The 62082-nt window shown below is 36.5% G+C and overlaps 6 protein-coding genes and 3 pseudogenes across 8 annotated transcripts; 5 read left to right on the top strand and 4 right to left on the bottom strand.

Annotated features, from left to right (window-relative positions):
• Positions 1-9054: 9054 nt before the first annotated feature.
• Positions 9055-9832, bottom strand: LOC147950367 (uncharacterized; annotated as a pseudogene).
• A 3387-nt stretch (positions 9833-13219) lies between these two features.
• Positions 13220-16373, top strand: LOC104701856 (phenylacetaldehyde synthase). Of its 2 annotated transcripts, none has more exons than XM_010417623.2 (13): positions 13220-13360; positions 13471-13603; positions 13908-13980; positions 14097-14327; positions 14425-14588; positions 14667-14807; positions 14885-14944; positions 15041-15205; positions 15301-15357; positions 15432-15496; positions 15606-15729; positions 15813-15950; positions 16045-16373. In XM_010417623.2, coding segments are annotated over exons 1-13 (1473 nt in total). In that variant the 5' UTR covers positions 13220-13358; the 3' UTR covers positions 16165-16373. The 2 variants fall into 2 exon arrangements, with proteins under 2 accessions (XP_010415925.2, XP_087318757.1); XM_087462631.1 differs by having other exon boundaries at positions 13247-13334.
• Positions 16374-16744: 371 nt separating this feature from the next.
• On the top strand, positions 16745-17569 carry LOC104710904 (uncharacterized). Its single transcript, XM_010427558.1, has one exon. It carries the CDS (start codon positions 16745-16747, stop codon positions 17567-17569), a length of 825 nt encoding a protein of 274 aa, XP_010425860.1.
• A 3995-nt stretch (positions 17570-21564) lies between these two features.
• Positions 21565-22348, top strand: LOC147950368 (uncharacterized; the record flags this gene model as incomplete). Its single annotated transcript, XM_087513156.1, has 1 exon — positions 21565-22348. A coding segment is annotated over one exon (756 nt), but the record flags the coding sequence as incomplete, so codon positions are not given.
• A 227-nt stretch (positions 22349-22575) lies between these two features.
• LOC147950369 (uncharacterized) lies at positions 22576-24055 on the bottom strand. Its single transcript, XM_087513158.1, has 2 exons — positions 22780-24055; positions 22576-22580 (listed from the first exon to the last, which is right to left on the bottom strand). Exons 1-2 carry the CDS (start codon positions 24053-24055, stop codon positions 22576-22578), a joined length of 1281 nt encoding a protein of 426 aa, XP_087369284.1.
• Positions 24056-32781: 8726 nt separating this feature from the next.
• Positions 32782-35043, bottom strand: LOC147950370 (uncharacterized). The gene is made up of 5 exons (XM_087509454.1): positions 34560-35043; positions 34045-34177; positions 33657-33944; positions 33344-33567; positions 32782-33257 (listed from the first exon to the last, which is right to left on the bottom strand). Exons 1-5 carry the CDS (start codon positions 34619-34621, stop codon positions 33032-33034), a joined length of 933 nt encoding a protein of 310 aa, XP_087365580.1. The 5' UTR covers positions 34622-35043; the 3' UTR covers positions 32782-33031.
• A 3361-nt stretch (positions 35044-38404) lies between these two features.
• LOC147950371 (uncharacterized) lies at positions 38405-39336 on the bottom strand (annotated as a pseudogene).
• Positions 39337-44385: 5049 nt separating this feature from the next.
• Positions 44386-47552, top strand: LOC104710884 (phenylacetaldehyde synthase-like). 2 transcript variants are annotated; one of them, XM_087462636.1, is made up of 13 exons: positions 44386-44544; positions 44622-44754; positions 44995-45067; positions 45158-45388; positions 45491-45654; positions 45731-45871; positions 45953-46012; positions 46112-46276; positions 46364-46420; positions 46523-46587; positions 46686-46809; positions 46894-47031; positions 47124-47552. In XM_087462636.1, coding segments are annotated over exons 1-13 (1473 nt in total). In that variant the 5' UTR covers positions 44386-44542; the 3' UTR covers positions 47244-47552. The 2 variants fall into 2 exon arrangements, with proteins under 2 accessions (XP_087318762.1, XP_087318764.1); XM_087462638.1 differs by having other exon boundaries at positions 44407-44544; positions 46532-46587.
• An 8110-nt stretch (positions 47553-55662) lies between these two features.
• Positions 55663-56953, top strand: LOC104710875 (YDG domain-containing protein At5g47160 pseudogene; annotated as a pseudogene).
• The last annotated feature ends 5129 nt before the right edge of the window (positions 56954-62082 follow it).

The raw sequence follows: 62082 nt of genomic DNA on the forward strand, positions 1-62082 counted from the left end.
AAGACATTCATATCAATCAGCCTCATAAAATCATTAAGTCAGCCGATATTAATTAATAACCCAGTCATAAAGTAATGATATGTCAGCCAAAATGTCAATAAGTCAGCCAAGACAGAGTAATTACCTTCATGCTAAATTGCTTGTTGAAAATGACTTCGACACTTTTAGGTTTAACTTCCGGACCAAGATCACCAAGATAGTCCCTGTAAAAACCTGCCATTACACCAGTTGTTGCTTGACGGGATCGATTAGAAAATTCCGTCACAGAACATGAGTGTTCCGAATCGTATAAACGAACATGAAAATCCGGCTCATCCCCTTTTCTAGATGCACAAACTCTCCAAAGGCATCCTTCAACCCAACACCGTGCAACCACCATTCTTGGATTTGATACTGGTAAATTAAAATCAAATCCATCCCTAACCGAAATAAGTTTCACGTGATTCCTGAACTCGGCTTTGCTCCTGTATCGTTGTCTTACAACAATTTTTAGCGTTGACAACTCCAACCTAAAAGCCTCTGGGTTTATAGTCGATCCGGCATTATCGTTGTTATGAGCTCTCTTCTTAGGAGGCGGAGTCGGTGAATCTTCTTCTTTATTTGGAGGCAGAGTCGTATTATCCGGTTCGTCTTTATTCGGAGGCTCGCCCAAGACAGAAAAGTTATCATCATCAGATGACGCACCATCGGAGTCGTCGAAAACATCAAACCGGGTTGAAAATTTATCGTCTTCTTCTTCGTCAGCTGCTTCTTCGACAGCTTCTTCTTCTTCTTCGTTTTCTTCTATCTTACTATAATCATAACAAGTGACTTTAAATCCTCCACCGTCCACTTCGTATGTAGATTCTACTTTTGAGTCAGAACTGCTTGGATTTATAACACTTCCTCTAGCTCCACTAGATTTTGTAGACTCTTTAGCCGAAAATTCCACACAGAGACGTAGCTGATCGGTTTTCCATAGCCCCAAAAAACAATGCAACTGTCGATCATTGGAGACAAAAACTGGTGGAGTATCATGCGCCATTAGTTTCAGTGCCGTGTTCGAGAACATGTAGCCCAACTTTAGCTCATGGCTAAACGCGTCCAATCCGTAGTCTTCAAGAACAAGCTCGACAAGCTTGTCGTATGTTGTGCCACCATCGATCTGCACAACTATACACCCTCTATCGTCAGTGTTAAATACATATCTCTGTTTCTTTATCCAATTACCGGAAACAACTAGTACCGGAACTGGATCCAAGAAAAAAATGAAGAACAAGGTGAAGAAGAAGTAGAAAGAACTAGGTGAAGATGAAAGTGAAGAACAAGGATATATAAGGTAAATAGTTCACTTAATAACCAGTTGAAAAATCGAAGGAACGACATTTCGTATTTCCAGAGAAAAAAGATGATGACATGGAATGCTGACATGGATGATGCATCCGACGTGGTAAGTTATACTTTTCTACAAGTTGTCCATATTCAAATGTGGATTGAAAATCGTACTTAATTACCATCGTCCAGTTTAGTGGGATGTGTGGAACTCTAAAAGCGTGTATATGTTTGGCATTTGCTTTCAACCCACCAAAATAATTTAAGAATGGTTGATTGTGATTCATGGAACTGGCTGCGTACCATTTTCATTTTGATCGCAGTTTACCTTGGCCAGTGTTAGCCGGAAATACGAGAAGTGTTTAATCGATCTCTAATCAGCATTCTCGATCACTATCAAAATTTATAAAAATCCTACTAATTAATTAATGGGTGCATGAACTGTTAAAATCAATCACAGCGAGACACCCTCTTGATAATTATAGTACATTAACAAATTAAATAATGGAGCAAATCAAAGAGTATATATCAAGATTACTTACGTATTTTATAATTAGGGAATCAAATTAAAGATATATTATCTCATGTCGCACGTTACTACCATATATATGTTGTAAACTAGAGAATTTAGGGAGCGAAATCTCTTAGTCTTATTGATGAATATCGAGGTTTACAAGTATATATAATAGGAGTACAAAGGCTAAAGCCCATAAACCAATCGAGTACATAGAATAGGCCATGGGCCGTAAAGCAATAACATATGGGCCGTACATGCGCGAACCGTACATGGGCCGAACGGCCATGTCCTAACGGACTGTGAGCGGGCCGGTCTATAGAGTCAACAAGTGTTTTACAACACTCCCCCTTGGACGAGATGACCGTGCCATGTTGGATGGGATCGCTGCAATGTGTTTAGGGGATGCTGCCTCATTAAAACCTTACCAGGAAAACCCAATGGGACAAAACCTTGGTGAAGGAAAAAGAGTACAGCACACATTGCTCCCCCTGATCCAAACATCACTCCAAGTCCTGAAGTCTCCGCATTCCAATCTTGTGTGTGAGCTTCCTGAACGTCGATGTCGGCAATGCTTTGGTGAAGAGATCGGCTGAGTTGTCGTATGACTGTACTTGCACCACTTGAACTTCTCCGGCCTTTTGTAGTTCATGTGTGAAGAAGAACTTCGACAGTATGTGCTTCGTCCGATCTCCCTTGATGTATCCTTCCTTGAGCTGTGCAATGCAGGCCGTATTGTCCTCGTAGATGACGGTTGCTTCCTTGCTGTCTTCTAAGCCGCTATCCGTCCGAATATGCTGAGTCATAGACCGCAACCAAACACACTCACGGCTGGCCTCATGGATGGCTAGGATCTCCGCGTGATTTGACGATGTGGCCACAAGAGTCTGCTTCATCGAACGCCAAGAGATCGCCGTACCACCGTGCGTAAACACATAACCTGTTTGTGACTTACCGTTGTGTGGATCGGATAGATAACCTGCATCAGCAAAACCAACTAGACCATCTTTGTTATGGTTAGTATAAAATAAACCAAAATCAACCGTCCCTCGCAGGTACCGTAGGACGTGTTTAATACCATTCCAGTGCCGTATAGTTGGACAAGAACTATATCTTGCTAGGAGGTTCACGGCAAAGCATATGTCCAGCCTAGTGTGGCTAGCCAGGAACATTAACGCTCCTATAGCACTGAGGTAAGGCACTTCAGGTCCAAGAATTTCTTCATTGGCCTTCTTAGGAGCAAATGGATCTTTATCCAAGTCTAAGCTTCTAACAACCATTGGGCTAATCAATGGGTGAGCTTGCTCCATATTAAATCTCTTGAGTACTTTTTCTGTGTATGCCTTTTGATGCAGAAGGATCCCATTATTTCTGTACTCAAGCTGCAATCCCAAACAGAATTTTGTTTTGCCTAGGTCTTTCATCTCAAATTCTTTCTTGAGATATTCTACAGTTTGGGCGATTTCCCCAGAGGTACCGAGGATGTTTAAATCATCCACGTAGACTGCTATTATCACAAATCCTTTATTCGCAAACTTCTTTATGAATATACATGGACTGATTGGGTCGTTCTTATAGCTTTTCTTAGCTAAATAATCACTTAGTCGGTTATACCACATTCGACCACTTTGTTTCAGCCCATAAAGCGATTTGTCTAGCCTTATGCAGTATTGGTCTCGAGAACCACTTTTACCTTTATGTTCTATACCCTCTAGTAATCTCATATAAATCTCATTATCCAGTGGACCATATAAATAGGCGGTTACAACATCCATTAACCGTAAATCCAAATTTTCTCTTATGGCCAGACTTATTAGATATCTAAAAGTCGTTGCATCCATCACAGGGGAGTATGTCTCCTCATAATCTATGCCGGGTCTTTGAGAGAATCCTTGTGCTACAAGCCGTGCTTTGTATCTCACTATCTCATTTTTCTCATTTCTCTTCCTTACAAAGACCCACTTGTGTCCAACTGGTTTAATGGTAGGTGTCGTCCTTAAGATCGGACCAAACACACTTCTCTTCTTTAAAGAGTTTAACTCCACATCAATGGCTTCTTTCCACTTAAGCCAATCTTTACTTTGAGTGCACTCTAATATGGATGTGGGTTCTTGATCCTCATTTATCTCAAGTGCTACCTTGTATATAAATATTTCATCAATGTCGACATTTTTCCGGTTCCATTTTATTCCAGACATTATGTAATTGATTGATACCTCATTGTTATCAATTCCTTCAGGTTCTTGAGGTTCAGCGTCCTGAACTTCACCTGGTACATTAATTATTTCCGTGGCCATGTCTGGTTTTTCTATAATTCCCTGAACCTCAGTTTGTTTTGCACCTTTAGACTTTCGAGGATTTTTATCTTTGGAACCTAACGGTCTACCTCGTTTCAAACGTGGTTTAGACTCTGTAGCAACTTGTTTATTGTGTTCCTTCTGAACATCAATACGTACTGGTGCATTGCAAGCTGGTATGTACGATTTTGTTACTCTCTTTGGGTCAGCAAAGGAATCTGGCAATTGATTAGCTAGCTGTTGTAAATGTATAATCTTTTGAACCTCTGCATCACATGCTAGAGTTCGAGGATCTTGCCAATTTAAGGATGTTTGATTCCATGTTAATTTCTTGACCAGCTTGTCGGTCTCACCACCTATCGTAGGGAATTCGGACTCAACGAATTGACAGTCCGCGTATCTGGCCTTAAATAGATCTTCTGTCAATGGCTCAAGATACTTTATAATGGTGGGAGACTCATATCCAACATATATTCCCATCCTCCTTTGAGGTCCCATCTTAGTTCTCTGTGGTGGAGCAACGGGTGGATAATCGGCACAACCAAATGTTTTGAGATGGGATAAGTCTGGCTCTTGACCCGATAATAGTTGGGATGGTGAATATATGTTTTCACTAGGTGGCCTGATGCGTATGAGTTCTGCTGCATGTAAGACCGCGTGTCCCCAAGCCGACACAGGAAGCTTCGATCTCATTAACAATGGTCGAGCTATTAATTATATACGTTTAATGAAGGATTCAGCTAATCCGTTTTGTGTATGGACATGTGCCACAGGATGTTCCACACTCACCCCCATGGACATACAGTAATCATTAAACGCTTGGGATGTAAATTCACCAGCATTATCTAAACGTATAGTCTTAAGTGGAAAGTCTGGAAAGTGTGCTCTTAATCTTATGATTTGAGCCAACAGTCTAGCAAATGCTAGGTTTCTTGTGGATAACAAGCAGACGTGAGACCATCTGGTTGATGCATCAATCATAAACATGAAATATCTAAACGACCCACATGGTGAGTGTATTGGTCCACATATATCACCTTGTATCCTTTCCAGAAAATGTAAAGTCTCTTTTGTGACTTTTACTGGTGACGGTCTTGTGATTAGTTTCCCTTGTGCACATGCTACACAATTGAGATTTTTAGGGAAAAACCTTTTTCTCTTTAAGATTGTGCCCATTCGAACTCTTAATCACTTTACGCATCATGTTCGAACCTGGATGGCCTAACCAGTCATGCCATAGAGTGAATTGTTCAGTGAACATCTTGTGCTTAGCCATGTTAGCTTCTATCATGTTTATCCTAGCATGGTATAAACCAGTGGCTAGTGCAGGTATAGTCTCTAGGACCTTCTTTTGGCCATTTACATTTTCTGTAATGTATAGGAATTCTTTAGTTCCTTCACCCTTGGTTTCAATGTGATAACCAGTTAATCTTATATCTTTAAAGCTCAATAAGTTTCTCTTAGAGCTGGGTGAGTATAAGGCATCACTTAGTTCAATGTGTGTGCCGTTAGGCAACAAAACGTGAGCCTGGCCGTAGCCTTCTATCATGTTGGCTATACCCGCAATTGTACTAACATTTGCACTTTTCATTTTAAGATTTATGAAATATCTTTTGTCTCTTAGTATAGTGTGGCTGGATCCACTGTCCACCACTAGTTCACTCATGTCCTTGGCCATTTCTATAAATAGGACATAATTTTGTATTTTAATAAGACAATTATAAAATAAAAACCATTGCATTTAAATTAAAATAATCATCCAATACAATAAAGGAAAATAAAGCATAAAAGCATTGAAATTAAACCACATTAAAACGAAAATCAATCATCCATATGAAGGCAATCGGAAGTCTCTAGCAAGTCGTCATTCTCATGATCGAAGTCTCCTTCATCATCGATGTACGCATAGTTGGCTTCCGGATTTTTCTTTAGAACTTCTTGGTATGCATCAATGAGGTGTTTGGGAGTTCTACAAGTCTTGGACCAGTGATTTGACATACCACATCTGTGGCAGACCGATTTGACCTTGGTATGTGGTTTAAAGGACATACGGCCCTAACCACCACGTCCGCGGCCTCCTCGGCCGGCCTGTCCGCCACGGCTGCCACGGCCACTACGTCCTCTGCCACCACGGCCTTGGCCGTAGTGTCTTTCTCTGTGGACGTAGTTGGTCTCATGGGGCACTTTTGGCTCCTTAGACTCCATTGTAGTTTTCTTTCCCAAATCAACCTTATTTTCTTCCGGTAATGGGGCTGTACCGGGAGGTCTCATAGCACTGTTCATCAGCAACAACTCATCATTCTGCTCAGCTAGCAGTAAACATTCAATGAGTGCCCCATAATCGGCAAAGCCTTGATGCCGATACTGTTGTTGAAGAACTCTGTTGTTAGGGCTGAAAGTAGACAAGGTCTTTTCTATCAGCTCCCTTTCAGTCACCTCTTTACCACATAACCTAAGGAGTGAGACAATCCTAAAAATCTCAGAGTTATACTCCTCCACGGATTTGTAATCCTGGATCCTTAGGTTTTTCCAATCGAACTCGGCCTTTGGAAGGAGCACCGTCTTTTGGTGCCCGTAACGGCGTCTAAGCTGTGTCCAAAGGGCGAGTGGATTGTCTATGAAGAGGTACTGGCTCTTGAGACTCTCCGCCATGTGATGGTGCATATGTTGGAGACACTTGTTCTTTTTCTTGTCAGTGCTCTCAACTTCCTCATCAATGCAACCAGCTAGGCCATTTGACCTTAGGTGGATTTCGGTGTCTTTCACCCATTCCAAGTAGTTCTTTCCAGAAGCTTGCAAGATGGGATAGTCTAGGCTTTTGAGGTTTGCCATCTGCATATAATATAGACAACCGATAGTTAGCATGCGATATTTGAGATCGAATCATGCAACAAATATTTATTCAGGTCATGCGGTATTTGAGACCGAAACATGCCTTGGGCCATGCGGTATTTGAGACCGAAACATGCCCTTGCCTATTATAGATTTCGTATGGTTTAAATTCATGCATGCAAAGACAACAAAATCAAATATGTATGCATGCAACAATTTCCTTATTTCTAGATAGGATTTCCTTTTTCTTAAGTTTCCTTTTAATCTAGGATTTAGTAAATATTGTTTTTAGTGTGTTTTAGATAATTACTAAATTAATTAGGAATTTATCCTAACCAATGTTTTAATTTCCGATTTCAAAAGTTTTAGTTTTAGAAAATTAACAATTTACTAAAAGCTTAATCGGATTCACCCTTTAACACAAGTTTATCAAATTCGGTTTTTGAGTTTTAACAATCCTAGAACATGATTCATGCAGCCGAAATTTACATGAACAAGTTATGCTTGAATAGATCCTATCTTTATACATGAACCGATTTCAATATGATGCATGAATGATCCGGTTTTTAATATCCTAGAACATCTTTAAACAACAGAATATTTCTAGGTTCTTATGCATCACAACAAGCAGCAAACAACCAAATTTAATTCATAATATAATTGGTTTTAATTCTCAAAGAATCTAACAACCTAAACACCAACCGATTTTTAAGTTTTAGGTTTTAGAGATCTTAAACTTTGTTGGTTGTGTACTTGTTTGTTTTAGGGTTCTGTATGAATAAGTCCAAATTCGGATCATAGGGTTTTAGGAGGGTTCGGCCATATCTTTACCTTTCACCGATTTGGATCTGACTGGATATGGACCAGGAGCTAACAGACCTCGGTTTTAACTCTCTCTCGCTCACGGACCACGAACAGGACCACAAACAGAACCACGAACCGGATCGCGAACAGAACCACGAACTGGATCACGAACATAACCACAAACTGGATCACGAACAGAACCACGAACTGGATCACGAACAGAACCACGAACTGGATCACGAACAGAACAACGAACTGCTTCCGCGAACAGAACAACGAACTGCTTCCGCGGATCACGAACAGCTTCCCACGAAACGCTTTGTACTTCTCTTGTCCGGAATCACGAACCACAAACACACGAACTCACCCCCGAACACGGACCACGAAACCTCGATCAAGTTGTCGATAGAAGCTTGATCACGAGCTTAAGGTATGCTCGTGAACAAGGGGATCTTTGAACAGAAAGGTGTTTGGTCTCGGATGGAAGCAAGAACGAAAGCGGTTTAGGGTTTGTGAAAGAGAGAAGAAGATCGGCGGCTGCCTTAGGGTTTTAGGGTTTGGGAAGTGGCGGCTGCTTTTAGGGTTTAGGGTTAGAGACTATCGTGCTGATAACGTGTTGTAAACTAGAGGATTTAGGGAGCGAAATCTCTTAGTCTTATTGATGAATGTCGAGGTTTACAAGTATATATAATAGGAGTACAAAGGCTAAAGCCCATAAGCCAATCGAGTACATAGAATAGGCCATGGGCCGTAAAGCAATAACATATGGGTCGTACATGCGCGGACCGTACATGGGCCGAACGGCCATGTCCTAACGGACTGTGAGCGGGCCGGTCTATAGAGTCAACAAGTGTTTTACAACAATATATATATTCTGAGATTGTGCAGATTAGGAAAGTACGTATTTTTTTCATTTATTTATTGTAATATACTAATATATATATATATATATATATATATATATATATATATATATATATATATACATGTACGATCTCTTTCTCAATATATCATTGGATTGGTTTATTAAACATACGTTATTTCAATACTCCAAGATTTGACCCATGCATATAAGTTATACTAATAATAATTAATGGGCGGCATATAGATACGTGAGTTTAAAAATTGATTTGTTTACGACCAAATCTGTCAGGTGACGTATGGAGGGCCCTTTGAGACGTTTACAGACAAAGGAAAATAGTAGTTGAATTGATCTTTTTTGATGCACGTTCAAAATTTGTAAGAACCATTCTCACGTCTTTTTTTTTGGGTCAAACTAGGTTTTATATTAATCTCTCACTCTCCACTAGAGGAGGAGTACATGTTCCAAAGAAAAGACATCAAAACCAAACCGGTTAAAAAGACCGCTGTTACCAGAGCTAGACGGAAAACATACAAGAAAAAGATAAGAGCAAACACAACATTTAATCCACTGAAGCGAAAGAGGGGTCCTTCAAGCTCGATGCCAAAAGTGCTAAAAAGTGAAATAAAGTCTTGGGAATTATAGAACACAAATAGTGATCTTATTATATCCAAGATTGAAGTCGCAACAAGTGTATATTTATCAATTGGATATTCGGTAGTAGACGCAAAAGTGACAATAAACTGGATAGCTGAGCCGGAAGATAAAATGAGCATCAAAGTGATTAAGACCTTCCAGACCAACCTCCTTGCAACCCACTTGACCCAAGTGGACATATTGAGAGGAGCACATACTCCATAAAGGAGAAATCAACCAGAATTACAAGTAAGATGGACAATAATAAGTTAGTTAATCCAATCTGCCACAAAGGAGTTAACATAGACTTCATATTACCAAGATTCAAAGTGAAATTTGGAAAGAGCATGCATACTGCAGTAAGGAGTCGCCAAAGGGCGAGAGTCTTGCCTCTTAAGGACATACACATAAAGTCCACGACAAAAGATAATTCTATCGGGCTCAAAGAATAGGAGGAGAGCTGGAGGTGATGAAAACCGAGAAAGCAGCTCCAAACTCTACTGCACAGGCATCAACCTGCAGAGCACACGACAGAGAGACAAGCAGAGGACTGGCAGAGGAGAACTGTGACACCATAGTTTGCAGAGAGGTTTAAAAGAATCAATTTGGTCACCTATGTCACCAAAGTGCACTTATCTTTTCGGTTAAGGGTCCTGAGAGAATTCCAGAGTTAAAGGTGCTTTAGCTGGAGTAGTTTCAAGATGGGTGACCTTCGGGGAAGTGATTGTCGGAACTGTGCGAGTGAAAACAAAACACAAGAAAAGATCATGTGGTGATTTGTAGGGACAATAAACAAGTCTTTAAAGCCTCCCAGATGTAGCAAACCGACTGTCAGATATGGATGGGCTCACGGGCCTAGTGAGAGGATGTGAGACCTATTAAAGAAAGTGCGTCCATGGACTGGGAGTGGACATAGGGCCCACTGAGAGGTGACGGTCCAAGTGATACCAGAGCTGAACCGAGCCAAGTGTGGAGTCGAGTGGATTCACACCGTCGGAGGTGACGGTCTTGGTGCGAAAGGAGGACTCTGCGATTTATTAGTGGGGGTGGATTGTGACACCCCGGTTTGCGGAGAGGTTTAAAAGAGTTGATTTGGGCCACCTATGTCACCAAAGTGCACTTATCTTTTCGGTCAAGGATCATGAGAGAACTCCAGAGTTAAACGTGCTTGAGTTGGAGTAGTTCTAGGATGGGTGACCTTCCGGGAAGTGATTGTCGGAACTATTCGAGTGAGGATAAAACATAGATAAAGATCATGTGGTGATTTGTAGGGACTCGTTGTGATATGTTAGTGGAGATGCATTGTGACACGCCAGTTTGTGGAGAGGTTTATAATAATTGATTTGGCCACCTATGTCATCAAAGTGCACTTATCTTTTTGGTCAAGAGTCCTGAGAGAATTTCAGAGTTAAGTGTGCTTGAGTTGGAGTAGTTACATGATGGGTGACCTTCCGGAAAGTGATTTTCTTAATTGTGCGAGTGAGAACAAAACACATGGAAAGATCATGTGGTGATTTTTAGGGATGGTAAACAGGTCTTTAAAGCATCCCAGATGTAGCAAATTGTCTGTCGAATATAGATGGACTCACATGTCTAGTGAAAGTACGTGATGTCCATTAAAGAAGGTGGGCCCATGGACTGGGAGTGGACATAGGACCCACTGAAAAGTGGCGGTCGGGGCATAGGGAACATCCATGTTGAAAGATTGATGGAGGAAGGGGTCGTGGCTTGATGAGACTGTGTTGGTGAGATGAGATTGGTTAAGAGTCACCGGAGATCTTAGGTAAGAAACCTGAGGAAGGAAAAAATTGGTGAAGGGAGGGAGCAAAGCGACAAGGAGATGCCAAACCTTTCGTGGGAAAATGGACTGGGAAACAGAGAGCAGCAGTCCCCAAATATGGGCTAGAGAGGAGTCCGATGGATCTGGGGGCTGTGGCGGATCCGGTGGTGGAGGCTGCTATGGTGGAAGCTTGTGTCCGTAGAAGGCGAACAAATCTGTCAGAAGAGGAGAAGAAGAGCTTCGGCCTACAACCTCAAGAGATCTGGAGCCTTCCACATCGAACGAAAGAGCCATAGCTGTCGATACAAAGAAGGTCAAAGAAAATCAAATTCAATGGAAAAACCCGAAAAAACCGGCAGAACACGTTTGAAAAAGCTTGAAGTATCACAAAGATAAACCCTACAATATAATTAACATAAAGATCCATGTAATATAAGGATCAATTACAAGTTTTAAAATAATCTGTTAAAATGGAAAAAAAAAAAAATTATCAATTAAAAAAAAGCTAAATATATATATTTTTTTGGTCAATAAAAAACCTTTATTTTATTATTGCAACATCAATTTTCTCATTAATTAGATATTAATGTAGAGAATGAAAGCTTATAATTATATATACAATATCTAATTACATAAATATAATAATTCAAGAAGTTAAAGCTATCAAAATTATAAGTAAAGAGAACGCATCAAACCTTTTTAAACAAATATTTAAAAGATAAAAGAAAGATTATTAAATAATTTAAAATTATATATATATGAAATAAAAAATAGGGTAATATTAGTAACTACCACTAGAATCAAAAAAAATTGAGAAAATACCATTGAGTCATAAAATTTTGTAAACTACCATTTTTTAATGATGTAAAAAAATCAAAATTGCCCTAAAAAAAAAGACAAAAGATGTATCAACATATTGTATTCTATGAAAAAATACATCATTTAATAAAAATAGCATATCATAGGAAAATTATACATGTATTATTTCTGACACAAAAGTCATGTATTTTGAAAAAATTACGTGTGATCTTAATAAATAACGTGTAATATAAAAATTATACATGTTACAAAAACAAAAAACGACAGAGATTCCAAAAATATTTGAGATTTGGTGAAATAAAAATGAAAATTTTTAGCTGTTGAAGTGAGAATGCACACATAAATATGCAGAGAGTTAGGATGACACTACTGTTGTTGACATGGAAGAGGTAAAGAATGTGGAGAATCAAGACCAGTTGGAGAATGAAAAGAGAGGAAGTGATGGTGGTGTTGGTTTTCATGATTGTAGTTCAAGGTTATTAAAGTTTTTGAATTAATGGTGAAAAACAGAGAAGAAAAAAGGCAAGAGATGAAGATGAACAGAAATGGAAGTTGTTGTATCCTTGTACCCAAAAAAAAAGGTATTATGGAAAAGATGAAGGCAAATATACTGTATAGTTTGACTACTATTTGATTAAACGATAGTTTCTTAGTTTCTCTTTAAAATTGTGATATCTAGTACATATACCCTAAAAAATATATTAAAAAAATATCTCCGGTGTAGCGCACGTTTAACCTAGTTTTCGATAACACTTGTTTTAAAAAACTACTTTTTTCTCAAACTGCGAGTCTTTTAAGACGTTAATTTGTTATTTGTGTGTTTGGGCGTGAAACATGGCAATCACATAGCTTTCTTCTTATATCTCTGGCACTCAAACTATTCCATTCCAACTCAGCCTCGCCTACTAGGAAACAATGTACGTGAGGATCTTTATAGCGAAAAAAATATCTGACCCCAAGTCTTAAAACTCAATTTTATTTTTGTATGATTGGGTTTATTAGGGTCATCGTCTTTATATATATATATATATAAAAGAATATTCGGCAATCACTATCTAAACAAAAAAAATCACCTCGGCAGAACTAGCTAGGTCGGCGATTCACTGCAAAGTTATCAAATGTGATAATTGGACTGATTCATGTACATACATATAAAGAAAGAGTTAAGAAACATGAGAAAAAGATGTGAACAATGTCTCTCTGAAACTTCAATTCCCAGTTGAGTTCCCCACTTCTTCTGTTCGACAAACAAAATCAGTTTGGTCTCGTGACCTTGACATATCCATTTTCATTGATAACGAATTGAGTGGTTACAATAAATATACCTGGAAGATATTTGATTCATTCAAATTCTTTTTTTTGTTAAATTAATAAATAAATAACGTCCGGCCCGGGGGCCTATAAATAAGAGAGATATCCACTCCCACTGAAAACACAAAATCAATCAGAGAGAAAGAGAGCTTCTGAGGCATACAAAAAGTAAAAACTGAACACCACAAAAAAATGCAAGTCACTGAAGAGAATTTGGAATTCCCAATTTTTTTTTTTTTTGTCAAGATTTTCAGACGAAACTTATCTGATTTTTTTTTTTTTTTTGGTTGTAATTTTGCTTCAGGGAAAATGGAAGTAAGAAGGTGTTGAAGCCGATGGATTCAGAGCAACTGAGAGAATACGGACATCGAATGGTTGATTTCATTGCCGATTATTACAAAACCATTGAAGACTTCCCTGTTCTTAGTCAAGTTCAGGTCACCCATTTCTTCTTTGTCTCCTTCTTCTTTCTTGAAACATATCAATTTGGTCTGGGTTTATTATGGGTTTTATTATATAGAACCTATTCGGATTATGAGAAGTTGGGCTTGTATAAAGTTTCGAAATTTATCGTTCCCAGGTGTTGTGAGAGACCTAACTTTCTTTTAAATTAGTTAAGACCAAATTCTAGTGGTACATTGTGGTTTGCGAGTAGCAAGTTTCTTCTTTTTGTGTGTTAAGAAGACCTCTCTGTTTTAATTTATTCACAATTGTTGGAATTTTTACTTTGTTGTGATGCAGCCTGGTTATCTTCATAAGCTTTTGCCTGATTCTGCACCAGACCACCCTGAAACTCTCGACCAAGTTCTTGATGGTGATGATTACATTATCTCTTGATATTTTTTTGAGCATTTTCTGATGAACATAATAGATACATACTAAGCCCCTGTTTTATGCAACCATCTTATTTGTGTTTTTTTCTTTTGGCAGATGTTCGCTCGAAGATCTTGCCTGGAGTTACGCATTGGCAAAGTCCGAGTTTCTTTGCTTATTACCCTTCTAACAGCAGTGTCGCCGGTTTCTTGGGTGAGATGTTGAGTGCTGGTCTTGGTATTGTTGGTTTTAGTTGGGTTACTTCTCCAGCTGCCACCGAGCTCGAGATGATCGTTCTTGATTGGCTCGCCAAACTGCTCAACCTACCCAAGGAGTTTATGTCCAAAGGTAATCACTTCAAAACAGTACAAAACTTGTTTGCTTGTATTATAATAAGACCTTAGACCTAATAATAAGTGTGACTTGATTGATAAATATATTGTAGGAAACGGAGGTGGAGTGATACAAGGGTCAGCTAGTGAAGCTGTTCTCGTTGTTCTGCTCGCAGCCCGCGATAAAGCCTTAAGAAGCGTTGGCAAAAACGCACTTGAGAAGCTCGTTGTCTACTCCTCTGACCAGACTCATTCAGCTTTACAGAAGGCTTGCCAGGTGCGTTTTGCATATTTTGAAATCAAAGAGTCTTTTGTAAAAAAGGAAACTAATTTTCGGCTGGTTTATTGTTGACAGATTGCTGGAATCCATCCGGAGAACTGCAGAGTGCTAGAAACCGATGCCTCTACAAATTACGCTCTGCGTCCAGAATTGTTTCAAGAAGCTGTTTCTCGGGATCTTGAAGCTGGACTGATTCCATTCTTTTTATGCGCTAATGTAAGAACTAGCCTATTGATTACTTACCCTCTTGACTTGAAGCATGTCCTCTGAAAACTTCATTTGTTATATTCCAGGTTGGAACCACTTCTTCAACCGCCGTTGATCCATTAGCTGCACTGGGAAAGATCGCTAACGTTAGTTATTTTCACATTTCCGAAATAGCTTCGTAGAAGAAACTTTTAAGGCATAGAAAGTACAACTGATGCTATTTCTCTTGCTTCATTTCTCAGAGCAATGAGATATGGTTTCACGTGGATGCAGCGTACGCTGGAAGTGCTTGTATATGTCCAGAGTACCGACAATACATCGACGGTGTGGAAACTGCAGATTCTTTTAACATGAATGCTCACAAATGGTTCCTCACTAATTTTGATTGTTCACTTCTTTGGGTAAAGGTATAGTATAGATCAGTACTCTTTCAATCTCAAATTCTTCTTTCTTTCTCTCTTTACGTACGTATATAAGAAAAAGATTAATATTTGGAAAACAGGATCAAGATTCTCTCACTGAAGCGCTTTCAACTAATCCAGAGTTTCTCAAAAACAAGGTAAGAAATATTTTGTTCTTCACCAAAAAAAAAAAGATTACTAGTCCTAATATAAACTTTATGTTTTTGGCCAGGCGTCTCAGGCAAACTTGGTTGTTGATTACAAAGACTGGCAAATCCCTCTCGGACGAAGATTCAGGTTCTTTGCTTTCGCAGAAAATCAAATTTGAGATTTCTTAAGACTAGCTGGATCTGCTTTACATTTGCATAGATACACACAATCTGAGTTTTGTTTTGTTTACTGACAGATCATTGAAACTATGGATGGTTTTACGACTCTATGGAGCTGAGACCTTGAAGAACTACATAAGAAACCATATCAAACTGGCTACAGTTTTCGAACAACTTGTCTCTCAAGATCCTAACTTTGAGGTAACTGTTACTCTGTTAGAAAAACTTATTCTGGAAAAAGATTCTTGCAAGAAGGTGAATAAGCGGATTATTCTCGTTTGCAGATTGTCACACCTCGAATCTTTTCTCTTGTCTGTTTCCGCATTGTGCCTGCAAAAAACGATGAAAAGAAGTGTAATAACCAAAACCGCAAACTCCTAGACGCAGTGAACTCTTCAGGGAAACTCTTCATTTCTCACACTGTAAGTGAATTGTCTTTCTTCTTCTTGTTCTTGTTCTTTCTAGATATTGTTGTTAATCAATTTATATATGTATCTGCTTTGCGTGAGTAAACAGGCTTTGTCGGGAAAAATCGTACTACGTTGCGCCATAGGAGCACCATTGACGGAGGAGAAGCACGTGAAGGAGACGTGGAAGGTTATTCAGGATGAAGCATCTTTCTTGCTTCACAAGTAAACATGATATGAAAAAACAAGAATAAAGCTGTTTTTGCCAACAAACGGAAGCTTTTCGGTTTGGTTTGGTTTAATTTGATTTGATAATAAAATAAAACAAGGTGCATGTCGGTACACTTTAGCACGGTGATCTTGTATGTACGTATATCTATTTGATTGTGGTTAATTTACGTAACTAATTATAATATAGAAGTTTGTATTTTGTTGTTAGAGCAAATCCAATGGTACACCAAATGTTGCTCTAACTCTATATTTGGTATAAAACCTAAAATACCATCTCTAATTGTGTTTCAATTTATTGCTCGAAAAATAGAGAAATGAATAGTGTTGCTCCAAACTATAAATTGCTCCCTCAATTTTGATATCTTCTGATTTTATATCTAAACAAAGTTATATAATTAATAGTTATATTTAAATAAATTTATATTAAAATCATCGTGATCAATGATTGTGGAAAATAAATTTATATTAAAATCATAGTTATTAATAATCACAGTTACTAAATTATATAATTAATAGTTACACTTAGATAACTTTAAATAACTTCGTAACTAGATTCTAAAGAAGAGTTATAGAGCGATATGAGCGATACTAGGGTTTTGAGTGAGGGTGAGGCTAGGGTTTTGAGTGGTGGAGATCAGGATGCTAGGATGGAGGAGGCTGGTGGGGGGAGCAGGCCGCCTGGAGACCCACCAGATGCACCAGGGTCGTGGGTTCAGAAGGTGACAGGAAGTTGTGGGGGAGGGATGTTGCGACCAGAGGATGTGTTGGATGATGACTTTGTTACAACAAGGGTGCGGTTGGAGTTTCCGAATGGTGTGGCTGGGGAACCGGTTGTCACTATCGGAGAGGATGTTTTGGAGGCGATGAATGGTTTGTGGAAGCAGTGTATGATTGTCAAGGTGCTCGGGCGATCTGTGCCGGTGGCTGTTCTACATCGACGCCTCCGTGAGTTATGGAAACCTAGTCGTGAGATGTTTGTTATGGATCTGCCCCATCAGTTCTTTATGGTTTGGTTTGAGTCTGAGGAAGATTACATGGCGGCTTTGACAGGAGGACCTTGGACGATATTTGGTAGTTATCTCTTAGTCCAAGCTTGGTCGCCGGATTTTGATCCACTAAGAGATAAGATCACCACTACGCCGGTGTGGGTTCGGTTATCTAATATCCCATTGAACTTTTATCATCGATCCATTTTGATGGCGATTGCCAAGGGTTTAGGGAAACCGCTTAAGGTTGATCTTATCACGTCGAATTTGGAAAGGGCGCGGTTTGCTCGGATTTGTGTGGAAGTAGACTTGAAGAATCCGCTCAAAGGGACAGTATTGATTAATGGTGAACGGTACTATGTTTCGTATGAGGGCCTTTCGACCATTTGCTCCTCATGTGGTTTGTATGGTCATTAAGTGCATAAGTGTCCGCAAGCAATTCAACAACGTACCCAAGAACGAGCGGAGGAACGGGAGTTGGAGCAGGTAATTTCTCCGACTGTACCACGTCCGGAGATAGTAGAAAGTCGGAATGAAGATACTTCGGTGGGGGATGGTTTTACTTTGGTCTGATATAACGGACGGCGGCCGGTTCACCTGAAAAATATTTCGGGAGTAGTTCCGGTGAGTGGGAATTTAAGGAAAGGAGTGAATATTCGGGAATCTCAAAGAAGGAAAGAATCTATAGATGTCCCGATCTCGAATAGTTTTGGGAGGTTAGTAGAAGATTTGGACAGCTCGGTGATTAGGGAAGATTCAAATTTGGAGGCTAATAAGGAAAATCGAAATACGTTGAATTTTGTGTCTCGTAAGAGGAGTAAGGCGCACGGAAAGCAGATGGTCTTTGGATCGCAGGACATTCACCAAATGGGCTTTCAGGGGAAGCGAGTTGGACAGGGTAAGGCCCATGAGAAACAAAAATAGAGATCGCAGCCCAAACATTTGAGGGGCCTAATCTTTGGCCCAATAGGGGTGATGCAGGTTTTTCTGCGAGTGGTAAACGTTTGCGGGTGGACACGGAGACTTCACAACTCAGCGCGATGTCAGTTGACCGGAGTACTGTGGCTGCCGTAGAAGGAGGAGATTCCGAGTCCAATGGACCAGTTGAGGAGATGCTGCTGATGATTGATGGTCAATCTAAAGAGTTAGTGGTGCTTGCGAATGAGGCGGAGGGAACGGTTTGACGTTTTTCCCCGGTGATTCTTATCTTCGATCAGATTCTACTCATGAATTGTTTATTCTGGAATTGCCAGAGGCGAACAAACCCAACTTTAGACGTTCGATCCGTTATATTTTGAAAAGATTTAATTCGGATTTGTTAGCAGTCTTTGAGACTCATGCTAGTGGGGATAAGGCAGGTAGGATTTGTCATGGTTTGGGTTTTGAAAATTCATTCCGGGTTGATGCAGTAGGCCAAAGTGGAGGTTTGTGGTTACTATGGCGAACTGGTATGGGGGATGTGGAGATAGTTAGTTCGTCGGATTAGTATATCTATGCAAGAGTGGTACAAGGGAAGAGGTGTTAAACCTTGTGGTGGTTTATGCAGCTCCATCTGCTAGTCGTCGAAGCGGTTTATGGGCTCAGCTTCAAGGTGAGCTTGCTGATATTGCAGGACCTCTAGTAATTGGTGGTGATTTCAATTCTATTGTTCGCATTGATGAGCGAACGGGTGGCAATGGGTGTCTTTCACAAGATTCTTTAGTTTTTGGAGAATGGATTAATGAGATATCGTTAATTGATATGGGTTTTTGGGGCAATCAATATACCTGGAGACGAGGGAAATTGGCTCAGACGTTTGTGGCTAAAAGATTGGATCGCATGTTGTGTTGCGCCCAAGCACGACTAAAGTGGCAGGAAGCTTCGGAAACACACCTGCCATTTCTCTCCTCAGATCATGCGCCATTATATCTTCAACTGTCACCGGTGGTTGGGGTTCTTAAACTTTGATAAACAAGCTTAAGAACCCAAAAAATTGCTAAACAAAATATGGTTTCTCCTACTGAGGAGTTAGTGTATTTATAGAAAAGTAGGAAACTAAACCGAAACAAACCAGATTAAAATAAGACAAATTAAAGAAAACCGGAACAAACCAGATTGGGTTGCAAAAATAACGCGTGATCGACCACATGATCAACCAATTGGCCAATCAAATTCCCAGAATGATCGACCAACTGGTCGATCGTCTGTTCAGTTGCTCAAGTCTAGGAGTCTGGTTAAGTCTGGCTCGAGTTGATCGACCAATTGGTCGATCGGTTGAAGTGCGAGGTCTGGTCAAGTCTAGTCCGTGTTTGATCGATCATTTGATCGACCATATGGTTGATCGTTCTGTCATGTGGCTCCAGTCTTCGTTGTGGTTGTATATACGTTCACTAAAACAGGTATAACTCTTTACACGCACATCCGGTTAGCCTGAAATCACCTCCATTGCAAAGATAACTAAATTTCCAATAGTATTGATGAAGAGCTCTGAAGCTAAATATGACAACCCATCCCGTGGACCCCACTATCCCACCACTAGCCGCCCCCACAGACCCCAAGCTAGCCTTGCAGGGCATCGATTTTAACCCCTCACTATGGATAGGAACTATTCATCCAAATCCACCAGTAGGTTATTTGTACGTCAGGCATTCCTCGAACCCTGGTACCCACCCTTTAACAACCTTCCCACAGGACTAATTGCCACCAATTGATTTGGATGTCCACAGTGAGGGATTAGGATCGATGCCCTGCAGGGCCAGCTTGGGGTCTGTTGGGGCAGCTTGCGGTGGGCTATTGGGGTCCACGGGTCTGGTTGTCATTAAATGAGGAGATGGCTAAGAGTACTAATATGATACTTAGTTCAATCAATTTTTATGTGACAACCCGTCCTGCGGACCCCAATAGTCCACCGCTAGCCGCCCCAACGAACCCCACGCTGGCCCTGCAGGGCATCGATCCTAACCCCTCACTGTTGATAGGAACTATTCATCCAAATCCACCAGTAAGTTATTGGTGCGTCAGGCGTTGCTCGAACCCTGGTCCCCACCCTTGAACAACCTTCCCACAAGACAAGCTATCACCAATTGATCTACTGGTGGATTTGGATGAATAGTTCCTATCCACAGTAAGGGGTTAGGAACAATGTCCTACAGGGCCAGTTTGGGGTCTGTTGGAGCAACTAGCGGTGGGCTAGTGGGGTTCACGGGATGGGTTGTCACACTAAATTTGAAGAAAAAGTCTTTATATAAGTCAATATTTGAGAGACTACAAACTGGTTCCGAATCATCAATCATTTTCTTTGCATCCAAATGTGTGTCTTCCATTATATTAATCTGAAATGGTTTAAAAGACACACAGAACACACCAAAATATAGACAAAGACACTATAGGATCTCTAAAATAAAAGAAGACTCACTCAGACACTAAATGAAACAAAACACAATGAAAAGACTAATGAAACATAATATAATGGAACCTAACAACCATGAAAAAACAATAAATATAGAGTATATCAGAGTTTGAACCATTCATGTTTGCTTAGTGGAAAATGTTCAGAAATATATATAAGAAAACAATGAGAAACAAGCTAAGTGTCTATGATTGAGAACGTATTTGATATTCTTAATTAATTTGAATCACTGTCTAAAATTGGAACTCTTAGGTTCTATATTCATTGATTTTAATAAGAAGTGCCAGGGCAAAAACCTCTCAGGCATGATTATCGAGGGACATCACTCGAACAAGCTTTTTGGCATCAGTGTAGCAGTTGCTCGCCTGCGTCGGGATCCCTTTTATCCTCTTCTTCCTCGATTCGTTCTTTCTTCCTTTATTTTTAACCCTTTGAAGCTTTTCTCTAATTTTTGCAATTGTTGTCATATGTTTCGAACCTTGTGAAGTACCATGTCTTCAATTGCTTCGTCTCCTGTCAGATGTGGAATTCAAAGCGTCAAAGGAGGAATGAGGGATCCGATGAACTCTATGCTCTTAATGATGACCAAAAAAGAAACGAAGCTTTGGAGCTCCTTCCAGAACTCTGACCACGGCCACCGTCTCTTCCCGTCGGGCTTTTTATCATCGGAGGTGATGCAAATCCCTCCACCACCGTTCTCGGGAAGCCGCAGATCTCACCAACCATTTTGGCCAGTAACAGAGAAACTAGGGTTTCCCTTAACGGGTCCTTTTTCTAACTTCGGCCCAACTCTACTTATAAGGTCCATGTCCATCAGCCTCTTAATCTTAAACACAAAAAAGCCCAGGTCCAATTTAAAACTTTGTCTCTTGCGTTTTATGGATGTGTCTCTTAGGGATTTGTGGTATGGGAGTTTTTGCTTGAAGAATTTTGTTTACTTGCCCTTGATTCGTTTTTGTTGGGTCTGTAATGGGGGCTTTAGAAATCTGTCTATTTACCATTCCCCCTTAACCCCATTTGACGAATTCAACCACCTCTCCCCCTAGCTGATACAACTCTGATCTCAATATGTCTTACATTGTCGAAAATTCTATTCACCTCAATTCCTTTAGGCCTTTATGTCTCTGTTTTGACTGGTGCAGAACACCACATTAGCATAGCAAAAGACCTTCTAGGATGGCTAGGTAGATACTCTTGTCATGTTCAGATAGAAAATTTGAATCACACCCCCCTTGAATCCCCCAAACCCTTCTCTAACCACTCGTCTAAAGCACTGAAGCTCGGGTCTGATCTCTTATCTCAATGTCAAGCTGACTACAAGATTTGTGTGGAATTCCTTAACCTCCATGACCTTTGGTTTCAAGTGAGGGAAGACCCACCTGCTTTGTTACAGTTTTACATTCATCGTTTGCGTTTCCCGATCGTAGCTTCATCTAGAGCCTTGAGATTTGTTTGTGAAAGTATGAAGGAACTTACTCCAATGCTTGTGAACCTTCTCTTGATGGCGAGGAACCCTACATGTGTCCCATCAGTGGAACCCTTTTTCAAAAGCTCTAATGCATTTCTTGCGCGAGCCGTTGATGACCATTCGTTGGTAGAGGATGTCGAGAAGCCTGTCTTCATAGTCAAATCCGCTTTGGTCCCAAAAGATATTTCAATGAATGCAAGCCTTTCAAAGTTGAGCATCACCTTGGAAAACTCATTGAGCCCTTATCGTCTCTTTTCCCATTGTATTGCCTTTTCTTCAAGTTGTATGAACTGTCCTCTTTTGAGGTTTTAATTTGAATGAAAATATTGTTTGACAAAAAAAAAGTTCTATATTCATTATCCCTTTAGGGATTAGATTCCTTCTATAAACAACAATTAAATTTCTATGAGTTCATCGGAACATATGCATTGGTGGCGGAGACAAAGCAAATACAGCAGAGGCGAGAAAATTCGCTGGTTGAAAAAGAAGAACGAGATAGAATCATGGGTATTTTCGTAGATACATCACAAAAACTGCATTACTCAGTAATTTTTAACCAATGATCTATTATCCTATATGCACAATTAATTAATTGAGAAATCATTTTGAAAACCCAGTTAAGTTTTGTACCTTACGTTTTCAACTACATTATATGCAGTAACATCACTTTTTCTACTTTACTCAATTATGTAACATATATAACATATATATATTTATTTCATTCACTCAATTTTACCTTCTTCTTTTTTTTTTTTTTTGAACGAAAAAGACCTTTCATTAGAAATTTGGTGTTCTTATACAAGAGGATAGGCTCCTTTGCCAAAAGATCTGCTTGTCGATTCTGTGATCGGAGAATGAAATTAAACGTGCAATAATTAAAAATCGTGGATAGAGCAAGGACACCGTGGAGAGTCCCATGAAATTCCTTTAGGTGGAGCTTCTGATTAAGAGCTTGGACCAGCATGAGCGAGTTGGAAGCGAAAGATATTCTTGTGATGTTCGATTCAATTGCAACTCCTACCGCGGTAAGAGTTGCCAGTGCTTCAGCCATCAGGGGGGAACCAACATGATTCATCGAGGTTGAGCCTTCCCCTTTCACCTGATCGAACTGATCTTTGATCACCCAACCTAATCCGGCGGCGTCGTCACACCAAGATGCATCCGTGAAGCATACAAGGTTTTGCCTGTGGGGTGAGGGTTGTATCCTAGCTGTTGAGGGTGGATCGGGTCTGACACAGGCTGATTGGGCATGCTGCCAATCTTTGGCTCTTACCAGGGCTAGAAGCAGCGTTTCCTCCGCAGAGATCTGTTTTTTACTGAAGACTAACTGATTTCGGGTAGTCCAGATTGACCAAAGCAGCCAAGGGGAGATCGGACCAAGTCCAATACTAGTTGGGGGAAAACAAATGAGATTATTAGCTTTAACAATACCGTCCTTAGTCAAAGTAGTAATGTCTGGTTGGAGTGGTGTTTTAACAGGAAGCATAGACCAAATCCGCTTTATGAAGCCACAGTGGAAGAAGAGGTGGAGGATTGACTCGTCCTCATCACAGTGGGGGCATTTAGCTGAGTCACTGATAGAGCGGTGGAGGAGGTTAACTCCTACCGGTAGGGCGTTTTGTGCAGCTTTCCAGAGAAGAAGTTTGGTTTTTGGTGAGGTCTTTAACGCCCAAATATTTTTATGCCAATTGAAAGAGTTGTCATTTCTGCTACTTGCCTGGGTCTCTACGCTTGGCGATTCATCATACTTGGTTGATTCAAAGTACCCTGATTTGGCTGAGTAAGAACCGTCTTTTGTAGGTAACCAAGCCCAGACATCCTCAGCCCCTCTGAAACTTGGTTTTAGGAGTAGGATCTCTTTTTCATAGTTGGGTAGAATATTCCTGCTGAGCTCAACGTTCCATACCCTGGAGTTTGGCAGGAGGAAGTCTGCAACTTTGAGGTTATGTGTAGCTTCAGTTGGAGGTCCCATAGGGGATAGAGGAGTGGAAACAAAGAGCCACGGAGTTCTCCATATTGGAATTGAGGCACCCGAACCTACTAGCATTCTCAGGTTTTCTTTTAGAAGGTCTCTACCCATGCAAATACTTTGCCATCCGTGTGAGGTGGAGGAGGGGGCTCTTCATTCCAGAAGTGGTACGTTCTTACAGTATTTGCCCAGGAGAACCTTTGCAAAGAGGGTGTGGGGATTAGTGAGTAACCTCCAGTTTAGTTTTGCAAGTAGGGCCTTGTTAAGATGTTTTATATCTCTTATCCCCAAGCCACCACTTTTTGTTGGTTTTGTAATCCTCCTCTAGGCGATCCAAGACATCTTTTTCTTCTCTGTCTTCGTATCCCACCAAAATCTTGTGAGTGCTGATTGTAAGCGTTTGCATAATGATCCAGGGAGGTGAAAACATGACATGGTGTATGTAGGCATCGTTGATAAAACCGATTTGAGCATGGTAAGCTTCCCCGCTGTAGAGAGAAATTTCGAGGACCATCTAAGAGCTCTCTGCTTAATGCGATCCACAATCGAAGCAAACATATCCTTTTTCTTTCTGCCAAAGAGTTCAGGTAGACCAAGATATTTGTCTTGACCTCCTTCCTTATGAATTTCAATTATGTGTTTTGCTTGGTTTTTCACCAGAGCAGGGGTCTTTGACGAGAAGGTGATATATGATTTTGCCTTATTGATTTTCTGACCTTATGCTACCTCGTACTTATGCAGGATATGCTTTAAGGTGTGGCAGCTGGAATGATCAGAGCGAACAAAGAACATGGTATCGTCCGCAAAGAGGAGGTGGTTAACTCTGGGACTTCCTTTTGCCACATTAATGCCAATCAACTTTCCATCTTTCTGAGCTTTCAAACAGAGACCCGAGAGAACTTCACTGCAAATGATGAAGAGATAAGGTGATAGGGGGTCGCCTTGTCTAATACCACGTTGAGGGGTTACCATTCCTTTTGCTTGATCATTGATTAAGAAGGAATACGAGACTCTGGATACACATTGCATGATCCACCGAATCCAGGTTTGATGGAAGCCCAGTCGTTCAAGTGTTGTTTTGATAAAATCCCACTCAAACCTGTCATATGCTTTGCTCATGTCTGTTTTGACAGCCATGAAGCACCTCTTTTCAGCTTTGGAAGTCTTCAAGTAGTGGAGGGCTTCATGAGTGATTAAAACATTATCCGAGATTGCTCTCTGGGGATCAAAAGCTGATCGGTTGTAGTCTCTTTGCTAAAAGCTTGGCAATAATTTTGTAGTAGACTGAGCAGAGGGCAATTGGTCTATAGTCAGACAATTTCTGAGCTGTTGGCGTTTTTGGGATGAGCCTAACATGTGTGTGGTTGATTTTTTGTGGCAGGGAACCGGAGATGAAGAACGATTTGACCTCCACTATCACAGTGTCGCCTATCGAATCCCAGTTTGATTGGAAAAAACTTGCTGAGAAACCATCTGGTCCTAGGGTTTTGCCCGCATGGATAGCGAAGCAAGCTTGTTTGATTTCTAATGGAGATGGCATAACAATAAGTGTCTCATTCATTTCCGGAGTGACACATGGTGATAAAGCTTCCTGGACCACAGTGTGTCTATCCCCCTCCTGAGAAGTAAAGATGTCTTGATAGTAGTCAGATATGACTCTAACAATTTCTTTTTCTTCATACACATGACAACCACAGGGTGACTCTAGAACAAAGATGTTATTGATGGCTCTTCGGTTTTTTGTTGCAGCATGGAAGTACCCCATATTCTTGTCTCCAAGTGTAAGCCACAACTGCCTGCTACGTTGCTTCCAAAAATTTTCCTCCTGTTTATAGACCAATAGTAGTTTCTGGTTCAGAGCATCAATGGTAATTTGGCTCGTATCATTATCGCACATGGCTTCCTCAAGTTGATCATTGAGGGAGAGGATCTCTTTTTTACTGTTTAGCATTTGGTCCTTACTCCATTGGATGATAGCAACTCTACAAAGGTGTAAACGTTGGTTAACCGAGGCTCCATGTTTCAGATTCCAAGCTTTTAAGACAATATTACTGATCTCCGGATTATTCTTGAATCTTCGGTCGTACCGTAATAAGCTTCTATGGTGTTTTTTGGCAATGTCACTCAATTTTACCTTATTTCAAATAATACATTCAAACAAACAATAGATAAATCTAAATAAAAATTATACATAAGAAATAAAGTGTTTTGAGATGAATTCTCTTTTACCAGAATTGAAACTTGCGTAATCTATAATTCCCTAAATATTATTTTAATCACTTCTTATCTAATAAATAATTTTTTTCTCATTCTCCTCTCATATCTCAAATGTTTAACTTTACTTTGATTCTTATTTTCTTGAATGAGTTGAAATATCAATTAAGCACAATTGGACATTCAATAGTCCACATTGTCTCAATTTTTATTACTTTCTAGGGCATAAAAAACATACCTCTAAATAACACCAAGGTAATGTTAAAAATTATTGTACTATGCATAATAAACTCATTATTAAAAACTAGAGTATGGTCGTTCGTTAAAAATTTACTACTCCAATGGAAAATATATATGCCACTCTTTATTTATTTTTTGGCTAGATGTACTCTTCAAAAAGAGATGTGATGGCAAATATACTTTTCAGCCATTTTAGTTTATATATTTTTCCATTTTTCAACTTTCCGTTATATCACTTTAGGACCATATCTTCAATTTTTAGTTAATATTTTGTAAGAAAAAATATATGTTGATTATGTTTGGGGGGATAGTCAAAGTAATTTTTTAAATATAATATTTTAGTACAAATATTTATAATTGAAAAATAGATAATTTATTTATTATAAACAACAGAATTTTATGATATGATATAGAAAAATAATCAATTTATCTTAAAACACAGCTATACATATTTCAATATAATTTAGGATCAAATATTTTATATTTATAATATTAATTTTAAAATATTGCGTGGACCATCACTTTTTTTTTTGGTCAAACAAGTGCTTTCATTTAAATTAAAGCCTGATAAAGAGGTGGGTTCTTACAACATACAACACAATGACTAAAGGGAAAGAAGGATAAAGGTTCCATGAGTTCTTCAAAGGGATTCTCAAACCTTGGAAGTTTTACAATATTTGAAGAATCTATTGGTACCAAAGTGGATTTGACCATGAAAGCATGCTTCACGAAATCCTTTTTGACCAACAGGTGATCATAAATGGCTCTAGCGGTTGATGCAATCGAGCTTGGAAAAGAGTGTTCCATAGTGGATACACTAGACGGGTATCTCGCCAACATGAGAGGTAAGGTAGTTGGAGCGAAGTCCTTTAGCATTTTCAGACCGAAACCCATGTCTCTAGTAGGAGCTTCCACCGGGGATCGCAAGAAGTGGATACCAAACTGTAGCAAAGCGGGTGAGTCCTCCCTCACAAGTGGCTCATGGCCATGGAGGTTAAGGAGTATCACACAAAGCTTGCAGCCAGTTTGGTCCTGAGTTAAGATAACAACCCCGAGCTTCTTATTAGTTGGCAATATGTGGCAATTGGGGACAAAGGGTTTAAGCTTCAGAATCAAACAGATTGATGGATCATATTCCAACTTAGAGCTCAGCAAAGATAACATTTGAACACTGCTTATCGGCTGGCCTTGACATGGATATAGCTCAGACCATTCTAAAGGACACAATATACTACTACTGAGGAGCCCTTGACTTGACCAAGCAGATATGATTAGAACTAGAGAAGTTGAGTTTGATATCACAATGTCATTCACGGATTTAGATAATACACTCCAAACCCCTACCAGTACAAACAAATCACAGCAAAAGAAGCTTTGACACCCACCTTGACTAGGGGCAGAGCAACCATTCTCAGCCTTGCATGAACTTAGCAATACTCTTGTCAATAGGACCGCTGTATCCTTGATTAACACAGAGATAAACTTGAAGTTTCGGGGATACAATAAAGGCTGGTTGATAAAGCAGCCTTAACCAACACTCCGTGGAGGTGTGGTCATAATGTCGTAGCTTTTCAACACATTTAGCCTGAACTGACGCAAGAACACAACAACCCAACCTAGGGGAACCAAGACTCTTCTAGCATAGTAATCAAGACCAGCTGATATGGTATCAAGGTTTCAGAGATACATAACCAATACTTGTTCCATGGGTTCAAGTCGAAATTCAGATGGAAACTGTAGCCATCTAATAGAGAGGATCGGAACTCCATGTCGGTTTGGTTTGGCAAGAAAGGAAGCACGATGGACCTGAACCATATGTTTCTTGGATTTGGACAGAAACTTGTGTTAATGGGCCGAGGTCTGGGAATAAGGCCCAGACTTAAAAGGAGATCCAACAACAATGAAAACCCTAGAGTCGCCTTAGTTGGACATGGGAGGAGGCGCTGTAGGCGGCTACGGCGAGGCGGTTTAGAGATCGGAGATGAGGCACCCGACGCCGGATAAGACCAGCACCACTTCCCCCACTCGCTTGCGAAGATTATGAATGATAGATCTGCTCTGACGGGCATTGGTGGTTTTGGGGTTGGGGCTTGCTTTATAGGTGTTGTGGTCAGAAGAAAATGAGGAAGAGTCGCCGAACACTTCCTCCGGCAGTTCCCGATGATTGAGCAAAATGCCAAAACGAGATTGCAAACAGAGAGTAATAGCGAGCAAAATCAGAAGAAACAGATAATTCCCGACGCCGACGAGTCATAGCTTCGTCGGCGTCGGAAGGGGTGAAAAGTTGAAACTCCTCGATATTCGGGCCTGGGATCGTTTAGATTTTTTCACCTTCTATAACATAAGTGGACCATCACCTAATATAATATAGATTTCAGTAAGTATCATAAATTTTACATTTTTTCAGTTATCACATTTTACTACGTAGGTGCAAAATCATCCCTAAAACGTTTTTGTATTCTGTTTTTTGGAAAAACTAAATTCAAATCATAAGAGTTTAAGTGATAATTAATTAAAAAGATGTGTAACATGGCTACAAGGAGACGAACAATCTGGATTTTGTTGTCATGATATTAGATATCAAACCCTGAAACATCAACGTCAAGACGGATTTAAAGTCAACAAAAGAAGCACTTGCCTCTACGTCTACAAAATTAAGGAGGCCAAAATTACAATTAATTTACTAAGTGACATGTTTGTTAAATTGTATTTTTAACCTCCACTTCCCACTTGCCTTTACCACTGATTTAAACACCTTGACGAAGAACAGCAAGCACACAACCCCACAACAACCCTCTCACGCCAACAGCAACTGATCTACTCCTCACTTGCTTGCAACCACCAACCACTCGCCTTTTTGTTCCTCTTAAGCCTCTGGATCAAGCACCAAACTCAAACTTTATTTCCCTTTTTTTTTCTTTTTCTCTGGAAGCCACAAAACATACTAGGGAAGAAGAGAGAGAGAGTAAGTCAAGTTTTTTTTTTTACAACCTAACAATAATTAAAAAAAGAACTCTTGGATTGGTTGCTCAAACCGAAAGAAACCATGGTTTCCTCCAAAACTGCTAAATCGAATTTAATTCACAAACTAAAATCCAAAATTCACTAAAAGAGTATTGGTCAACATCATAAGCTATAGTTAAAATTCACTAAAAGAGTATTATAATTATTATATTGCAATATTTATTTTTTGGTTTGTGACGTTACAATTACGACATATAAAAATATATTTATAATAATTTTGGATTTTGAAATATTAGTATTCATTTTTTCTTAACATTTAGATATTTTAAAAAAACTAAGTAAGATATATATTTGATATAATGCACATATTATTTTTTGATATGAAAATTATACTATATATGATCCACTGTGATGGAGTATATATAATTATAATTTAGTTGTCTTATGATGTACTATAAAGTTAAAATGTTGTATTGCAATATAAAGTGTTTGAAATTTAAATCCCGTTATAGAAAAACTCTCAAATAAAATCTATAATCAACATTCGTGATATTACTTAAAAATTAATTAGTTTCAATAAGATTTGGCATACTTTTTTATACATGCGTATCTACACGGACCTAATCAAGTTATATATATAATTAATTTTGAAACGAGAATATATGTCACTAAAATTATAGGATAAAATGTACAATACAACAAAAATGATGGTTAATGTTACTTCTTTTATTTAATTACATCATTTATTGATAGATAAAAAAGTAACCAATTTTGCATCACTTATATACTTGATTATGAAACAAATGATGCAAGTACTGTATATTGCATTGATTAATGCTAAATAATTGGATTGAAAACCAATTTTACCGATTTGACGAACATGATCTCAAACCTAGACGACTGCCATGCTTTTGTATCAGAAACGAAGGAACCAGAAGAACTATAACGGTTAAATGAAGTGATAGTCTCATGTTGGATTTTGTCTCCACGCACATCAACCGACAGAAAGGCAGATTTGCTAGCAATGAATGCTAGAAAACGAAAGCACTTTTTTCCTTTCATCAGCGTTTTTCTCACTTATTAATAGATGGATGCAAATCATGTATTTGTAATCAATAAATGAGGTGCGTTTGTGTCCACGGAAGAAAAAAAAAACAAAGAGTTTGAATGGTGACTGCGGTCGGGCCAAATCTGTTAGCGGTTTAGACCACTTTTTATTTACCATTCATCAAATACAGTCTGCAGCGGTTAAGATAGAAAAATTCATCAGCGGATAAACATTTCTCTCTAAAGTCTCAACATGGCATGTAGGCCTGGGCAAATATACTGAATCCGAAAATCTGAATTGGACCCGACTCAGATGGGTTATGGCTAAGTTGGCTACGGGTACCGTTGGAAATGGTACGTCCATGAACCATTGGGGTCGACGACCACACGTATTATATTTTGTATGGGTGATCTTTAATAAATAACTAGATGAGAACCCGCCCGATATGCGGGTTTAAAGTTTTATAAATGAAATTAAATTTATTAAAATTTGTTGTATGTTATATATAAATTTTATTTTTGTTATAATACACTGATTTATATCCATTTACAAATCTTTATGTATGTTACTATTAAAAGTATATTTTTTATACCTAAATGTACTCTTGTATGTTACAAAAATATTCTTTATCACCATCTAGAAACTGTTTATATAAACACATTAAGCCAAGTATATTACTTTCACATCTGCATAGTTTTTTAATTACTAAAATTGTTGGCTCAAAAAACATTTTGAATAAAAAAATATATTACATAATATACTAATCAATGATGTATCATCACAATAATGTATGACCACCATGGAGAAAAAATCGGCTCCGCCTTCATCTCTTATGGAGAGAACCTTGCGTCCAACCTCCTCTACCATGGAGAGAACTTTGGCTCCGCTTTTCTCCCTTGAAGAGATAACCTTGCGTCCAATCTCCTCCACCTTCCTCCCTTGCGGAGATAACTTTGTGTCCAACCTTCTCTACCATAGGGAGAACCTCAGCTCTGCCCTACTCCTATGTGGAGAAAATATGTTCACGTCTTTTTGCTATCTCAAAATGGTTTGTTCCAACAACCAATTAATGAAAGTAAAAAAAAATTTCTAACTTCACAAAAAAAATCTTTTGATAGTAACTAATGTTAAATTTTCCAATGTATTCGTGATAGTAACTATGCCAAAGTGAAAGTAAAATAGTTGGCTTAATGTGTTTATAGATAACATAATATACTAATCAATGATGTATCATCACAATAATGTATGACCGCCATGGAAAAAACCTCGGCTCCGTCCTCATCCCTTATGGAGAGAACCTTGCGTCCAACTTCCTCCATCATGGAGAGAACCTTGGCTCCGTCTTCCTCCCTTGGAGAGATAACCTTGCGTCCAACCTCCTCCACCTTCCTTTGTTGGGTATATAACCTTGTGTCCAACCTTCTCCACCATAGAGAGAACCTCGGCTCTGCCCTCATCCTGTGTGGAGAGAAAATGTTCACGTCTTTTTGCTATCTCAAAATAGCTTGCTCCGACGACCAATAAACGTCAAAACCTTTTTCAATCGTTACAAAATCTTTTGATAGTAACTAATGCTAAATTTCTCAATGTATTTGTGGAAGTGTCTTTGACACACCATGATGTAGCCTCTGTCTCTGTAACGCTTCAATCGCCACATTGTTTAGTGATCCCATGTCTACTCTCAGTCCATGGGTCCACCTTCCCAAGTGGGTCCTACATCTATTCCCGGCTTGTGGACCAACCCATATTCGATGGCCAGTTTGTTATGTCTGGAAGTCTTTAAAAACTTGATTCACTACAAGAAAACAGGCGATCGGCCACTGTAGGAATAGTCACTAAATAGTCGTTGATTGAAAATTTGCGACTATACACTGTTGTAGCTAATATTTTGTCGCTAATACAGTTGGTCGTTAATTAGTCGGTATTTAACGACTATTTAACGACTATACACTGTTGTCGGTAAATTGTGGTCACGTAGTCGTTATGTAGTAACTAAATTTAGTGACAATTTGATGACTAGTGTACGACTATATTAGTAGTTGTCGTGTAATAGTCGTTAAATATGACGACTAATTTAAGACGAATTACGACTTTGTTACATGAATAAAATTGCAATACTAGATTGTCGTTAAATAGTCGTCATATTTAACGACTATTTAATGACAACCTAGCGACAATGTTCCGTCTAAATGACGACTACATAACGACAACTTTGTTTTAGAAAATAATAAAATTAACTGGTTATTATTGTTTTGTAATCCTGATATTAATCCTGAAATTAATGAAATGGAGAACAAACATAATATACAAGTCCAAAATCTAATGAAAACACATTATATAAATAACCATAATTTTATTGAAACCAGAAAATACATTAGTCCAAAACAGAAATCAAACCAAAACCAAAGAGAGAAAGAGTTTATAACACATACAAACTGAACAAAAGAACTTGGTTCATGAGTTAAGAGAATATAGGAACCATATTGGAGTTGATCATGTTGTTGGTGAATGTTGATTGTCCTCCTCAACTGATTGAGAGGCTATAAACTCCAAGTAGGCTGGATTAGTGTCGCGCATAAACTTTGCCATCAACGACAACTCTTTGATCTCATTCTTTTTCTCAACCACAAGGAGAGCAATCTCTTTTTCTCGAGCAACAGCTTCAGCATTGAGAGTCGCCTGAATTTCAATTTGTCGTTGGGCTTCCTTGAGTTGCTCTTGCAATGTAAGAAAGGCTTCAGTTTGTGATTGTTGCTTGCCCTTGCCAAGATTAGCTTTGAGGCTTCCAAGACAATAAGGAGTTCCTCGTGAATCCTTCTTAGTGCATTGTTTTTACAAAAAAGAAAAACTGTAAATAAAGAGCAAAACAAATTCATGATCGAATAGAAATGGTACTTTACCTCAAGGAAGATGGCAGTACATTCATCGGTCGTGAGCTCTCCACGGTGTGAAGTACCATCTGAAAGGCTTGAATCTGCCTCAAGCTCAGCCATCTTCTCCGCAACTTCTGCTGATAAGCTGGATGAATTTTCTCTGCTTTGCCATCCACATAAGAACCATCCGGCTTTGTATGTGTTTTGAAAAGAACTTCACCCATACTGACCTCTCTTCCCAACTCTTCTTCCTACAACGTTACAAAATAAAGAATGGTTATGAAAGTGTTTAAAGATAGAAAGGATATAAATGTAACTAACAAATTAGAAATGACTTAACCAGATCATCTTGGATTTCTCTATATGACTTGGGTCCTAATAAGTGGATGTGAGGACCTAGACCATTACGGTCAGACAAACGACATTTGGAATAGGTTGAACTCCTTTGTTGTTGTTCTTCAGTATCCCAATTATCAACCATCTCTTGCCAGAGAGTACCTTCAATCCATGAAGGTTTAATTCGAGACGTCCTTGCATTGCTAACCATGCCCTTCATCCGACGGTTATAGATGGTGTTGAAATGTTCTTGAACGGTTCCTGTTATCAATGAATCCCAGGTGTGAGTTTTCTACATAACAAAAGAGAGAAGGAATTATGTTAGTGAAGTTAGTGAAAACAAGCAATAAACACAAGTAGAAAACATGTTACATATATTGTACTATTCTTACCGCAAATTCCATGAAGTATCTTTCTTTTCGATCGGGAGGCACACAAGTCCAAGTATAATATGGACCATCGAATTTGTTTGTAAAAATCTTGGTAATATTCCGAACAAGTTGACTTTTTTTGTCCCGATCAAACCTCCACACATGTAAACAATGCTAGTTAGTCAGATCAGTTATAAAGCAAATAATAATAATAATAATCAATCAATATATGCTAAAGAGATTATATTGCATCAATTGTTTCACATACACTACTATAACGAATTGAAAGCAATAAGAATGACAAAAAAATTGAAAGCGACGAGATTGACAAACAGATTGAAAGCAAGGAGATTTACAAACAAATTGAAAGCAACAAGATTGAAATTTTCAATCAAAAAACCAATTTAAAGCAACAAAAAAATTCAATCCGCAAACTATGAGAACCAAAGACATCCTAAGTATGACAAACCAATTGGTTGCACCAAACCAAAGCAATTAAATCGAATTCTACATCAAACCAAAGCTAGAAACATTACCAAGTCGTCTTCTCCAACGGTATGGGAGAGAGAACAGTCGTAAACTTCTCACGGCCAGGCATCGTAAGCAGGCTGAGTTCTGGAAAAGCGTCTGTGGCGGTGGGAAGTTCCGGAAATGTTGTTGCTCTTGGGGCGTGAACGGGGAAGGAATTCGAGCCGTTGGCTTGAAATTGTACTGAGGTGGAAGAGGGTTGGGTCTTCTAACGACGGGTGGGGGTTGGTTAGAGGGTTCGGCTCTCTGAGAAAGGTTGGGTGCAACCTTTCTTTTTTTTGTTTTCTTAACAGCAGGATTCGACGACATAGAAGATAAATCGATTGAGGAAGAAGGAGATGGATCGAAGAAGGTTTAGGGTTAGGGTTAGATTGAGGAAGAAGGATGATGTATCAAAGAAGGTAGATTGAAGAAGAAGGAGATGGATTGATTTAGGGTTAATGGAAGAAGGAGATGAGGAAGTGAGGAAGAAGGAGAGATCAAATGTTTTAGGTTTAGGTTTAGGAATAGGTTTGTCTCAGATCGATTTTGATGGATCAGATCGAAATGTTGTTGGGCCCAAATTTCTTTTGCCCAAAATATAAGAGGAGTATTACACAATATAAGCAATACGTTTTGTTTATATTCACAAAAAAGGAATTGGTTCAGATGGTTAATGTACCCTGATTAATATCATCAGACCTGGTTTCGAGTAACCCCAAAGTTAAATTGTTAATTTTTTTTTATGACACAAAAAAAAAGTTATACTTATTGTATAAAACAATAATCTTAAAGAAATTAACAAGGTCTTCCAAATGTTTATTAAACAGTAAATTATTTTACATATCTTATACATAATTTATTTTACATATCAGGGTTCTTCGTCGTCTTCTTCTTCATCATCCGAAGACGATAAATTACACATAAATTCATCTTCAGGTTCCGCGTCTGCAACATCATAATCGAGATTTATTGGGTCTCCCCTTTCTAAATTGTCTACTATGACATCTTCAATTGTAGTGATCAATACAACATCATCAGTTTCTGTTTGCAAAAGAGTTGGTTCTCCAGAAATATTTCCCCTCGGATTTACTTTTAGAACATTGAGCCACAAATGCTTCAGTTTCTTTATGTATGGGTACATAATATAACAAACTTGGTGGGCTTCAGATGCTGTTTTGCAATCAACGTGTAAAGGTTACACATATTATATATAAAGGTGATAGTGACAATATATAATTAATGTGGAAATTTATATACATACCTAGAATAAATGGTTCATATTTATTGTACTTTCTGGATGAAAGAACGTCTACAACGCCACCATTACTTCTGCGAGTGCCTCTACCAATAACAGGATCATACCACTTGCACTTAAATAGTGTGATCTTCAACCCAAACATCCCCTCATACTCAAGTTCTATGATATCAGCTAATGTCCCGTAGAAATCTGCAGCATCAGATGCATTCACATAATTTTCACCTTTAACAGAGACCCCATAGTTACATGTCTTTCGTCCAGCACCGTGATTCTCTGTATGAAACAAATAACCGCTTGTAAAATACATTGGCCATGTTTTAGCCTTGTTCAAAGGTCCATGGACAATTTCTTGAATCCAAGTAGGAAATGGATTGGAGGCGTTCCAATAAGTAACATGCATATAAGTCCCGTTATTTTAAATAATAACAATAAGTAAAATAGGTATATCACGAAAAATTATTTAACATACATATTGTTTAACCCATGAATGATATTCATCAGCTCTTTTCAAGGAGAGTTCTTTCTCGCTAAGTCCTGGATATTTTGCCGAAATATAATCCTCGAACATACTAAATATAGAAAGACCAGATCACCACAAATGTATATGAGAAAATATAGTGGAATTAGATATCTTAAAATGTAACTAATTTGTGACATGTAACTAATTATATACCTCTCAATTGGTTGAAAATAGTCATAATTCCGTAAAACATATGTGTGTGCGCAACGATAGTTATCACCTGAAAGCCATATTTCATTCATTTCTCCACTGGGACGACCAACTTGAGTAAATATAGAGGGTACTCCAGGGACATGATATTGAAACGCTTCACCTTCATCAAATCTTGTTAATCTGACCATAAAGTTAAAAAAAAAAAATTATTATGACTATTAAATTAAATATCACTTTAAAAATAGTTACTCTTAATTGCTCACCTTGATTTTGTTTGTATGTTCGCAGCAAAGTAGTGCTCAGAGAAATAAGCAATCTCGTCATTGATATATGATTCAACAATTGATCATGCCGCATATCTTTTGTTCTTTGCTTTTCCTTTCAATTTTTTGAAAACCCTTTCAAAAGGAAACATCCACCTATATTGGACAGGGCCTCCCAGTTCAGCTTCGTAGGGAAGATGTATAGGCAGGTGCTCCATCACATCAAAAAAGGATGGTGGAAATATCTTTTCCAAATTGTAAAGGATTAAAACAATATTCTGTTTTAGAATTTGAAATCGACTTGTTTGCAAAGTTCTTGAGCATAAGTCCCGGAATAATGCTCCAACCCCTACAATATTATATTTATTCAAACTTCATCACATTAATTACGGAGAAACCTTTACTCACTTCATATATATATATATATATATATATATATATATATATATATATATATATACTTATTTCGTGTTACAATTTTTTAAATAATTAATTAATATACCTGATATCGCAAGGTGGACATTCCGGTCAAGGAGTTCTGCAAAGATGAAGTAACCGCTCCATGAAAACATGGCAGTCATGGCTCTTTATGCCTGACAACTTTCCATTTTCCATATCAACACAACTAGCTAAGTCTGCCGACTAGCCATCTGGGAATTTAACCGAGTATTTCACACATTCCACTAAGCTTTTTCTGGCTTTGTCTGTCAATGTATAGGGCGGGAAAGGTGCTTTACCCCTACTATCAAGATGTAAGTGTGGCCGAGAACAGAACTTTGCTATATCCAATCTTGACATGACGGAATCTTTTGATTTACCTTTCACACGCATAAGAGTGTACATTATGTTGTCCAAAAACTTCTTCTCTGTATGCATCACATCAATATTATGTCGGAGATTAAGGTCCTTCCAATACGGTAGCGACCATAAAATGCTTTCCTTGTGCCAGTTATGGTGCTTTCCATATCCATGCATCTTCCTTTCATGACCATTTCCACCGACGTCCTTGGTTCTTGGTGGATTTACAGAATTCAACTGCTCAGAATAAACTTGCTCACCGGTCAAGGACTCTGGTGGATACTCTCTTGTAGCGTCTTTTCTCTTTAGGAAGTCTTTTTTATTCCTCCTCAGAGGATGATCAGGAGGAAGAAATCTCCGATGACAATCAAACCAACATGTCTTCCTTCCATTAGGTAGATAAAAAGACTTTATATCGTCCATGCAAACTGGGCAAGATAATTTACTATGTGTTGTCCATCCAGATAACATGCCATACGCAGGAAAGTCGCTTATCATCCACATCAGTACTGCTTTTAGGTTGAAATTTTGGCCCAAGGACACATCGTATGCATCGACTCCAGTAGACCACAACTCTTTTAACTCATCAATAAGAGGTTGGAGAAAGACATCAAGACTAGCTCGCGGATCGTTTGGACCAGAATTTAGAATTGTAAGAAACAAGTACTCAGTATCCATGCACATACCATGGGCTAGATTATATGGCGTCAATATCTTAATGAATGGTGACGAGACATCCCAAATGGATTGAAACCATCAGTACACAATCCCAGATACACGTTACGGAGTTCTTCAGCAAATTGAGGATTTTGTTCTTGAAAATACTTCCACTCCGCTCCATCAGATGGATGACTCATTTCTCCCACCTTTGCTTGGTGCTCAGCATGCCATCACATTGCTGCTGCAGTCTTGTGACTCTGATACATTCTCTTCAGTCTATCACCAATAGGTAAGTACCACATACGACTATATGGTACTTTGGTTCTGCGTCCGTCATTCTTAGGCTTCCATCTTGGTGCATCACAAAACAAACATTTGTCTTCCTTTTTGTCATCTTTCCAGAATAACATACAATTGTTTATACAAACATCAATTGTATGATATGGGAGTCCTAAATTGCGCATCAATTTCTCTGTCTCGTAATGAGAACCCGTAGCCTGGTTTCCTTCTGGTAAATAATCACTCAACATTTCACATATTGAATCCACTAACTTTTCACTCATATTATAATCTGCCTTATTTTGCATAGCTCTAGCAGCTAAAGATAATTGTGAGTGACCTTCACGACAACCATCATATATTGGATTTTTTGCACCTTCTAACAAGTCATAGAATTTTTTTGAATGGTTAAGTTCTGGTTCTTCTACACTCTTATAACCCATATCCCATTGATAGTTATCATCAAAACCCACATTAGAAGGAAATGCATCATTCACCATATCCACATATCTATCTTCTACTACATAACCCACTTCCTCACTCCCACTAATAAATGTCGGATCAACAGTACTCGTTCCTATATCCATATTTATTTCTTCCCCATGCTTATACCAAACATAATAATCTGGCATAAACCCATAACTAAAAAGATGATTCCAAATTCTAGTCCCTAGAAAACGCTTCTCGTTTTTGCACCTACTACAAGGGCAAAAAAACTTACCCCCATTTTCTTGTGCAAAAGGCTGGCTATTTGCAAATTGCATGAACTGCTCCATCCCGGCTCTGAACTCTTCTGTAAAATTTCCCGTCACCTCATTGATCATCTTGTACATCCACTCCCGGAAATTACTATAATTGTAACTTCCTGACATTATTATAAATCTCTATGATCTCGTTTTTTTTTTGTGTTGCTTTGTGTGTTTCTGTGAGTGAGAAAAACGTTTGGTGAGCTCAGTTTATATAGGTATATTTAGCGACTAAAAAGTGACAATATCACGTAGTCACCAAATACAGGTACACCTATTCCGGATTGCTAAAAACGTGTTTTAAACCAACTTTTAGCGACTATTTTGCGACATATGCTGCGGGTCGCAAACTTTTGTCGCAAAATAGTCACCAAATTTACGACAAAACAGCAACTACACAATCAGTCACTAAATTAGCGACTAATGTGCGACAAAATTTTGCGACCCGCCACTAAATTAGCGACTAATGTGCTCCAAATTTACGACATCACGAGCGACTACACAATTAGTCGTTAAATCAGCGACTATTTTGCGACAACATTTACAACTTCCTTACTTCGTCGCTTTTTAGTCGCCATTTAGCGACTAATTTAGCGACTCAATATTTTTGTCGCAAACTAGCGACTCAATATTTTTGTCGCAAACTAGCGACTCAATATTTTTGTCGCAAACTAGCGACTAATACACGACTATAAATGATTCGTCGCAAAATAGTCGCTAAATTTAACGACTACGCATTTAGTCGCCGATTTTAGTCGGAAAAACCGTGTTTTCTTGTAGTGATTACCGACCTTACAAATCAACAAATGATATTTTCTTATGTTTTGTCCTCACTCTCACAATTTCGATAATCACTTCCACAAAGGTCACCCATCATGAAGTTCTCTCAAGACCCTTGACTGAAAAAATAAGTGCATTTTGCTGATGCATGTGGCTATATCAATTCTTTTAAATATTTCCGCAAACCAGGGTGTCAGAGTCTTTGAGCTCCTATGGATCTATCAACAACGATTTTTTTTTTTCAATCTATCTATGTTTGTTGTACGCTTGTGTTTGATTAGCCTATTTTATCAATTCATTAGGTTGATGAGCTTCTATTCGTTATCTCCCTTTGGGATTGAATGAATAATGATAGCAATTATGTTTGCAAAAAAAAAAAGGGTTTATGACCAACCAATCAAGGTTGAGAAATTGAAAGAAAATTAATTTGGCATAATTAAAGAAACAATAGAAAATTATAAGCATGTTAATATATGAATCCCAAATCATTCAAAGATTAAAATATAAATTAAAACAATCTAAAAATACTATAATAAATTTTAAAATAAAGTATTAGAAAAAGAAGACTCATATATTAATCTTTTTTTGGTCAACATATTAATCTTACCTATTCCCAACTGAAAAAAGAGAAAATTTTGAAATCAATAAGAAAAATTTTGGCTTAAGCAAATAAGAAAAAATTATCTTCCCATTAAAATATATTCCCAATTAAACCAAGTTGAAAGCAATGTTTTTGAATAAATTATTTAAATATGAGGCGATCTTTGATTATATAGAAGTGAGTACAAAATTTATGAATAAATAATTAAAAGTATATTTTCCTTAATCCTTTTTTCTATTTTTTTAATAATTAATCACTTAAAATTAAAAATAAGTAAATAATATTATAATTTCGAATTTTATGATATATATATATAATCTCCTTATAATTATTTTAAAAAATTTTGTCTTTTTTCTTAATTCTGATTTTTTTTATAATTATCTTTTAATTTTATTAATATTTTTTAAAACAAAATATTTTATTTTTGTTGTAATCAAATTCTTCCTATTAAATATTTACACATGTCAAAATCTCAGATTGATAACTTGACACATATCAAAATCTTGTTAATGACTAACTTTCAAAACCCAACTTTATATAATATAAGATGGTCTATTGTGTCCAATAAATATACCCATGAATAGCCTATTTTTGTTTTGTTGTTTCCTTTATTAAATCTGGCCAATTAGTAGTTTTTTACATTCATTTTTTTTTCGCCAAAAACACAGTTTCCTAATTTTTCTGCAAAAATGTGAATCTGCAATTTATTTACAAAAATGTGAAGCTGCAATGTCTTTGGAGAAATATATATCATTATATTCACGTGAATTCTCAAACAATAATCATTCTTTTATTTTAATTTCCCAATATTAACTATTTGTGTTTCACTATAAATTTATTTGTTTGATTTTTGAATTCAATAATTATTTATGATTTCTCATTATATTAATCATGTTCAAAAAATTTCATATTTTTTTATAAATATAGTTTTTTGGTGTCTTTATACTCTTTTATCTATACTATTAAATGGAAAGAACACTTAGGGATTAAAAAGAAAAAGAAACATAACATATGTTCATATTGCCAAACAGACCCATTTGCCTTCAAAAAAAAAAGTTAGTATTCCCTAAAACAATGGTAACAAACTAACAACTATTAAATAAATAAATGATTAACATTTTTATAATTGGTTATAGATTTCGTATGTATATTTTGATATGGATATAAATCATATATAATTAATTTTCAATATATTAAGTTTTCCAAATATTTTTCTATATTAAATATTAAACTAATGATTTTCTCCTTAAATTTAATTAGAACATACAGTCACTATAAAAAATAATTAAAGCCAACAAGATTACAAAATGAAATTTAAAATATTATATTAAAAACGAAATTCTTTCTATTAATAATTCCTTGAATTTATATAGTTATTAAAATTTTATAAAATAATAAGAGATTTTCGCAATTAATAACATACCAAAAATGTAACTTATTATTTAACAAGATTTCCATAACAAAGAATCTAATTAATTTCGAATAGTATTTTTGAAAATAACTTAACTTAAATTTAAATAGATGATTTATTTTAAGAAATCTTGAAATAAAATCAGTAATTATTTACCAAATTTCTAAAATTTAGAGATTATTTCTAAAACTAACCTTATATATTTACTCTCATTGGTTTAATAGGAAAATCTAGACAATTAATTCAAAATTCAAATCTAATTATCCATATAGATTCAAACATATTGTATATGCATTAACTGAAAACTAAATAAGTTTTTAAAAGATTTTATATAGATTTTTTAGTTTTAAACATAAAGGTAAAAATGTTTACTCTTTCGAGCTTATAAATAGAGTAATCGACCTAACATTCACATATAGCACTATTTTTGTTTGTATCTCTTTGTTTCTGGCAAAAAAAAAAGTGTCTTTGTATTAAGTTTATGATTTATGATTCTATGTCCAGTTTATGATTTATGATTCTATGTCCAGTTTATGATTTATGATTCTTATGATTTGTTAAATTTATAATTTTTTGTTGTGTATATAAGCATATACAAATCAAGATCTTTTTCAAAAGCATATATTTTTCTACCTAGAGATTGTATATAAGGGAGGATTGTGGTATGAACGGGTGTTCATCCAATTGACATAGCATCTGCAAAACAAGAAAATTACATTTGATTGCTTAACAAAAGTCCACATTTTTTATATGAACCCGATAAGTCACAAAATACTATATTAGTGTTTGTTTTCTTCAGTTTTTCTATAGATTTATTTAAGTAACCTCTGTAGGAAATTCTTATTAGAGTATGTAGTTGAGCTTTGCATTAACATTAATTAACTTTTGAAACCAGCAAGGGGTACGTATAAATAAACTATACAAGTACAATTAATCTTCCATGACTATATTGTAATCAGTTGTATGTATTAAATTATATTATTTTCTTATTTTTCCAAATATATGATGTTAACAGTCTTTATTAAAATGACACTATAACTTAGGATGTATATGGAAAAGAAAACAAAAAAACACACATGGCAGTAAAATTTTATAACATGAGCCCCTTGAATTTTTTTTCTAGTCTTTTAAGTCATGGTTACCTTGAATTGCTAACGAAATTTTCAAGGTAACGATGACTCATAGTATAAAAATCTATAATCCAAATCTTAAAGTATTGATTAACACTCAAACACCCAAATATTCATAAATCAAAATGAAAAAAATTTGTGTTAATGACGTTATACTATATAAATATGTTTACACATACTAAATAAATAATTCTTAATATTTTCAATTGAATTAGCATAAGTTCAAAAATAAAATAAAAATAAAAAATACATAAAATATGTTCTGTAACAGTTAAAAATATTTAAAAAACATAATCTAATATAGGTGAAACATATATAAAATAGTAAGAATAAAGAAGTCAATTAATTTTGTAATATTTTTATTAAAACATATGATATATAGATATACTATGAATTATATTTATGTTTATTTCATACGGGAGTTCGAGAATTTATGTATTCGTCTGGTCCCCTCCCTTTCAATTGCAAATTTGTCCCATATCTGGAATGTCCCATATTGGGAATGCTTTCTCTTATGCAACGAAAATTTGATAACGGGTGTAGGACATAATGGAACATGACAAACCGAAAAGAGAGTTACGGCCATCCCTAAATATTTGTATATGTTTCAAACGGGTTTTCATCGCTGTTAGCGGTTATATATCCAATTTTATAGTTCACAAATTTAATATAATCTAACACATCATTTATTTGATTTAGTTTGTTACCAGTCCAACCGTTATATTGTTCCAAATTTTAAGATATTGGTGAAATCATTATTATTTTAAATTTTCAAACATTGGTAAACCAGACCAAATATCAAACTAAATTTTCAATTAGTATAAGATTGATTATATATACAAATTTAATTCTGTTTATAAACATAACCCTACACGTACGTGCGGGTCCAAACCTAGTAATTTTATATTACATTTAATTTGATAGTTTTTTATTAAACCATTAGTTTCCCACTGATCAGTAATAAAACTCCCACAATCGCACATGTTTTTAACCGCGCTAAACCAGTGTTCGAAACCACAATCGCCTGCTTACAAACTCCCGCAACCACTGCGTATAAGAGCCTTATTTATTTAAGTGGTTCCTTATTACAATTTCATATCTTTTTTTGGTAGTAAGTAAATTTCATTGGTCTGAACGTTCTTATGTATAATCAAATTTCTCATTCATTATTGTCCTTTAAATTGATAAAGATTTAGGTGGTTAGGTTACAATAATAAATACCTGGCGAGTATGTGATTTGTCTCTTTTTCTTCATGGAAAATCTTTATAAAATTGTCTTAATACAACTTGCATACGTTTTAAAGTCTGGTCCTATAAATAAGTATCTTACTCCAAGTGAAACCTAACAGCAATTCAGAAAGCTCTTGAGGCATAAACCACCAATCCAAAACGACGCAAGACCAAAACAAAATGTGAGTCACTGAATGAATTAATAACGTTTTCTCATATTTTCAGACGACACTTGTCTTAGTTTTTGGTTTTTCTTCAGGGGGAATGAAAGCAGGAACGTGTTGAAGCCGATGGACTCAGAGCAACTCAGAGAATACGGACATCGACTGATCGATTTCATTGCCGATTATTACAAAACCATCGAAAGTTTCCCTGTTCTTAGCCAAGTTCAGGTCATTTCGACTTGTTTTCCTCTTATCCTTTGATGAGTTCCAATCTAGTAGCTTAATTAATCTTCACATTGTATCTTGTTACAACAACAAACAAGTTCTTTAGCCAACAAACAAAATCTTTACACTGGTCTTGTTTGAAGTGAAAGCGGAGACTATACCAAGTTTTTCTTTTTGTGTGTTTAAAAAATCTCTGGTTTCATTTGTTCACAATTGTTTAATATATTACTTGTATCGATGCAGCCTGGTTATCTTCATAAGCTTTTGCCTGATATCGCACCAGACCACCCTGAAACGATGGAGCAAGTTCTTGATGGTGAGATAACTGAATTCCCCCTTACAGTTTTGGTTGAGAGTAGTACGTAGATAAGTCTAAACTTGATTTGGTTTGAGTTTCTTTTGGCAGATGTTCGGGCGAAGATATTGCCTGGAGTAACGCATTGGCAAAGCCCGAGTTTCTTTGCTTATTACCCTGCCAACAGCAGTGTTGCCGGGTTCTTGGGTGACATGATGAGTGCTGGTCTTGGAATTATGGGTTTCAGTTGGATAACTTCTCCAGCTGCCACCGAGCTCGAGATGATCGTTCTTGATTGGCTTGCAAAACTTCTCAACCTACCCGAGCAGTTTCTATCCAAAGGTACTTGATAGCAATAATTATACATACAAATTAATTAAGCTTGTTTGCTTATATATATATATATATAAGACCTAATAAGTGTGGGCTTGAGTTGTATTGTAGGAAATGGAGGTGGAGTAATACAAGGGTCAACTAGTGAAGCTATTCTTGTTGTTCTGATTGCTGCACGCAACAAGGTTTTAAGAAACGTTGGGCAAAACGCGCTTGAGAAGCTTGTTGTCTACTCCTCTGACCAGACTCATTCAGCGTTTCAAAAGACCTGCCAGGTGATATTTTTCATATTTGTAGTACTCAAAAGATATTTTTGTAGCACGAAGCTAACTTAATTTCTATTGTTGATAGATTGTTGGAATCCATCCAGAGAACTGCAGGGTTCTGGAAACCGACGCCTCTACAAACTACGCTCTGCGTCCAGGATTGCTTCAAGAAGCTGTTTCTCAAGATCTTGAAGCTGGATTGATTCCATTCTTCTTATGTGCTACTGTAAGAAGTAGCGCATGTTAATTACTTACCCTCTTGATACTTGAAGCATGTCCTCTGAAAACTTCATTTGTTATATTCCAGGTTGGAACCACTTCTTCAGCCGCCATTGATCCATTGGCTGAATTGGGAAAGATCGCTAACGTTAGTTATTTTCACATTTTCAAAAAAGCTGCTTCATTGAGACCACTTATTATGGCATATATATAGAACTGATGCTATTTCTCTTGCTACGTTTCTCAGAGGAATGACATGTGGTTTCACGTAGATGCAGCTTATGCTGGAAGTGCTTGTATATGTCCAGAGTACCGACATTACATCGACGGTGTGGAAACTACAGACTCTTTTAGCATGAGTGCTCACAAATGGTTCCTTACTAATTTCGATTGTTCACTACTTTGGGTGAAGGTATATATAGTTGCCCTTTTAATCTCACCTTTCTCCTTTCTATCTATCTTCGTGTACATAAGAAAATGATTAATAGTTGGAAAACAGGATCAAGATTCTCTCACTGAAGCTCTTTCAACAAATCCGGAGTATCTCAAAAACAAGGTGTATAAGAAATGTTTTGTTACCACAAATCTTTCTTATTTGAGTCTATTAGACTGATTAGTAGCCTTGATATACTCTTAATTAAAAAAAAAAATTGGCTAGGCCTCTCAGGCAAACTTGGTTGTTGATTTCAAAGATTGGCAAATCCCTCTAGGACGAAGTTTCAGGTTCTTTGCTTTCAGAGATATTTAAATTTAAAGTCTTGTAAGAAGAACATTTTGCATAGATATAATCTGTGTTTTTTTTTTTTTTTTTTTATTGACAGATCATTGAAACTATGGATGGTTTTACGGCTCTATGGATCTGAGGCCTTGAAGAATTATATAAGAAACCATATCAAACTCGCTAAAGATTTCGAACAACTTGTCTCTGAAGATCCTAACTTTGAGGTAACTGTTAAAATCTCTAAAACTCTTTAATTAGAAAAAGATTTTAGTAAGTAAAGGTGAATAAGTAATTATTCTCGTTTGCAGATTGTCACACCTCGGATCTTTTCTCTTGTCTGTTTCCGCCTTGTGCCTGCAAAAAACGATGAAAAGAAGTGTAATAACCAAAACCGCAAACTCCTAGACGCAGTGAACTCTTCAGGGAAGCTCTTCATTTCTCACACGGTAAGTGACTAGTCTTTCTTCGTGTTCTTGATCTAGCTGAATAATGTTGTTAATGAATCAATTTAAATGTATTTGTGTTACTTGGGAAACAGGCTTTGTCAGGAAAAATCGTTCTACGTTGCGCCATAGGAGCACCATTGACGGAGGAGAAGCACGTGAAAGAGGCGTGGAACGTTATTCAGGATGAAGCATCTTTCTTGCTTCACAAGTAAATATAAGATAATTAAAAAATAAACTCGAGTAATAAATCGGGTCTTGCCAACAAACCAGAGCATTTGGGTTGAGTTGGGTTTGGTTTGGTTTAATCTGATTTGATATTAAATTTATAAAAAAAAAAAAAAAACAAAACTTGCTAAAGTCAGAGATTTATCACCTTTGGTTTGATTTCTGTAAACAAACTTTAGTAAGGTAGTCTTGTGTGATTGTGTGTATTTTATCCTCTTTATCTATTGTATCTTTATCTATTTTGTTTGTATCTGTTGTGGTTAATGTAAGCAATGAAAATATTGTTAGACGTTTTATACCATGCGAGAAAATAGAGAACAAATTTTTTTTGAAAAATTACACAGAAATCCCATGTAAACTTGTAATTTTTGCATTTTATATCTTTATTCAAGTGAGTAGCTGTCAACACCACAAGTCCCATAGTTTGAAAACAGCTATATATGATAGATATCGGCTAAAAGCACAACATTACTGTATTTGGCTATGAAATAGACAAATGAAACGGATTGCATCTGTTTGTTTGTCTTAAAAAAGTTCCACCATTTATTAGAAAATAAATAAATAATTTGAATCACTATCATTAAAACTAAGCTAACCAATTTTAAATGATTAATGTTAAAATTAAATCGATGATAGGCGGGTGCAAATTCACTTCCCAACAATATAGTACACTTAATTTCTCATCAATTTTTTTAGATATATATAGACAAATGATCTTTCCGCTGGTTCACGATGTTTCTAGAGACAAGGTGTTGTAAAAATCTAGACTTTCACTTTGTTAAGCTGCTCTAATCCAGGTTCGTATTTTCACAATCTCCATGATTTTACACACAATAACGGTTCAAAGTTACAAATTTCCATCTCCATCATTTTCGTATTTGTAACGTTCCGGGTCCAAATATGTAGGTAAGCCCGGTTTGTTTAAAGGAAAAAAGGCTCAGTTTTAAAAAATATAATCTTTGCCAGCCCGTTAAGACCCCTTAGTGAAAATTACTAATTGTTTAACAAAGCCTTTTGGTTAAGAAAAACTTTAAAACCCGTTAAAAAAGAGGAAAAACTTTAAAACCCGTTAGAAAAAAGGAAAAACCTAATATATTAGTATCCTTATAAATAGATAGCTAATCCCCTTAATTTTAATTTTATAGTCACAAATAAAAAAACTATAAAGAAAAACTAAAACCCTATCACCCACGTCCGAGCCCTAGCCACCGTCGTCAATCTGTTGTCTCTACCATAAGGAAAAAGAAAGGCAATCAGAGTTAGAGAGAAATGATATCCTTACCCTAAATTGTACGGTAAGCTTATTTGAAACCACTAGTTCCTTAAAACCCTAGATCTTAGTTTAATCTCTCTGTAAAACCTTAAATCTACAAAGAATGATCGAATGTATGGAAGTTAATATTGGATCGGGTGATGGAAGGAGGAAAGATCCCCCTCGTGTTGTTGCTAACCCTAGAATGTTTGTCGCACCAATGTCGAGGTAAGATTGTAGACCCTTGCATATGCTTCTTATTATGTTGTTCTGGGAACACTAAGTTCGGGTTACATAGCTAGATTGATTGGTGCTATGTTACGAGCATGTGCCTTCGATGCAGTTCTAGTAACATGACCCGTGGTGAGTAGCTTACGTGGCTTAGGAAAATAGAGAACGTAAAAGCTAAAGCTTCCCTTAACCCTAGTCTCTCTCTGAGAATAAGGTTAATGCTTGGAAGTTCCTTCTTATTGATGTTGTAGAGATCTTTATATAGATCTCTATAAACCGACATAAGCAAAGACTAAAACGAAAACTATCAAAACCTTACGTATCATAGAAAAGGAAACATTAAAACTAAGCCTTTGCCGCAATGACCTTTCTTCTTTGATATGTGAGTCCAAGCGTTTGTCGCAATGGCCTACTTGACAAGTAAGATTTTAATCGATATGACACCGTACCAATACGAGCCATTATCTGGAATGGACCATAAAACCTTGGAGAGAGCTTTGTGAAGGCCTTCTTAGCCACGTGATATATTATGGTTTTTAACCATGATATTAAGAGTCTTTTATAGTCTTTTGATTTGTTTTCTAGGATGTTTTTGAGTCTTTGCAGGTTTTCTACAACTTTGGCACAAAAGGAGCAAAGTGGAGCAATTTGGATCATTTTGGAGCATAAATATCGAAGAATCAATTTGGACTCGGATCAAAACAAGGGAATCGATCGACACCACTCAAGAGCATCGGTCGACACCCTATTCAGCGATGAAGAATCACAGATTTGGAAGTTTTACAAAGTTGCCTGAAGTTTTCCATATTTGCAACACAAATCCCTGACGTGTTTTAGGACATATATATAGTGTTTTTGGGTTTTAGAAAACCCTTAAGTTTTATTCTAGCAAGTTTTATTTTTCTGCAACTCTGTGAGATTTTGAGAGCTTTTGAGAGAGAGAGAATCTGAACTACTTTGAGAGAAGAATTCATAAACTCCCTCTTTACTCTTTTAATTTCAATTGCTTATTATTCAGAATTATGATTTGTTCTTCATTAAACATGTCTGAGTAGTTTGCTTGTTAAGTTTAGGGTTTTTCATAGGGTTTTTATGATTTATTAGATCTGTGATTTTTAGGGTTCTTAATCTTTTATGATCTTCATCTTTGGTTGTTCTTCACAATAGTTCTTGATTGATCACCTAGAATTATTATCTTAGGAAAATTAATTGATATGAGAGTATAATTGTTTTCCTGATTTAAACCATTGATGAACAAAATACTTTTTACAATTTTACAAAGAAATTTGAATTAGTGATTTTGTGAACTTTTCTAAACCTGTTTTTAAAGCTGATTTTTAACTTAGAATTTTACAAAGAGATTTGGATTTTCTGGTTTTAAATTTAGATAATAATTGCAGTGAGAACTGAATTATTTTACCAAAACTGTTTAGAGTTCTAGATCTGATTTTTAATTGCTTGAACCCTAATTAATTTATTGATTTAATACTTCATAATTACCTGAGAAATTCCCTAGGTTTAAACTTTTGATTTCCTGATTTCACAACCCTTTTGATTTAATATTTTGCATTGTCTTCTTTTGTTTTTAACACAACTTAATTTGTTTAGCGTAATAACAAAACTCTATAATTTATTGTATTTGATCTTGAGTCTCTGTGGATTCGACCCCTAAGTACTACATTGATCTCTTGTTTGAGAGAGTAGCTCTAGGGTTAATTTGAGCATATCACCACGGATAGATGGTGATACGGTTGTAGCTTGAGCCACACCCAATCTCCAACACTGAACTCCACAAACCGATGATGTAGATCATAAACAAGCTTCATTCGATTTTGAGCTTCCATTAAACGTTCCCTAGCGAGTGCCAAAAACTCATCACGTTGTCCTAAGGCGACGTCCACAGCCTCCACTTGAGTGCTTCCGCCAGTATAATCTAACAATCTAGGAGGATCTCTCCCATAGACTAGACGAAATGGCGTTCCCTTAAGACTAGTGTGGAAGGACGTATTATAACAGTACTCGACCCATGGAAGCCACTCAAGCCATTGTCGGGGTGTATCTCCAGTTAAACATCTTAAGTACATTTCCAATGTCTGACCATCGGACTGAGGATGGTAGGCAGTTGTAAAACATAAATTTGTGCCCATCAATTTGAACAATTCTCGCCAAAACATGGGCAACAGATCTTGTTGTATATGGGTGACTCAATGCAATGAAATGAGCATATTTCTAAAAGCGATCTACCACCACCAAAATCACCGTTTTCCCAGAAACCTTAGGAAGAGTTTCAACGAAATCCATTGAGATATCTGACCAAACCTGAGTCGGAACTGGAAGTGGATGTAGCAGCCCACTCGGTTTCAATGTCTCCCATTTATTTTGTTGACAAACTTGACAACCGCGAACAAACTCTTGGACTGTCTTCTTGCACCTTTTCCAGTAGAAATCTCGCTGTATTCTATCCATAGTTTTCTGTACTCCTTCGTGGCCAAAATTGTGAAATCCTGAAACCACCTCACCTACCAATTCTGAGCCAGAAGAGAGATACAATTGACCCTTATAGAATATTAACCCATCCTTAACCACCCAATCCTTTGTCAGTTCTCCACAGATAACCTTATCCCGCAATGTAGTGAGCTCTACATCCCTCTCGATTTCACCCCGCAATTGTCCAAAAATACTTGTGTCATGTCCTTTAAGTGCATATATCTCACATTGACCTACCTGGTCTTCCTCATCACGTCGAGATAATGCATCGGCTGCCTTATTTTGTTTTCCTGCCCGAAACTCCACCCCAAAATCGAATCCAAATAGCTTACTAATCCAATGAATCTGTGGAGACGTAGAAAGGCGTTGTTCCAACAAAAATTTTAAACTGTAATGTTCTGTGCGAATTAAGAATCGACGGCCCCATAAGTAAGACCTCCAATGAATCACCGCTTTAGCTAAACCAATGAGTTATCTTTCGTATGCTGCAAGTTTATGGTGACGGGCTGCTAATTGCCGACTAAAAAATGCAATAGGGTGATCTCGTTGATGAAGAACTGCTCCAATGCCACTGCCTGAAGCATCACACTCCACAACAAACTATTGTGAAAAATCCGGCAAAGCTAAAACAGGAGCTTCAGACAGGCTTTTTTTAATGATACAAACGCTACTTTAGGTGCCTCATTCCAAAGAAACCACGTTTTTTTCAGAAGTTGTGTCAAAGGAGTAGCTAATGCACCATAGCCTTTAATAAATTTCCGGTAATACCCCGACAAGCCTAGAAACCCACGAACAGCTTTTATTGTCAGCGGTCTTGGCCATTCTTTCACTGCAATTATCTTAGACTCATCCACACGAACTTCCCCACTAGAAATTACATGTCCAAGGTTTCCCACTTCCTCTCTCCCAAACGAACACTTAGAGTGTTTAAGGAACATCTTATGAGCTCGCAAAAGCTCAAAAACCTCTCGCATATGATGCCAATGCTGGTCCCTAAAGGCACTATAAATTAGAATGTCGTCGAAGAAGACAAGCACAAATTTTCATAACATACCTTGAAACACCGAATTCATGAGGCTTTGAAATGTAGATGGTGCATTCGAGAGACCGAAAGGCATTACTAAAAATTCATAATGGTCGTGATGCGTTCTAAATGCCGTCTTTTCAATGTCTTCAGCACACATTCACACCTGATGATAACCAGACGTGAGGTCGAGCTTGGTAAAATAGTGTGCCCCATGTAACTCGTCAAGGAGTTCCTCAACCACTGGGATTGGAAATGTGTCCTTGACTGTGACCTTGTTAAGTTCACGATAATCAATACACAACCGCCAAGTTTTGTCAACCTTGTTAAGAACTCGGGCGTATAATGCCATGTCGCAACATTTATGAACATTGTCTTTCAATCTCATCTTTTAAGAGATGGGGGTAGCGATATGTCTAACCGCCACAGGGTTTTCTCCTTGAATGAGCCGAATACGATGATCACAAGGTCGTTGGGGTTGTAATTTGGTTGGTTTATCGAATAACTCCTCAAACTCCACTAACAACTTGCCAAGTGATTCAGAAGAAACTTGCGTCAGCATTGCCTCCATAGTTAAGCTGCGAACTGTTTCATGATGAGCGTTAGGAACTACAATCCTCTCTCCTGTAAAAAAAACTTCCTCCTCGTTATCGAACCAATCCTCAAGTGTGTCATTCTGAATGGTGTGTAAGTTAGGACCATGTTCCTTTCTATCCTCAGCCTCTCCATGCCATTTTATCAAAGTATCTCCATGAGTAAACTCAATAGTTTGTGCTGGACCATCCCATATAACACGTCCTAAGGCATTCAACCAACGGATCCCGAGAACAACATCAAACCCACTTAATGGAATCACAAAACAGTCTGCCTTGAACTTGTGTCCTTGTACCATCATTGGAAGATCCTTGCACAACCCATCGATTACACACTTGCCACCATCAGCGAGAGAAACAAACTTTCCGGGTCGTCGCCGTATTGGTATTCCCAACTTCTCCGCTACACCACTCTTAATAAAATTGTGAGTACTCCATGTGTCCAACAATGTCCATCCTGTTCCCGTTGCAATGTCTGCTTTCACTTGGAAAGTGCTCTCGGTTTGTTCTCCTTTCATGGCATTGAGGGAAAGATTAATGTCCTCATCGTCAAAGGGCTCATCATACATATTCTCGCCTTCTAGGAGGGGTCTAATATAAAACAAAACTTCCTTACAAGCATGGCCAGGCCCATACAAATCATCGCAATTGAAACAAAGTCCCTTTGCTCTTCTTTCAGCCATCTCAGGTTTTGTTAATTTTTTCCAAACTGCTCCTTGTTGATTTGGTTTCTGCTCCAATGGTCCCATGTGAGAAGCTCCTCCACTTTTAATCACCTGAGTTCCTCGATAACCAGTGGAAGTTGGTCATGGGGTTGGGGCTGAATATCGTGTGGTTGGGGTTATGTGTCCTCCAAAGGTACGAACTCGTTTTTCATTCTCGATTTTATACTCATTGTCCCTTGCATATGCCATTGCTTCGAATATTGTCTCGAGCCTCAAATACTCCACTTCTTTTCTCAAAGAATCTGTTAACCCCACAAAGAACTGCCATAACTGCTGATCTCGGGATAGCTTTGTTTGCCTTACCAAACATTCCTCAAACTGCTCCCAATACTCGTCTATTGTTCCTGTGTGTCGGAGGTTACTTAGCTCACCCATAGGATTCACGGCATCTGCTCTGCCAAATCTACTTTTGCATATTTTCTTAAACTCGCTCCAACCTAGTCGATGTGTAATTAACCTTCGCAAATTGGTATACCATTGATGTGCCTTATTCGTCAACACAAAGGTTGCTTGATGCACTTTCGCATCATCGTTGTATACCCCTTGATCCTCAAAGTAGTCTTCACACTTCTGCAGCCACTCAACAACATTTGTTGATCCATCATAAACCGGAAACTCCATCTTAGACGGTGGAACTACGATTCTCTCAGCCCCCTTGTGTTCCCTAAAGTCCCCCGTCATGTGAGCTTCTTGTGGAAGTTCCCCAATTGGCCTCACCGACCATTCTCCACCACCATCTTTCAATCGGTGACCATGTTCTCTCCCCAAAGAGCGTTGTGCCCAAGGTCCACTAGAGGAAGTGCCTTTACCCTCTCCTCTGTTGGTGTTGATATTTTTCCCTGCTTTAGAAACCGATGTTGTGTCTTTTTCAGCTTCATCTGCTTCAACTCCCATCACCGAGGCCAAAAAACAAATTTTCCCTAAGACCTCTTGCTTATCGGCTTTCATAACTTCCTTGATTTGGGTTTGTTCTTCACGAACCTCTTCCAATCTTGACTTATTCTGCTCCCGCTCCTCCTGCTGATCCGCTTTTATGGACTCAAGGGCGGCTTGGTGTGAGGTTGAAGTCTGTCGGAGTTCACCCAGATCTACTCCGAACGATCTGTTCATGTCTCCAAGCGTCTTCATAACTTGCTCAAACTGTGATGTAGTCATCGCCCCTTCTCCCATTGAACCGGCTTGCTCTGATACCAAGATTGATTGGTGCTATGTTACGAGCATGTGCCTTCGCTGCAGTTCTAGTAACAAGACCCGTGGTGAGTAGCTTAAGTGGCTTAGGAAAATAGAGAACGTAAAAGCTAAAGCTTCCCTTAACCTAGTCTCTCTCTGAGAATAAGGTTAATGCTTGGAAGTTCCTTCTTATTGATGTTGTAGAGATCTTTATATAGATCTCTATAAACCGACATAAGCAAAGACTAAAAGGAAAACTATCAAAACCTTACATATCATAGAAAAGGAAACATTAAAACTATGACTTTGCCGCAATGGCCTTTCTTTTTTGATACGTGAGTCCATACTTCGTATCATGCTACTTAATACGTGTTTGACAATGATTGCAAGGAACTTTGAATGCTAGATTTTGTGTTTATATTAAATTGCTAGATTATGTGGTGTAAGTGGTTTATCGATCTTTCATTGCGAGTTATGTTCATTGGGAGTTTTGGACTAGACGAATGTTTAAGTTCATGTGAGTAGTTACGATCATCGTTACTGAATAAACATGTTTAATCATGCATCCCAAAAGTCTAGAGAAGCTTCCATTGTGGTAAGCATTTAAAAATATCGAAGACAAGTCATGCTCATCCGATAGAGTAGCAGGGTAGAGTGTTACAGTTGTTCTCTTGTGTTGTTAAAGTTCAATATTTATTGTGTTTGCGTTGTTACACATGCCACTTTCTTGAAATTATTGTTAGATTTCAATATTTATATGATTCTTGTTACACATGTCATTTTCTTGGAATTATATATGTTTGAACATGAGTTAAAAACTTTATATTTTCTTGATTTCTTATAATTTATGTGTGGGATAGTAGAGATTTATTATAAGGGTTTCATCTTTGTTTACCAAACAATTGATTTTGTGCACATTGTAGGATGATGATGATTCAAAGGATCTCCTCTTCTTATAAGCGACGAAAGGTCTCTTCGGTTAGAGATTTTCCACAGTTTATTGTTAAAAAATGAGAGAATTGAGATTGGTAGTGATGTAGTTGCTCTTACAAGTGAGACAAAAGAGGATTTAGATGGTCATGAAGATAGCAATCGTGTTGGTGTTAGTCATCACAATTACCATAGCCCTAAGGAAGCCGAATCGTTTGATTTGATTATGAAGAAAGCTGGTTTCAATATAACAACTATCGGCAATGTTGGGAATTGAAAATTTTCTCTAGCTAAGAGGAAAATTCCTTTATTTTCTGAAAGTAAAGTGAAACAATTAGGAGCTGAGGAAAGTATTAAGCTAATGGCTTCTCAAAGCAAAAGAAGACTTTATTTTGGTAACTTTCACAAGGATCCTTCGGTAGCCAGAATTGTGCCAAAATATAAGTATTCCCCAGCGAAGAAGAATTTGTGTAATGCAACTGCATTAAGACCAAGAGCTAATGATGTGCAGAAACATGGATACTCACCGGCGAAGAAGAAGTTGAGTAATTCAGTTGCGGTAAGACACAGAGTCGATGCTTATAAACCAGCTCAACACAAAGACGAAAGACAATTGAATAAACTTGGAGTCATTCCAACTATACAACAAAACCAGATATTCAAATATCTTAGCCCACGAGAGAAAGTTCACAAGGTATTCGATTGTGACAATGCAATACGAAAAGGTGAATCCAAGACTGCCAAAAGTAGGATACATCACCAAACTCGTACTATTCATAGTGAAATGGGGATGCAAGTGAACTGTCAAAAGATGATTGGACCAATCCCTGGAGTCGAGGTTGGAGAAAATTTTCAATTCAGAGCAGAACTTAATGTAATCGGTCTTCACTTCGACATCATGGGTGGGATTGATTACATGAAGAAAGGAACCATGGAAGTAGCTACTAGCATTGTTTCATCTGTAGGTAATGATTACGACGATAGATTTGTTAATGGTGTGATGATCTATTGTGGTTAAGGAGGTAATGTGAAGAGCAGGGATTAGAAAGCAATCAAAGATCAGAAGCTTGTTGGAGGAAATTTGGCTTTAGCTAATAACATTAAGGAAAAGACTCTAGTGCGAGTGATCCTAGGCAAAAAGAGATTGGATCATAGAGGAAAGGATTATGTGTATGATGGGTTATATATGGTTGACAAGTATTGGGAAGAGAAAATGCCTCAAGGTAACACTATTTTCAAGTTTAAGCTTAGCAGGATAGCTGGTCAACCTTCAGTAGACTTTTGAAATGTTAGTGTGATAAACTTTGTGTCTTTTGGTTTTCTGTACGATTGTACTTCTTTAGAACATCAACATTGGTAGAAACTCTATGAATCTCTCAAATATATTATTTTCATATTTTTTAATATAGTTTAACTATTATTTAATTCAAATTATAAGAAAAAAAAAAGACCAATCAGATCAGGATATGTGTGAAAGAAGTCTCTAAAGAAATCTTCATGGGTTATAAATGAGAACCATAGACCTGCGAGTTCAGATATTCGGGTTAGGTCGGGTCGGGTTTCAGGTTTTTTTGGTTATTTAATTTCTTTCGAATTGAACTGATTTGTTGGGTTTCTCTTGTTGAAATCGGTTGAAACCGGTTAAATCTGTTAAAACCGCTTTAATTTTGGTTTCTTGCTATACTTTCAGTATAATTTTTGTTTAATCGAGTTAATCGGATAATCGATCGATTAATCAGGTCAGATCGGGTCAGGTTAGGTAACCATACATAAATCTCAATCTCTCTGAATTGAACCAAATGCCAAACCGGTTTGAACCGAAACTTGCAAAAAATCAGGTCGGATCAGATCGTGCACAACCAGCGCCGGCTCTAGGGGTTTACCAGTGCACCAGATCGTGCTAATTTAACTTTTTTTCTTTGCATTTTAAGTTTCTAAAAGTTAGATAACTGTAAAATAGGGTCTAACTTTCGAAAAGCTTCAATATAGCACAGGGTCCAATAATTATTTGAGTCGAGACCTGGGTACAACATTTCTTAGGTCCGAAGACTTTTTATATCTAACCAACTATAGTACCTTTTAAAAGTGTTTTCGTAGTGACATTTTTTACTACAAACACGGTTTTTGTTATAATTTTTTTTTTTAACTATACCACCATTCATAACTACAAACATACTTCTAATTTGTTTACCCATAATTCCACTCTTTTATGATATCTTAACATTTCTTCATTTCTCTCTATCTACAAAATTAATGTTTGAGACAAAAGTTCACAACTCATTTACTTTACCAAATTAAACTAATTTTAGGATTTATTGGTATCAACACATAGTTTTTTTAGTTGACTTAGGATTCACATTTTCAGTTTCTAGAATAGTTTGAGAAGGTCGAGAACAGTTAATCATATTTCTTCTATCTAAAATGGATAGCAAGTAAACATGATTTATTAATTAGTTTTTTTCATTTATTATAACTAGGACTCAGACCCTCCGCGATGTCGCAGGGAAAATATTTTAGAAAAAAAAATTTAAATTTTAAATTATACATTATAAAATCATTTGAATGTAATAGAATAATTTGAATATATAAACATAAACTGTTACTAAAAACACAACCATCAAATTGAAAACTTATAACAAAAAATATTATGTAGAATAGACGCAATTTTGCAAAAAGTATTGTTTACAGTATAATAAATATATAAGATATTTTATGAATATATAAGATATTTTATAAAGAATTATGATAAAGAGATACAATTAAAAAATTATTATGAAAAAGTGATCCTAACTGAGAATATTGATCTAATGGCTGTAATGAGTAAATATAATTTTCTATTATATAATTATAATTAAAAATACTTTAATAGTGAGTGAAACTGTATCAACGAAAAATTAAAAATAAAATACACAACTTTTAAAAACAAAATAAAATTATTTAAAATAGTGTTTAACGAAAGTTACGATAAATAGACGCAACTGTAAATTCTATATTAAGTTTAATTAAATTTACTATATTGCTATAATTATTTCTAAAATTTGGTTCAGATTATAGAATAAATTTGAATATTAGATATTAATATCCAAATTATTTAGATTCAACATAAAACGGAAAATTTGTTTCAACGAACAATGATTTGTTAGTTATGTTAGTTATTGATGAAGAGATAAATATATAAAAAGTTCAAAACACAAGACTATTTAAATAGACACACCTATTAGAACGAAAAATGTGATAAAAAAATATGAATAAAATATAGTGAAAAGACACAACTCTATAATGAAAAGATACAACTGTTTGAGTTTTAAAAAAAACAAATAAAAACAATTTTTTAACAAAAAAAATACTAGAAAAAAATTGCAACTGTTGTTCGCATTTATTCAGACTATTCTTATATTTTTAAATATTAAACTATTTTTTAAAGAAAAGTTACGGTAAATAGATGCAAATGTAAATTCTTTATTAAGTTGTATTAAATTTCTCTATTGCTATAACCATTTCTAAAATTTTAGTTAGATTATAGAATAACGTTGAATATTAGATATTAATATTTAATTATTTAGATTCAACATAAAATGGAAAATTTTTTTCAATGAACTTAATAGTTACTAATGAAGAGACAAATATAAAGAGAGTTCAAAAGACATGACTATTTAAATAGACACACATTTTAGAACGAAAAGTTATGTTGAAAAATATAAATAAAATATAGTGAAAAGGCACAACTCTACAATGAACAGATAAAATTGTTTCAATTTTTTTTTTCAAAAAACAAAAAAACAAAAATTTTACGAAAAGTTATTACGAAAAATCGCAACTATTGTGTCTACATTGGATTATATTTATACCCCATATAAACTGTTTTTAAATAAAATGCATCTTTATTACCATATTGAAAAGTCAAATTCAAAAACTCGCTATATAATACATCTAACTCTTGGAAAAAAAACTCCAGGTATTTTCATTAAATTTTTATATATTTAAAATTTACTAAAAGTTGTAAATTAGATTTATCATTCCAAAAATCTTTTGTTAAATCAAAATTGGAGGAATTTCTTTACTTTTAAAAGAATGAATGCTAGAGAATAATTTAGAAAGCTGTAAAAACCGTTGAGGTTGATAGTTTATATTATTTTGTGTCATGATAAAAAAAATGAAAACAGTTCAAAAAAACATATATATATATAGATTTTAAAAGATATGAATATTCGAATAAACATAACTCTACAATGAACAGTTGAAACATTACAAAAAAATGTGACATTAAAAAATCACAACTTTTTGTAAAACACAAAATTTAATTTTTTTACAGATTTTTTTGGAAAACTATCCAAAATGTACGATTGAAAAAACACAACTTTTGGTGTCATTTATTCGGATTGCTATTGTATTCATCATTCCAAAAATCTTTTGTTAATTAGATGATTTTCTTGACTTTTAAAAGAATGAATGCTAGAAAGTAATTTAGAAAAATTTATAAACCGTTGAGATTGAAATTTTTGTTGATTTTGTGTCATGACATAATGAAAACAGTTCAAACCGATAAATATATATAGATTCAAAAGATATGAATGTTCCGATAATCACAACTCTACAGTGAACATTTGTAACTCTATAATGAACAATTGTAACTTTTCATAAATAACTGTTTTAATGATCCATCACGACTAACTGTTAGTCGCATTTTTTTTTATTGTTATTATATATATATATATATATATAGATATATATATATATATAGATTGAAAGATATATATCAGATGATATAAAATAAAATAAAAAACTTCAAACGCAAGGATAATAACAAAAGCATTTGAGGGTGTAGTGGCCTTCTGGTTTGACGCATCGACCCAAGCCCTTCCGTTTCTGTAGGCACAGAGCGCTACAGTTGCCAGCACCACAATCTATTATTCTTTTAAAACCTCGTTGCATCGCCCTCGTTTATTCAAACTCATTCACCATCATCCCTACACAAGTATAATCATAATAACATATTATCAGTTTCTTTTTTGTTTTCGAAAAATATATAACAATGATGAAGAAAGCACAAACGATGGATTTGGTCATTTTGTGTGATAATTTAGAGTTTTTGAATTACAAATATAATGGCAATAGTGGTCCTGGGTGGTAGTGCACAAATATATATGATATCAGAAAATAAAAGAATACGAATTTCTGGAGATTCTATTGATGAATATTGGTAATATCTCACTTAAAGAAATTGTATCCTTTGTCCAAATTTCCTAACCAATTTATAATTCATATTTTCTTATAATATAACCAATTTATAAAAAAAGATATATTTGTTTCATAAGAGAATCTTCCGATATGTGGTTTTCAATTATTATATTATTTAATTCCAAGTAAATAAATTTGTATTTCGTTAAACTATGTAGTTTGGTTTTGGTTTTGGTTTTGGTTTTATGGGTTTTTTTGGTTTCATAAAAACTAAATTTATACTGAAATTGTATGTAATTTGGTTTGGTTATGATCTTTTTTATGATTTTATGGTTTATCGGTTTAGTTAAAAAATAAAACCATATGAAAACCTCATGTATTTCGATTCGGTTCAGTTTGATTTTGGTTTGGTTCTGGTATTTATTAAATTATTCTATGTTTTTACAAAAAAATAAGTTTGTTGCATAAACTAAAATGAACGTATAAAATAAATAATATGTCGATAAGTTTGTTGCATAAACTAAAATGAACGTATAAAATAAATAGTATGTCGATAATTAATTAAACATAAATAAAAAACAGAAAATGCAAAACCCAACAGGGAATATTGTTGTGCTATTGTGATATTTGGTTAATGAAGAGCTGATGTTGAGCCCCCCAAAAAAAAACAATTTTAGACCATCTCCAACTCATTTATTTTTATCTTTAAACTTCATTTATTAAAAAAAACTTTTCCAACCCCACTTCATTTTCATCTCCAGAGTGGAGATCTCCGTATTTTTGAAGGATTTTGATTCATTTCTCCACTCCATTAAAAATAAACTTGATAAATTTTATTTTAATAACTAATGAATATTGTGTAATAGAATTTTGTTTTATAATAAATATAAATACAAAAAAAATATGGCAAAAATGAATTTGGAGGAAACATATCTCCAAATAAAGTAAAAAACAAAACAGAAATGGGAAATGCTCCTAATTTATGATTAAAGTTCAGAAATATGAATACTTTATTCATAAATACTCCCAAAGCCCAAGCGTTTTCTGTTTACAGAAAGTGAGAAAACAACAGGATTTGTTTATAAAAGACAACAGCATTTGTTTTTTTTTTTCGGTCAAAACAAAAGACAACAGCATTTATTTTAAACATTTAAAACATGTGTACATTTTGCAGTCCAAATTACAAATTAAACTGATTTATACGTATTAGCAGAAAACACTTGGGCTTTGAATGGT

The sequence above is a fragment of the Camelina sativa genome, chromosome 1 (assembly GCF_030686135.1).
Source record: "Camelina sativa cultivar CO46 ecotype springtype chromosome 1, ASM3068613v1".
Taxonomy (NCBI): domain Eukaryota; kingdom Viridiplantae; phylum Streptophyta; class Magnoliopsida; order Brassicales; family Brassicaceae; genus Camelina; species Camelina sativa.

Bases quoted from the DNA above. Each gene is read 5' to 3' on its own strand.
- LOC104710904 (XM_010427558.1), top strand. From the start codon at position 16,745: ATGAGCGATACTAGGGTTTTGAGTGAGGGTGAGGCTAGGGTTTTGAGT.
- LOC104701856 (XM_010417623.2), top strand. The intron at 14,808-14,884 runs GTAAGAACTAGC...GTTATATTCCAG, and splicing joins CATTCTTTTTATGCGCTAAT to GTTGGAACCACTTCTTCAAC. The intron at 15,730-15,812 runs GTAACTGTTACT...TCTCGTTTGCAG, and splicing joins CTCAAGATCCTAACTTTGAG to ATTGTCACACCTCGAATCTT.
- LOC147950369 (XM_087513158.1), bottom strand. From the start codon at position 24,055: ATGCTAGTAGGTTCGGGTGCCTCAATTCCAATATGGAGAACTCCGTGG.
- LOC147950370 (XM_087509454.1), bottom strand. From the start codon at position 34,621: ATGCCTGGCCGTGAGAAGTTTACGACTGTTCTCTCTCCCATACCGTTG. The intron at 34,178-34,559 runs GTAATGTTTCTA...ACATGTGTGGAG, and splicing joins CCGTTGGAGAAGACGACTTG to GTTTGATCGGGACAAAAAAA. The intron at 33,568-33,656 runs GTTAAGTCATTT...GTAACGTTGTAG, and splicing joins GAGAAATCCAAGATGATCTG to GAAGAAGAGTTGGGAAGAGA.
- LOC104710884 (XM_087462636.1), top strand. The intron at 45,389-45,490 runs GTACTTGATAGC...GTTGTATTGTAG, and splicing joins CGAGCAGTTTCTATCCAAAG to GAAATGGAGGTGGAGTAATA. The intron at 46,277-46,363 runs GTATATATAGTT...GTTGGAAAACAG, and splicing joins GTTCACTACTTTGGGTGAAG to GATCAAGATTCTCTCACTGA.